Genomic DNA, 72,089 nt, shown 5'->3' on the forward strand with positions numbered 1-72,089 from the left:
AAAAAATAAATAAAAATTCATAAAAAAAAAAAAGAGTACCACCGATTTATAGACGTTAATTTTTTATCCTGATCCTTTGCCAAATTCATTTATTAAGTCTAGTAAACTTTTGGTGGAGTCTTTGGGGTTTTCTATGTACAGTATTATGTCATCTGCAAATAATGATAATTTCACTTCCTCCTTTCCAATTTGGATCCCTTTTATTTTTTCTTCCTGTCTGATTGCTGTGGCTAAGACTTCTAGTACTATGTTAAATAGGAGTGGCGAAAGTGGACATCCTTGCCTTGTTCCTGTTCTTAAGGGAAATGCTTTTAGTTTTTGCCCATTGAGTATGATGTTGCCTGTAGGTCTTTCATATATGGCCTTTATTATGTCGAGATATGATCCCTCTATTCCCACACTACTGAGCTTTTTTATCACAAATGGATGCTGGATTTTGTCGAAGGCTTTTTCAGCATATATTGATATCATCATGTGGTTTTTATTCTTCGTATTATTTATGTGGTGTATCACATTTATAGATTTGCAAATATTGTACCAGCCTTGCATCCCTGGAATGAATCCCACTTGGTCTTGGTGGATAATTTTTTTTGGTGTATTGCTGGATTCGATTTGCTAGTATTTTCTTCAGGATTTTGGCATCTATGTTCATCAGGGATATTGGCCTGTAGTTTTCTTTCTTTGTGGTGTCTTTTTCTTGTTTTGGAATTACATTTATGCTGGCTTCATAAAACGAGTTTGGAAGTCTTCCTTCTTGAATTTTTTGAAATAGTTTGAGGAGAATGGGTATTAGTTCTTCTTTGAATGTTTGGTAAAACTACCCCGTGAAGCCATGCGGGCCTGGGCTTTTGTTTGCTGGAAGAGTATTGATTACATCTTTAATTTCTTCTGTTGTTATTGTTCTGTTCAAGTTTTCAATCTCTTCCTGATCCAGTTTTGGGAGACTATGTATTTCTAGAAATTTGTCCATTTCACTTAGGTTTTCGAATTTGTTGCCGTATAATTGTTCATAGCAGTTGTTAACGATATTTTGTATTTCTGTGGTGTCAGTTGTTATCTCTCCTCTTTCATTTCTGATTTTATGTATTTGGGTTCTCTCTCTTTGTTTCTTGGTGAGTCTAGCTAAGGGTCCATCAATCTTGTTTATCTTTTCGAAAAACCAGCTCTTTGTTTTATTGATCCTCTGAATTGTTTTTTTGGTCTCTATGTCATTTATTTCTGCTCTGATCCTTACTATTTCCTTCCTTCTAATTGCTCTGGGGTTTTCTTTTTGTTTACTCTCTAGTTCTTTAAGTTGTGAGGTTAGGTAGTCTATTAGAGATTTTTCTTCTTTTTTGAGGTAGGCCTGTAGTGCTATGAACTTCCCTCTCAGAACTGCTTTCACTGCATCCCATAGATTTTGTATTGTTGTGTCCTCATTTTCATTGGTTTCCAGGAAGTTTTTTTATTTCTTCCTTGATCTCCTCGGTGACCCAATCATTGTTTAATAACATTCTATTTAGCTTCCATGTGTTCAAATGTCTTCGTATGTTCTTCTTGCAATTGATTTCTAGTTTCATACCATTGTGGTCTGAGAAGATGCTTGTTATAATTTCAATCTTCTTGAACTTGTAGAGAATTAGTTTTTGCCCTAACATGTGGTCTATCTTTGAGAATGTTCCATGTGCACTTGGGAAGAATGTGAATTCTGTAGTTTTGGGGTGTAGTTCTCTGTAGATATCTATTAAATCCATTTGGTCTAGTGCTTCATTTAGAGTCTCTGTTTCCTTGGTAATTTTTTGTCTAGAGGATCTATCCAGTGATGTTAGCGGAGTGTTGAAGTCCCCTGCTATGATTGTATTGCTATCAATTTCTCCTTTGAAGTCCTCCAATACATTTTTAATATATTTTGGTGCTCCTATATTGGGTGCATATATGTTTATCAAGGTTATATCTTCCTGTTGGATAGATCCTTTCAATATTATGTAGTGGCCTTCTTTGTCTCTAGTTATGGCCTTCAATCAGAAGTCTATTTTATCAGATATAAGTATTGCTACCCCAGCTTTTTTTTCTTTTCCATTTGCTTGAAAGATTTTTTTCCATCCCTTCACTTTCAATCTATGTGAGTCTTTTGTTGTGAGGTGGGTCTCTTGTAAACAACATATAGATGAGTCAGGCTTTCTTATCCAATCAGCTACTCTGTGTCTTTTTATGGGAGCATTCAGTCCATTTACATTTAAGGTGGTTATTGATATGTACTTATTTATTGCCATTTTTGTTTAGTGTGGTTCTATTTTCCTTCCCATTTCTCCTGGTAATTACAGCAGTCCTTTTAACATTTCTTGCAGTGCTGGTTTGGTGCTAATGTATTCCCTTAGCCTTTTTTTGTCTGAAAAGCTCCTTATTTGACCTTCTATTTTGAATGATAGCCTTGCTGGGTAGAGTAGTCTTGGATTCAGATCCTTGTTTTTCATGACCTTGATTACTTCATGCCATTCCCTTCTGGCCTGTAGTGTTTCTTGTGAAAAATCAACTGAGAGCCTTATGGGGTTTCCTTTGTAGGTAACCTGTTGCTTATCTCTTGCTGCTTTTAGGATTCTCTCTTTGTCTTTAATTTTTGGCAGTTTGATTACTATGTGTCTTGGTGTGGGCCTGTTTGGGTTCTTCTTACTTGGGGCTCTCTGAGCTTCTTGAACTTGAATGCCTTCTTCCTTCACCAAATTAGGGAAGTTTTCTGTCACTATTTCTTTGAATATATTCTCTAGCCCTCGCTTATTTTTTCTTCTTCGGGGACTCCTATGATGCGAATATTTTTCCGTTTCCAGTTGTCCCACAGTTCTCTTAAGCTCTCTTCCTATTTTTTAATAGTTTTTTCCTTTTGGTTTTCTGATTGGTTGATTTCTTCTAGACTGTCTTCTAATTCACTGATCCGTTCCTCAGGTTCCCCTACTCTGCTTTTTAGACCTTCCAGTGTGTTTTTCATTTCTGATATGTCATTCTTTATTTCTTCCTGTTGGTTTTTCATTTCCAGCTGGTTTATTTTCAACATTTCTATGTTTTTACTCATGTTGCTCATATCCTTACACATGCTTTTGAGCTTCCGCAACATCATGGCTCTAAATTCTAGTTCTGTTAACTTGCTTAACTGCACCTCATTTATTTCATCTTCTGTAGAGGTCTCTTGTTCTTTCATTTGGCTTTTGTTTCTGTTTCTCACCATTTTGGTTATCACAGTGGGCTTTGGAGTCTGCCAAGTTTTCCCTGTGGGTGTTGGTGTTCTGCTGTTTGTGGGTCCCTCTCCTGGGTTTGGATGCACCAGGGAAGACCCACTTTAAACACTAAGGTCAAGTCTGAGCCTTTCTGGTTAGTGTTGCACGCCCAGGGAATGGTAGTTATCCTCTAGCTTTTTTTTGCCTGGAGGCTATTAGTAGAGGTCACCTGCAGGCCCTTGGTTTCTGAGTTGCCTGGAAAACTCCCTCAGGTTCTCAGTGTATGAGGATTTCCTGAGAGTGAGGCAGGTGTTCGTTGTTAATGGGCCTCAATTAGCCTTTCAATGTCCACCAGGTGGGGTTGAATCTCTGAGGGAGGGGCCACCGCCTCCCCCCAGGGCCCTGAGAAAAAGTCAAATGACCACAGTCCTGCGTGGCTGGACTCAGGGAAAGCTCTTAGCACCCTCCAAAACCCGAGTGTCCCCACACAGTTCCAGTCCAGTCTGCCCTTCACCAGATCCCAAGGTGAGTGGCTGCTGCCAATTTAGCCTCTGTCCGGACTCTGCATCCTGGAGCCACCTGGGACTTTTAACCCGAGGGCGCTGCTTCCAGCCAAGGGTGGCTGCGGCTGTGGCACCAGCTGAGGGGGTTGCACTCAGTAGAAGCCCCAGGAATGAGCCGTGGTAGCAGGACACTGCAGAGGTTGCAGTAGCGTCTAGCACATTCCCCTGGTCCACGCGAGTGTGCGCGGCGCCCGCCGAGGGCTTAGCATGCAGAGTTCGCAGGACTCAGCCTTGGTAGCAGAATCCCACCCAGTTCCCTGGTCTCCGGCCGAGAGCTTAGCAGGCTGCAGCATTCCCAGGGCCCATGCAGGGTGGCAAGGGAGGCGGCGGGTGTAACTTCCCGAGTTCCCTGGTCCCACCGAGTCCCCTGGGGCCCGCGAGCCTGTGCAGCTCCAGCGGAGTGTTTAGCAGGCTACAGAGTTCCCAGGGCCCATGCAGGGTGGCAAGGGAGGCGGTAGGATTAACTTCCCGCCGAGTTCCCTGGTGCCGTCAAGTTCCCTGGGGCCCACGAGTCTGTGCGGCTGCAGTGGAGAGTTTAGCAGGCTACAGAGTTCCCAGGGCCCATGCAGGGTGGGAAGGGAGGTGGTAGCAGTAACTTCCAGATGAGTTCCCTGGCCCCTGCCCAGGCTGCTGCAGACCCTGGGCTCTCGGGCCCCTCTCGCGTCCTCGCAAGCCTACCAGGATTGAATGGGTGTTTCTGGTTAAGTGGTCCTCCAAGATGTCTTTTGGCTGCCCTTTCCTGACGATTTGCCTTTATTTTCATTGTAAATCCAGTTTGGTCTTGGGAGATGGTCTGTGTCGCTCCATTCACTTCGCCGCCATTTTCTCCTTCCGCCTTTGATTTCTTGATGTTAATTTTCTATGATGCTACTTTGCCAAATTCGTTTATTAGCTCTGGTAGATTTTTGATGAAGCCTTCATGGTTTTCCATGTGCAATACTAGGTCATCTGCAAATGATGAGAGTTTCATTTTCTCCTTTCCAATTTGGATCCCTTTTATTTTTTCTTCATGTCTAATTGCTATGGCTAAGACTTCCAGAACTATGTTATATAAGAGTGGCAAAAGTGAGCATCCCTGACTTGTTCCTGTTCTTAATGCAAATGCTTTTGAATTTGCCCATTGAGTATGATGTTGGTGTAGGTTTTTTATATATGGTCTTTATTATGTCAAGATACGATTCCTCTATTCCCACATTGCTGATCATTTTTATCAGAAATGATGCTAAATTTTGTCAAATGCTTTTTCAACATCTATTGATATGATCATATGCTTTTAATTTTCATTTTATTTACGTGGTGTATCACATTTATTGATTTGCCAACATTGAACCATCCTTGCATCCCTAGGATGAATCCCACTTAGGGTGAATAATTTTTTGGTGTATTGCTGGATGCAAATTGGTAATATATTTTTAAGGATTTTGGCATCTATATTTACCAAACCTGTAATTTATTTTGTTTGTTTGTTTCTAGTGTCTTTATCTGGTTTTGGAATTAGAATTATGCTGACCTCATAAAATGAGTTTGGAAGTCTTCTTTCTTTTTGGATTTTGGGAATAGTTTGAGGAAAATGGGTGTTAATTCTTCTTTGAATGTTTAGTAAAACTCCTCAATGAAGCCATCTGGGCCTGGGCTTTTGTATTCTGGGAGTTTGGGGGAGTTTTTTTTTTTTTCCAGTCAAAACATGTAAGTTCTATTTTATTAGCAAATTTCAATTATACAACACACTCTTATCAACCATAGTCACCATATTTTACATTGAATCCTCAGACCTCATTCATTTTAGAGCTGAAAGTGTATGCCCTTGTATCAACCTCTCCCTATTCTCCTCCAAACCAGGCCCTAACAACCACTTTTCAACTCTATTAAGATCCCACATATAAGTGATATTATGTAGAATTTGTTTTTCTCCAATTTATTTCACTTAGCAAATGCCTTCAAGATCCATCCACATTGTCACAAATGTCAAGATTTTCTTTTTGTCATGGCTGAATAATATTCCATTGTGTGTGTGTGTGTGACATTTTATTTATCTATTCATTCATTGATGAACACTTAGGTTGTTTTATCATTTTGGCTATTTTAAATAATGCTGTGAAGAACATGAGGGTAAGACTGTCTTCAATATCCTCTTTTAATTTCCTTGGGATATATAATCAGAAGTAGGATTGCTGGATCATATGTTAGTTCTATTTTTAGTCATTTTAGGAACCTCCATACTGTTTTCCAAAGTGGCTATATCAATTTACATTTCCAACAACAGTGTATAAATGTTATATTTTCTCCATACCCTCACCAACACTGTTATTGCTTGTCTTTTTGACAGGGATGAGGTGACACCTCATTTTTTAAATTATTTTTATTAATTTGTTTTTGTTTTTCTCCTCCCCACCCCCCATTGACACACTCCTCCCCACCCCCAACCTCTTCCCCAGCTTTTTGTTTATCTCCATTGGTTATGCATACATGCATATAAGTTCTGTGGTTTATATCTTCCCCCCAACATTCTCTCTTCTGGGTTTGTCAGTCTGTACCCTACCTCTATGTCTCTGGGTCAATTTTATTCTTCAGTTTATTTAGTTTATTATATTCTGCAAATAAGTGAGATCACATAATATTTGTCTTTCTCTGCTTGGCTTCTTTCATTTAGCATAATACTCTCCAGGTGCCTCCATGTAATCTCAAATGATGAGAGATCTTTCTTTTATACAGCTGCATAGTATTCCATTGGGTACATATACCACAGCTTTTTTATCTACTCATCTACTTATGAACACTTGAGTTGTTTCCAGACCTTAGCTATTGTAAATAATGCTGCTATGAATATAGGGGTATATATATTCATTCTGATTGCGATTTCAGGCTTCTTAGGGTATATACCTAGAAGTGGGGTGACTGGGTCAAATTGCAGTTCAATTTTAAACTTTTTGAGGTAACACCATATTGTTTTCCATAGTGGCTGCACCAGTCTGCATTTTCACCACAAGTGTACTAAAGTCCTCTTTTCTCCACATCATCACCAACACTTGTTGTTTGATGCTTTGTTGAAAGCAGCCATTCTGACAGGTGTGAAGTGATACCTGATAGTTATTTTAATTTGCACCTCTCTGATAATTAGTGACATTGAGCATTTTTTCATATGTCTCTTGGCCATTTGTATGTCCTGTTTGGAGAGGTGTCTCTTTAGGTCCTCTGCCCATTTTTGAATTGGGTTTTTTGCCTTTTTTTTTTTCTTGAGTTGTATGAATACTCTATATATTTTGGAAATTAATGCCTTATCTGATGGATCATTGGCAACTCTGGTCTCTTATATGATGGGTTTCCTTTCCATTTTTATGATTATTTCCTTTGCTGTGCAAAAGTTTTTTTAGTTTGATATAGTCCCATGTGCTCATTTTTTCATGTGTTTCTCTTGCTTATGTGTGGTATCAGTGAAAATTCTGCTGCGTATGATGTCTGAGATTTTGTTGCCTACATTGTCTTCTAGAACTTTTATAAATTCATGACTTACATTTATGTATTTTATCCATTCTGTGTTTATTCTTGTGTAAGCTATAAGTTGGAGGTCCAGCTTTATTATTGTGCAAGTAGCTGTCCAATTATTCCAACACCATTTCATGAGGAGACTGTCTTGACTCCACTGTATGGTCTTGCCACCTTTGTCAAATAATAATTAATTGTCTTGGGTCAATTTCTGGGTTATCTGTTCTCTTCCTCTGATCTATGTGCCTATTCTTATGCCAGTACCAACCTGTTTTGATTACAATGGCTTTATAGTATAACCTGATATCTGGTAATGTGATCTCTCCTACTTTGTTCTTCTGTTTCAAGATTGATGTGGCTATTTGGGATCTTTTTGGTTTCATATACACTTTTAAAGTGTTTGTTCTAGTTCTGTGAAATACTTCATTGGCATTTTGATGGGGATTGCATTAAATTTATAAATTGCATTGGGTAGTATGGACATTTTAATGATGTTAATTCTTCTGATCCATGAACAAGGTATGTGCTTCCACTTTTTTATATCTTCCTCTATTTCTTTTTTCAATGACCTGTAGTTTTCTGTGAAGAGATTCTTTATTTCTTTGGTTAAGTTTATTCCTAGGTATCTTAATTTATTTGCTGCAATGGTAAAAGGGATTGTTTTTTTTAGTTTCACTTTCTGTAAATTCAACATTGTTGTATAAGATGCCATCGATTTCTTGACGTTAATTTTGTATCCTGCTACTTAGACAAGTCTTTCATTAACTTTAGTAGATTTCTGATGGAGTTTTTAGGGTTTTCTATGTACAATATCATTTCATCTGCAAATAATGACAGTTTCACATTCTCCTTTTTATTTTGGAACCCCTATATTTTTTCTTAATGTCTAATTACTGGGGCTAAAATTTCCAGTACTATTTTTAATAAAAGTGGCAAAAGTGGGCACCCCTGTCTTGTTCCCATTCTTAAGGAAAATGCTTTTAGTTTTTGCCCATTGAGTATGATGTTGCTGTAGGTTTCTCATATATGGCCTTTATTGTGTTGAGATATAATCTCTCTATTCCCACCCTGCTGAGCATTGTTATAAAAAATGGGTGCTAAATTTTGTTGAATGCTTTTTCAGGATCTATTGATATGGTCATATTGCTTTTTATCTTTATGTTGTTTATGTGGTGTATCACATTTATTGACTTGTGAATATGGTACCATTCTTGCATGCCATGGTTGAAACCCACTTGGTCATGATGAGTACTTTTTTGATGTATTGCTGAATTCTATTTGCTAATATTTTGTTAAGGATTTTGATATCTGTGTCCATCAGGGATATTGGCCTGTAGTTTTCTTTCTTTCTAGTATCTTTATCCAGTTTTTGGAATTAGGATTATGCTGGCATCATAAAATGAGGTTGAAAGTGTTCTGTCTTATTGGATTTTTTTAAATAGTTTGAAGAGTATGGGTATTATATCTTCTTTGAATATTCAGTAAAACTCCCCAGTGAAGATATCTGAGACTGGGCTTTTGTTTGCTGGAAGTTTCTTAATTACATCTTCAATTTCCTTTGTTATTATTGATCTGTTTGACTTTCCTTTTATTATTATTATTTTTTAATTAATTAATTTATTTTTGTTACAGATGTTTCTACTTTTTTCCACTGACACCCCCTACTGCTCCCTCCCTGCCTTGTTCCCAACTTTGTTGTCCATGTCCTTTGTTCATGCATTCATGCGTAAAAGTTCTGTGGTTTATCTATTCCTTACCACCTCCTCTTCAGGGGTTTGTCAGTCTATACTCACTTCCGCAAATCTGGGACTACCCCATTCTTCAAATTGTTATGTTCATTATATTCCAAAAATAAGTGAGATCACATGATACTTGTCTTCCTCTGTTTTGCTTCTTTCGCTTATTATAATACTTTCCACATCCCCCCATGTCGTCTCAAATGATAAAAGATATTTCTTTCTTACAGTTTCATAGTACTCCATTGTGTATATCTACAACAGCTTTTTTATCCATTTGTCTACTGATGAATGCTTGGGCTGTTTCCAGATCTTAGCTGTTGTAAATAGTGCTGCTACAAACATGGGAGTACATATATTCTTTCTGATAGGTGTTTCAGGCTTCTTAGTGTATATTCCTAGAAGTGGGATGATTGGGTCAAAATAAAGTTCAATTTTTGATTATTTGAGGTAACGTCATATTATTTTACATAGTGGCTACACCAGTCTGCATTCCCACCAGCAGTGTACTAGAGTCCCTTTTTCTCCACACCATTGCCAACACTTGTTGTTTGATGATTTTTTTCATGGCAGCCATTCTGACAGGTATGAGGTGATACTTCATTGTTGTTTTAATTTGCATCTCTCTGATGATTAGTGTTGTTGACCGTTTTTCATATGTCTCTTGGCGATTTGTATGTTCTGTTTGGAGAGGTGTCTATTCAGCTCCTCTGCCCATTTTTTAATTGGATTCTTTGTCTTCCTTTTGTTGAGTTGTATGAGTACCCTATATATTTTTTAAATTAACCCCTTATCTGATGTATCATTGGCAATGATGTTCTCTTGTACATTGGGTTGTCATTCCATTTTGATGGTTGTTTCTTTTGCTGTGAAGAAGTTTTTGAGTTTGATGTAGTCCCATGTGTTCATTTTTTTTTCTTTGTTTCTGTTGCCTTAGGTTATGTATCAGTGAAAATTCTGCTGCGTATGATGTCCGAAATTTTGGTGCCTATATTTTCTTCTAGAATTTTTATGGATTCACAGGTAATTTTTAAGTCTCTTATCCATTTCGAGTTTATTTTTGTGTATGGTGTAAGTTGATGGTGTAGTGTCATTTTTTGCATGTAGCTGTCCAATTTTTCCAACACTATATATGGAAGAGGCTGTCTTCACTCCACTGTATGCTGTTGCCACCTTTGTCAAATATTAATTGAGCATATTGTCTTGGGTCCATTTATGCATTCTCAATTCTGTTCCACTGGTCTATATGAACTTATTGTGCCACTTCCAGGCTGTTTTGATTACAGTCGTTTTGTAGTACAACCTGATATCTGGTAATGTGATCCCTCCTACTTTGTCCTTCTTTTTCAAAATTGCTTCAGCTATTCGGGGTCTTTTTTGGTTCCATATGAACTTTTGAAGTATTTGTTCTAGTTCTGTGAAGTATGTCATTGGTATTTTGATGGGGATTGCATTGAATGTATAGATAGCTTTGGGTAACATGAACATTTTAATGATGTTAATTCTTCCAATCCATGAACAAGGTGTGTGCTTCCACTTTTTTATATCTTCCTTTATTTCTATTTTCAATGCCCTTTAGTTTTATGCAAATAGGTCCTTTACTTCTTTGGTTAAATTTATTCCTAGGTATCTTAATTTTTTTGCCTTGATGGTAAATGGGATTATTTATTTAGTTTTTCTTTCTGTGAGTTCATCATTGGTGTATAAGAATGCCATTGATTTCTTGACGTTAATTTTGTATCCTGCTACTTTGCCAAATTCATTTATTAAGTCTAGTAGATTTTTGATGGAGTCTTTAGGGTTTTCTTTGTATAATATCATGTCATTTGCAAATAATGACAGTTTCATTTCCTCCTTTCCAATTTGGATCTCTTTTATTTTTTCTTCCTGACTGATTGCGGTGGCTAAGACTTCCAGTACTATGTTAAATAAGAGTGGTGAAAGTGGGCATCCCTGTCTTGTTCCTCTTTTAAGGGAAATACTTTTAGTTTCTGCCCATTGACTATGATGTTGGCTGTAGGTCTTTAATATATGGCCTTTATTATGCTGAGATATGATCCCTGTATTCCCTTATTGCTGAGTGTTTTTATCAGAAATGGATGCTGGATTTTGTCAAATGCTTTTCCAGCATCTATTCATATGATCATGTGGTTTTTATTCTTCATTTTGTTTATGTGGTGTATCACATTTATTGATTTGCAAATATTGTACCAATCTTGCATCACTGGGATTCATCCCACTTGGTTATGGTGAATAATTTTTTTGATGTATTCCTGGATCTGATTTGCTAGTATTTCGTTCAGGATTTTGGCATCTATGTTCATCAGGGATATTGGCCTGTAGTTCTCTTTCTTTGTAGTGTCTTTTTCTGGTTTTGGAATTAGAATTATGCTGGCCTCATATAAAGAGTTTGGAAATCTTTCTTCTTCTTGAATTTTTGAAATAGTTTGAAGAGAATGGGTTTTAGATCCTTTTGAATGTTCGGTAAAACTCCCGGGTGAAGCCATCCAAGCCTGGGCTTTTGTTTGCTGGGAGAGTCTTGATTACCTCTTCAATTTCCGTAGTTTTTATTGGTCTGTTCAAGTTTTCTATCTCTTCCTGGTCCAGTTTTGGGAGACTGCGTGTTTCTAGAAATTTGTCCATTTTGCTTAGATTGTCAAATTTGTTGCCATATAATTGTTCATAGTACCTGTTAACAATCTTTTGTATTTATGTGGTGTCAGTTGTTACTTCTCTTTCATTTCTGATTTTGTGTATTTGGGTTCTCTTTCTTTGTTTCTTGGTGAGTCTAGCTAAGGGTCCATCAATCTTATTTATCTTTCCAAACAACCAGCTCTTTGTTTTATTGATCCTTTGATTTTTTTTTTTTTTTTTTTTTGGTCTCTATGTCATTTATTTCTGCTCTGATCTTTACTACTTCCTTCCTTGTACTTGCTCTGGGGTTTTCCTTTTGGTTGCTTTCCAATTCTTTACGTTGTGATATTGAACAGTAAATTAGAAAGTTTTCTTGTTTCTTAAGGTAGGCCTGTAGTGCTATGAACTTCCCTCTCAAGACTACTTTTGCTGCATCCCATAGATTATGTGTTGTTGTGTGTTCATTTTCACTGGTTTACAGGAAGTTTTTAATTTCTTCCTTGATCTCATTAGTAACCCACTTATTGTTTAATAACATGCTATTTAGCCTCCAAGTGTTTAAATGTTTTTGTGTGTTTTTATTGTAATTGATTTCTAGTTTCATGCCACTGTGATCTGAAAAGATGTTTGATATGATTTCAATATTTTTGAATTTGTAAAGACTTTTTTTGTTTCCTGACATGTGGTTTATCTTTGAGAATGTCCCATGTGCACTTGAGAAGAATGTATATTCTGTAACTTTGGGGTAAAATGCTCTGCTAATTTCAGTGAAGTCCAACTGATCCAGTTCATCTTGTAAGGACTCTATGTCCTTGTTAATTTTTTGTCTGGAAGATCTATACAGTGGTGTCAATGGCGTGTTAAATTATTCACTATGGTCATATAGCTATTGATCTGTCCCTTGAAGCCCTCCAGAAGTTTTCTAATATATTTTGGTGCTCCCATATTTGGTGTGTATATGTTTACCACGGTTATATCCTCTTGTTCGATTGATCCTTTTAATATTATGCAGTGATCTACTCTTTCTCTTATTGTGGCCCTCGTTTTGAAGTCTATCTTTTTAGATGAAAGTATTGCTACACCAGCTTTTGTTTTGCTTTTTTTCATTTTCTAGAAATTTTTTTTCATCCCTTCACTTTCATCCTGTGTGAGTCTCTTGTTGTGAGGTGGGTTTCTTGTAGACAGCATATATATGGGTCATGTTTTCTTATTCAATCAGCTACCCTATGTCTTTTGATTGGAACATATAAGCCATTTGCATTTAAGGTTATTATTGATAGATACTTATTAGTTGCCATTTTAATTTTATGCCTGAGGTTCTCTCTCTCTCTCTCTCTCTCTCTCTCTCTCTCTCTCTCTCTCTCTCTCTTTTCTTACAACAGTCTCTTCAGTGTTTCTTGCAGTGCTGGTTTGTTGGTAGTAAATTTCTTTAGCTTTTTTCATCTGTGAAGTTCTTTGTTTCTCCTTCAATTTTGAATGATAGTCTTGCTGGATAGAGTAGTCTTGGATTCAGACCTTTGCCTTGCATTACTTTGTATACTTCATGCCACTCCCTTCTGGCCTGCAGCATTTCTATTGAGAAATCAGCTGACTGTCTAATGGGAGCTCCCTTGTAGGTAACTTTCTGTCTCTGTTTTGCTTTTTTTAAGATTCTTTCTTTGTCCTTAATGTTTGCCATTTTTATTATGATGTGTCTAGCTGTGCGTCTTCTGGTGTTCATCTTGCTTGTAATTCTCTGTATTTCCTGGACTTGTGTGACTTTTTCCTTTACCAATTTAGGAAGTTTTCTGCTATTATTTCTTCAAACAGGTTCTCTATTCCTTTCTCTGTTTCTTCTCCTTCCGGTATCCCTATAATGCAAATGTTGTTATGTTTTGTATAGTCCCACAGCTCCCTTAAACTCTCCTGCTTTTTAAACTTGTTTTTCCACTTGCTGCTTTATTTTGGTGTTTTTCTCTACCTTGTATTCTAAGTCACTTATTCTGTCTTCAGCTTCTTCTAATCTAATATTGAACTCTTCTAAGGTATTTTTCATTACAGCTATGTCACTTTTTATTTCATCTTAGTTTTTATGCATTGCTTCTACCGCTTTATGTGTAGCTTCTATTTCTTTTTTTAAGCTGAAGTAGTTCCCAGTGAGCTCTTCATAATTCTTATTAAGTTGCTTATAGTTCTCACCAAAATATTTGAGCAGCCTTAAAATCTTTGCTTTAAATTCTTTATCTGACAGGTTGCTTTCTTTCATTTCCTGTAGTTCCTTTTCTAGTGATTCCTCTTTTTCTTTCTTTCTTTCTTTCGTGTGTGTGTGTGTGTGTTGTTGTTGTTGTTGTTTCTTTGTCTTCCCATTTTAGCCATCTGATACCTCTAGACCAGGTGAGGGGTGGTCGGATGTGTGGGCAGCTCACTGTATATTAAATAAGGCTTCTGTGCTTCTTAGACTGTTCTGTTGCTTGTCACCTTTTGCCTGCTGTGGATCTTGGAGGATTGACTACTGGGGGCTGGTATTGGTGTGTCCTGGTAGCTGCTGCTGCTGCTGCTGCTGCATTCCATGGGTCCCTCTAAAGCTGTGTTCCCTGCTAGTTGCTGGTGCCACCTTTAGCTGTATTGCTCAGGCCCTGCTGGAGTTGTACTCCCTGCCCGTACCTTTGGCAGCTGGGTCACATTGGCCCTTCTGAGGCCCAGGTTCCACGTCACTCTTGTGGGCTGCTAGGTCCTACAGGTCCCTCTGGATCCTCAGTTTCACACCACTCTTGTGGGCCGCTGGGTCACATAGGTCCGTCTGGTAACCCAGCTCTGCATCGCTCTTGTGGGCCACTGGGTCACACAGGTCCCTTTGGATCCCTAGTTCCTCACCGCTCTTGTGGGCCGCAGGGTCACACAGACCCCTATGGATCCGTGGCTTGCCACTGCTCTTGTGGGCAGCTGTGTTTCACAGGCCACTGTGAAGGCCCAGGTTCTGCTACTGGTGGCTGGGGTGTGCTGCTGCCCAGTAGGGCTCAGCTCCTGCTCAGCCTTTTCTATAGTTTTTGGAGATGGTTCTCTGCTGTTGGTCTCTGCTTCTGTTGCCTGGGGATTGATGTCTGCTCCCCAGCCTCTGTTGCTGGGGGTATATCTCACCTCTGATCAGGTTGCTACTGTGGGGGATGGTGCTGTGCTACAGGCCATTTGTGGTTTCCACAACCAGCACCTTGACAGCTCCACCACTGTGCTCTGGTCTGTGTTGACATAGGGTGTCCACTGGACCAATGGTGCCAGGTGCACTGGTGGGCTCAGGTTGCTGGGTCCTAGCTGCTCCTACTGCCTCCTCCAAGGGAAGACCCAGGATATTCCAAAATGGTGGGACCTTTCTGGTGCACAGGGAGAAGCGCCCTGAAGAGCTGCTTACTGAGGTAGCCTGTTGATCCCTGTCCACAACACAGGAACCTCTGCTACTTGACTCTGCACTGCACAAGGTTGGTTGTCCACCTTCACATCCACTCACATTCTCTCACACACAACCTCAGTGTCTCACACACTCACCCTCTCTTTGGTCCTGCCCACTGCCATCTTTTTTGAGGAGTTTTTTTAATTACATCTTCAATTTCCTTAGTTGTTATTGGTATGACCAAGTTTTCTATTTTTTCCCAGTTCAGTTCTGGGGCACTGTGTATTTCTAGGTATTTGTCCATTTTGCCTAGATTGTCCAATTTTTTGGCGTATAATTATTCATAGTATTTTTTTCTGTTTTTATTTATTTATTTATTAAATTATTTATTTTTGTCACAGATGTTTCTCCTTTTCCCCCACTGCTTCCCCCCTCCCTCTCACTCCCCGCCCTGTCCCCAGTTTTGTTGTCCATGTCCATGTCCATTGATCATGCATACATACATATAAGTTCTGTGGTTTATCTCTCCCCCAACACTCCCTCTTCTGGGGATTGTCAGTCTGTACCCCACATCCACGTCTCTGGGACTACCCCATTACTCACACTGTTATGTTCATTATATTCCACAAATAAGTGAGGTCATATGATACTAGTCTTTCTCTGTTTGGATTGTTTTGCTTAGGATAATACTTTCCAGGTCCCTCCATGTCGTCTCAAAGGATAGGAGATCTTTCTTTCTTATAGCTGCATAATACTCCATTGTGTATATGTACCACTGCTTTTTTAGCCATTCATCTACTGATGGACATTAGGGCTATTTCCAGATCTTAGCTATTGTGAATAGTGCTGCTACATACATGGGGGTACATATAATTTTTCTAATTGCTGTTTCAGGCTTCTTAGGGTATATTCCTAGAAGTGGGATCACTGGGTCAAATGGAAGTTCAATTTTTAATTTTTTGAGGTAACACCATATTGTTTTCCATAGTGGCTGCACCAATCTGCATTCCCACCAGCAGTGTACTAGAGTCCTCTTTGTTCCACACCCTCGCCAACACTTGTTGTTTGATGATTTGTTGATGGCGGCCATTCTGACAGGTGTGAGATGATACCTCATTGTTGTTTTAATTTGCATCTCTCTGGTAATTATTGATGTTGAATCTGTAAAGATCCTAGAAGAAACAAAATTTCAGACATCATACACAGCATAATTTTCACTGATATGTCACCTAAAGCAACAGAAACAAAAGAGAAAATGAACACATGGGACTACATCAAACTCAAAAGCTTCTGCACAGCAAAAGATACAGTCATCAAAATAGAAAAGCAACCCACTGTATGGGAGAGCATAATTGCCAATGATATATCAGGAAGGGGCTAATTTCCAATATATAGAGAGTGCTCATCATTATTCATAGTATTATTTAATGATCATTTGTATTTCTATGGTGTCATTTCTTAATTCTCCTCTTCCGTGTTTGATTTTGTTTATTTGGGTGATCTCTTTTTGGTTCTTGGTGATTCTGGCTAAGGGATCATCAATCTTGGTTATCTTTCCTATGAACCAGCTCTTTGTTTCATTGATTTTTTAAATTGTTTTTTTCAGTTTCTAGGTCATTTATTTCTACAAGGACCTTTACTATGTTTTTCCTTCTACTTGCACTGGATTTTTCTATTTACTTTCTAGTTTTTTAAGTTGTAGGTTTAGAGAGTCAATTAGAATTTTTTTCTTTTTCCTTTAGTTGGCCTGTAGTGCCATTAAATTCCCCCCCAGGACCATTTTCACTGTGTCACATAGAATTTGTGTTGTCGGGTGTTCATTTTCATCAGTTTACAGGAAATATTTAATTTTTTCCTTGAACTCCTTGGTAACCCATTCATTATTTAATAACATGCTATTTAGCCTCCATGTGTTTGAATGATTTTGCATGTTTTTTAAATAATGATTTCTAGTTTTATGCCATTGTGACCTGAGAAGATGCTTGATATGATTGCAATCTTCTTAAATTTGTAGAGACTTAGTTTGCGTCCTAACATGTGGTCTATCTTTGAGAATGTCTCATGTGCACTTGAGAAGAATGTGAATTCTGCAGTTTTGGAGTGTAACTTTCTGTAGATATTTATTAAATCAATTTTTTCTAGTGCATCATTTAGAGTTTCTCTGTCCTTGTTAATGTTTTGTCTAGAAGATTGATCCAGTGATGTCAGCAAGGTGTTGAAGTTCCCTGCTGTAATTGCATTGCTGTTGATTTCTCCTTTGAAGACCTCCAGAAGTTTTGTAATATATTTTGGTGCTCCTATGTTGTGTGCATGTATACTTACCAAGGTTGTATTCTCCTGTTGGATAGGTCCATTCAAGATTATGTAGGGTCCTTCCTTGTCCCTATTTATGACCTTCATTTTTGGGTCTATTTTATCAGATATGTGTATTGCTACCCTAGCTTTCTTTTTTTTCCTTTTCATTTGCTTGAAAGATTTTTTTCTGTCCCTTAATTTTCAACCTATGTACATTTTTTGTTGTGAGGTGGTTCTCTTTTAGGCAACATATAAATAAGTCATGCTTAATTACCCATTCAGCCACTTTGTGTCTTTTCCTCAGTGTTTTGCCCATTTACATTTATTATCAATATGGTTTATCGCCATTATTGTTTATTATGATTATGTTTGTCTTCCTCATTCTTCTGCTAACTACAGCAGTCCTTTTAACATTTCTTGCAGTGCTGGTTTGGTGCTACTATATTCCTTTTGCCTTTTTTGTCTGGGAAGATCATTATTTCACCTTCTATTTTGAATGATAGCCTTGCTGGATAGAGTAGTCTTGGATTCAGAGCCTTGTTTTTCATTACCTTGATTATTTCATGCCATTCCCTTCTGGCTTGTAGTGTTTCTGTTGATAAGTAAGCTGATAAACTTATGGAGATTCCTTTGTAGGTAACCTGTTGCTTATGTCTTGCTGCCTTTAGGATGATCTCTTTGACTTTAATTTTTGTCATTTTAATTATGTGTCTTTGTCTGAGGCTGTTTGGGTTCTTCTTACTTGGGGCCCTCTGTGGTTTCTGAACTTGTATGCCCTTTTCGTTCATCAAGATAGGAAGTTTTCTGGCACTATTTCTTCAAATATGTTCTCTAACCCTCATTCATTTTCTTCTTCTCTGGAACTCCTATGATGTGAATGTTGTTACGTTTTATATTGTCCCACAGTTTTCTTAAACTTTTTTTTCTGTTTTTTAATTGTTTTTCTTTTTTGGTTCTTTGATTGGGTAATTTTCTTCTACCCTGACTTTTAATTCACTTATTTCATCCTCAACTTTCTCTACTCTGCTGGTTATTTCTTCCAATGCATTTTTTATTTCTGCTATTTTATTCTTAATTTCTGCTTGGTTGTTTTTATTCCCAATTGGTTGATTTTTAATGTTTTTATATCTTTGCTCATGCTGTTGAGCTTTCTCATTATTATGACTCTGAACTCTACCTGATAACTTGCTTAATTGTATTTCATTTAGCTCTTCTTCTGTAGAATTCTCTTGTTTTTCCAATTGGGATTTGTTTCTTTGTTTCACCATTTTGGCTGTCTCGGTGTATTTTGGAGCCTGCCAAATTTTCCCTGTGGGTGTTGATGTTCCACTGAGTCTATTTATGTTTAAATTTAGTATTGATATGTACTTTTTTATTGCATTTTTGTTCATTATTGTTATGTTTCTCTTTCCATTTCTTCTCCTTATTACAGAAATCCTTTTAATATTTCTTGGAATGTTGGTTTGATGCTTATAGATTACTTTAGCCTTTTTTTGGTCTTGGAAGTTCTTTATTTCACCATCTATTTTGAATGATAGCCTTAATTGATAGAATAATCTTGAATTCAGTTCCTTGTTTTTCATTACCTTTATTTCTTCATACCACTTCCTTCTGGCTTGTAATGTTTCTGTTGAGAAGGCAGCTTATAGCCTTATGGGGGTTTTCTGTTGCTTATCACTTGCTGCCTTTAGGATTCTCTCTGTGTCTTTAATTTTTGGCATTTTAATTATCATATGTCTTGGTGTGGGCCTTCTTGGGTTTTTTGTACTTGGGGCTGTCTGTGCTACTTGAACTTGTATGCCTTCCTCCTTCACCAAGCTGGAGAAGTTTTCTGTCATGATTTCTTCAAATATGTTCTCTAACCCTTGCACACTTTCTTCTTTTGGAACTCATATGATGCAGATGTTGTTACATTTTTATTGTCCAACAGTTCTCTGAGGCTGTTTTATGGTTTTTATTTTTTATTTTTTATTGTTTTTGGTTTTTGATTGGGTGATTTCTTCTACCCTGTCTTCTAATTCACTGATCTGGTCCTTGGCTTCCTCTTCTCTTCTGGTTATTCCTTCCAATGTGTTTGTTATTTCTGCTATGCCATTCTTCATTTCCAAGTGGTTGGTTTTTAATTTTTCTATATCTTTATTCTTGCTGTTGAACTCTTTACTTATGCTGTTGAGCTTCCTCATGATTATTAATCTGAACTTTACCTGTGATATCTTGCTTAATTCCATTTAATTTATTTATTCTCCTGTAGAATTCTCTTGTTCTTTCATTTGTTTTTTGTTTTTTCACCATTTTAGCTGTTCAGAGGGTTTTGGAGCCTGCCAAATTTTCCTTGTGGGTGTTGGTGTTCCATGGTTGTGGCTCCCTCTACTGGGTTTGAATGAGTGTGGAAGGACACATGTTAAATACCACTGTCAATTCTAAACATTCCTGAGTAGATTTGCAACCCAAGGAAAGATTCAGTTGTCCTCTAGCTATTTGCCTGAAGGCTATTAGTCTCAGTTACTTGATGAGCCTCAATTTGTAGCTCTCAGGTGAATGATAAATCCCTCAGGAGTAAGAGGATTTCCAGCTGATGGGGCACTTGCTTGCTTTCAGACTCTAAATGTTAACATGCCTCAATTTGAATTTCTCTGGCCTGGTGGTGTTGAATTCCTGAGGGATGGGCCCTTGTTTCTCCCTGCAGCTCTGGGAAGGGCCTCTTTGATTAATATGGTTACAGCACTGGCCAGTTTGGCTCAGCAGTTAGAGTGTCGGCCTGCTGTCCAGAGAGATCCAGGTTCAGTTCACACTAAGGGCATGTACCTCGGTTGCACTTTGTCCCCTGCCCTGGTTGGATCGTGCGGGTGGCAACCATTCAATGTGTTCCTTTCGTGTCAATTTTTCTCTCTCTTTCTCTTTCTCTCTCTCCCTCCTGCTCTATCTGAACAAAAAATGTCCTCCAATGAGGATAAAAAAAGAAAAGAAAAAATAGAGTAATATGGTTACTGTCCTGTGAAGTGATTCAGCACAAAACTCCTAGTGTCCTCCCCTCCAGCTCTCTTGAGTCAGGAGCCCTGGGCTCTCTCCATACAGTTTCAGTCCAGCCCACCCTCCCTCTGCCAGAGCCTAAGGTGAGTGGCTGTAGCTGATTTGGTGCTTTTTAAAACCTTCACTTTCTAGCAGGATATGCACACAGCTAATACAGCCCTCAGTTGCTATCCAAGGGCTCCCAGCCCACCCTCACATGCCTCCACAGTTCCTAATAGGCTAGATTTGGCCTCCTCTTTCTGTCTTGGTTATATGGGTTCTCTCCAGGTGCTTTTCAGTTGGTTTTTCCTAATGATTTGTCTTTATTTTAGTTGTTAATCTGGTTTGGTCCTGGGAGACAGATTGTGTAGCCTCCATTCATCCATCACCATTTTTCTTCCCTCTCCTGGTTTCTAGTTTTCATAAACATATCCTATGCATTCATTGGTTGATTCCTATATGTGCCTTGACCCAGTATGGAATCTGCAACCTGTCCCAAAATGGGTCTGCATGCTTCTGTAGCTTTTCACAGCACTACTGCAATGCTCATCTACAAATCCCAGAGCAGGCCAATGGTGGCAAGCCTCCTAAGGAGGGAAACTGAACAGAAAGGATTGTCTTCTCAGAAGTCTGGGAGTGAGGGGAGAGCCCTAATGGAATAAAGTAGCATCTCCTTTCAGGGGTGCAAGATTCTCTACCTGTTTCCTTCAGTCCCTACTTAGTTCTAGCTTTGGGGAAAATCAAGTTAGGGTCAACCAGCTGCAGGAGACCTAAGTTGCTGCCAAGTCAACCCAGGATCCAGGCAGCAAGTTTCCTTGATCCTGCCAGTTGTAGGGCCCTGCCCCCACTCTCGTTGCCTGCAGGACAAACACTGTCTGACTCAGCCTCTTTCACTCCTATCTTGCCGCACTTGGGGCTGTGGAGGCAGAATTGTGGCTGGGGTGGTTGGGAGCTCCATGACCCTGCGGCCAGAACACTACCATGGTTTCTGCATGGGCAGATGGTAGGAAGAAGGGGTGCCACGGTGTCAAACCCCCTACCCCACTGTCTCTGCATGTAGCATATTGGAACTGGTGTCAGGATGTCCCCCAGGCATGCCCCAGCACATACTGCTCATGGGGGCTTTTACCCCAGTCTTCCTGGTCCTGGAGGCTTCTTTCCTGGGGAGTGTCCACTGCTTGGCCACTGGCTTACTCTCCCAGCTGGCTGATCAGTCCTGGTTGGAAGTTCAAGATTTCCACCACTGCCCTTGCATTAGCATTCTCCTTCTTTTCTTTCTTTCTTTTTTTAACTTTCACTCCAGTTAGACTATACTGAACCTAAGCTTTCATCTGGGATTTTCTCCAAGGGAATTTAACAAGGATCCCGAGTACCAGCTGCCATGTTGGGCACTTGCAGCCCCAACAAAATCAGAAAATTTAAATAGACAGTTTTCAACTCATGAAAATGAAGCAGTAATAAAAATAAAAACTCCCAACAAACAAAAGTCTTGGACCAGATGGCTTCACAGGTGAATTTTACCACATATTCAAAGAAGAATCAACACCTATGGTTCTCAAACTATCCCAAAATGTTCATGAGGAGATAAAACCTCCAAGCTTGTTTACCAGGCCAGCATTATTCTAATTCAAAAATCAGATAAAGGCACTACAAAGATAGAAAATTATAAGCCAATATCCCCGATGAACAAAGATGTTAAAATCCTTAACACAATATTAGCAAACTGGATCCAGGATTACATGAAAAGTTTCATGCACCATGGCAAAGTGTTATTTATTCTGGGGATGCGAGTTGGTACAATATTCGCAAATCAATAAATGTGATACACCACATAAGGAAAATGAAAGATAAAAATCACATGATGATATCAATAGATACAGGAAAAGCATTTGATAAAATCCAGCACCCATTTATAATAAAAACACTCAGCATACTGAGAATAGAGGGAACATATTTTAACTTAAATAAAGTTATATATAACAAATCCGCAGCCAATATCAAACTCAATAGGCATAAATTAAAAGTGTTTCCCCTAAGACTGGGAACAACACATGATGTTCACTTTCACCACTCTTATTCAACATAGTAGTGGAAGTCTTAGCCTCAGCAATTAGATAAGAAAATATAAAAGACACCAAAATTGGAAAGAAAAAATAAAACTGTTGTTATTTACAAATGATGTGATGCTGTATATAGAGAACCCTAAAGATTCCACCAAAAAAACTACTAAAACTTATAAAAGAATTCAGTAATTTCCAGGTTACAAAATAAATATCCATTAATCAGTTGCATTTTTTACACCAATCATAAAGTATCAAAAATGGAAACTAAGGAAACAACCCCATTCACAATTGCATAAAACAAAATACTTAGAATAAATTTACCCAAGAACGTAAAAGACCTATACTTGGAAAATTGTAAGATACTGAGGAAAGAAATTGAAGTAGTTTCAAATAAGTAGAAGCATATACCGTGTTTCTAGATAGAAGGATTTAACATCATTAAGATGTCCATACTATTCAGAGAAATCTATATACAATGTAATTTCTATAAAGATACAAAGGGCATATTTCACAGAACTTCAATAAGTACTCCAAAAATTTATATGAAACAATAAAAGACCTCAGATAGCCACAGCAATTTTGAGTAAGAAGAATATAGTTGGAGGAATCATTCTACCTGATATCAAACTGTACTACAAGGCCATAGTAATCAAAAGGGAATGGTACTGGCATAAAAATAGACATACAGATCAACAGAACAGAATGGAGAATGTAGAAATAAACCCATGCCTTCATGTTCAATTAATACTTGACAAAGGAGGCAAAAACGGAGTGAGATAAAGATAGTCTATTCAATAAATAGGTTTGGGAAAATTGAGCACATACTTGCAAAAAATGAAACTAGACCATCTTCTTACATCATAAACAAGAATAAACTCAAACAGATTTAAAGACTTAAATGTTAGAAACAAAACCATAAAAATCCTAGAAGGAAGCATAGGCAGTTTAATCTTGGACATTTCTCATAGCAATATTTTTTCTCATGTATCTCCTCAGAAAAAGGAAACAAAAGAAAAAAGTAACAAATGGGACTATATCAAACTAAAATGTTTTTGCACACCAAAATAAAAAATCAACAGAATAAAAAGAACTCACTGAGTGGGAGAACATATTCACCAATGATATATCTAATGAGTTAATAATCAAAATTTATAATTAACTTATAAAACTCAATACAAAAAAACAAACAAACAACAATCTAATTCAAAAATGAGCAAAGGACCTGAATAGACACTTTTTTTTAAAGAGGTCTTATAGCCCTGGCCGGTTTTGCTCAGTGGTTAGAGCATCAGCCTGTGGTCCATAGAGACCCGGGTTCAGTTCCTACTAAGAGCATGTACCTTGGTTGCAGTTTGTCCCCGGCCCTGGTTGGGTCGTGCGAGTGGCAACCACTCGATGTGTCCCTTTCATGTCGATGTTTCTCTCTCTCTCTCTCTCTCCCCCTCCCTCCCTCCCTCCCTCCCACTCTATCTGAACAAAAAAAAATGGAAAAATGTCCTTGGGTGAGGATAAAAAAAATAAAATAAAGAGGACTTATAGATGGCCAATTGATATATGAAAAGATGCTCACCATCATAATCATCAGAGAAATTTAGATTAAAACTATAATGAGATATGACCTCACACCTTTCAGAATGGCTATCATGAATCAATCAACAAACAAGTGTTGGCTGGGATGTGGAGAAAAGGGAATGCTCATGCACTGTTGATGAGAATGCAGATTGATGCAGCCACTTTAGAAAGCAGTACCGGGTTACAGCAGAAAAATTAAAAATTAAACTGCCCTATAATCAAGTGATTCCACTTCTGAGAATATATCTGAAGAAACATTAAACACTAATTCAAAATAATATATACACATCTATGTTTATTGCAGTGTTATTTACAATAGCCAAGATTTGGAAACAGCCCAACTTCCCATCAATAGATGAGTGGATAAAAACCTGGGGGTACATTTACAATGGAATACTACTCAGTCCTAAAAATGAAGGAAATTTTACCCTTTGTGAGAACATGGATGAACTTGGAAAGTATAATGCTAAGTGAAATAAATCCATCAGAGAAAGACAAGTACCATATCATTTCACTTGTATGTGAAATATAATGAACAAAATAAACGAACAAACAAAATGGAAATAAACTCATAGACACAGAGAACAGACTGAGAGCCATCAGATGGGAGGGGTGTTGGGGGGATGGATGAAAATGGTAAAAAGATTCAGTAAAAAACTCATAGATAGAGACAACAGTATGATGATTACCAAAGGGAAAAAGGAGTAGAAGGAGGTAGAAAGGTGTAAAATGGGGGATAAATGGTAATGGAAGGAGACTTGACTTGCAACATACAGATGACGTATTATAGAATTATACACCTGAAATGTATATAATATCATTAATCAATGCCACCCTAATGAGTTTAATAAAACTTTTTTTAAAGTTATACACAGATTTTCAATTGTGTGGGGTTGGTGAACCTAACCTCCATATTGTTCAAAGGTCAACTGTACATTAATATCCCTAAGCTTTTTGTACATAAGCTCTGCTAAACTACATTTTGTATTTGCTAATCAGGTTTTTGGACTTCACCCATAATGTTTTGTTTACATCTATTAAATTTTATCTTTTTTTACTTTTTAGTTACAGGTGACATATATTATATTAGTTTTAGGTATATACCCCAGTGATTAGACATTACACAACATAGTAACTGATCATCCCATTAAATCTCAAACTCATCTGACACCATACATAGTTATTAGAAAATGTTTTACTATATTCCCTAGGGTGTACTTTATATCTCCATGACAATCTGTAACAACAAATTTGTACCTCGTAATCCATTCATCTTTTTCATCCATTTCACCAAGCCCTGACCCATCTTGCAACTGTCAAAATGTTCTCTGTATTCATGAGTCTGTTTCTGTTCTGCGTATTTCTTTATTTTGTATTTTAGATTTAATTGTTGACAGATATATACTTATTGCCATTTTATTGTTCATATTTTTTTTATTTATCTTCTTCTTAAAAAAGATCTTTTAACATTTTGTGTAATACTGGTTTGGTGGGGATGGACTTCTTTAGCATTTCCTTGTCTGGGAAGCTTTTTTTATGTCCTTTGATTCTAAATGAAAGCTTTCCTGAGTAGAATAATCTTAGTTGTAGTTCCTTACTTTTCATCACTTTGATTATTTCTTGCAACTCCCTTCTGGCCTGAATTTTTTTTGAGAAATTGTCTGACAGTATTATGGGAGCTCCCTTGTAGGTAACTAACTGCTTTTCTCTTGCTTCTTTTAAGGTTCCCTCTTTGTATTTAACATTTTGTATTTTAATTATGATGTGTCAGGGCATGGGCTTCTTTGGGTTCATCTTGTTTGGGACTCCTTGTGCTTCCTGGATTCGTATATCTATTTCCTTCACCAAGTTAGGGAAGTTTTCTGTCATTATTTTATCAAATAGGATTTTAATTTCTTGCTCTCTCTCTCTCTCTTCTCCTTCCAGCACCCCCATGATGTGAATGTTGGTATGTATGAAATTGTCCCAGAGGTTCCTTACAATATCCTTTTTTTTTTATTCATTTTCTTTCCGCTGTTCTTATTGGGTGTATTTTGCTTCCTTATATTCCAAATCACTCACTTGATTCTCAGCTTCATCTACTCTACTGTTGATTTCTTGTAAATTATTCTTCATTTTAGTTAGTATCCTTCATTTTAAAATATGTTTCTATTGATTTTATAGACAGAGGAAGGGAGAGGGAGAGTCAGGAAAAAACATCAAAGAGAGACAGACACACTGATAAGGTGCCTCTTGCACACTCCCTACTGGGGAGTGAGCCCTAAACCTGGGCATGTACCCTGATCAGGAATCAAACTGGTGACTTCTTGGTACATGGGACAATGCTAAACCAACTGAGCCACACATGCCAGGGCCATTTATCCTTCATTTCTGACTTATTTTTAATACTCCTAAGGTTCTCACTAAGTTTATTGAGCATCCTTATAATCAGTGTTTTGAACTCTGCATCTAGTAGATTAATTGTCTTCATTTTGTTTAGTTAATTTTCTGGGGTTTTGTTCTGTTCTTTCATTTGAGACATGTTTCTTTGTCTCCTCATTTTTGGCAGCTTCCCTAAGTTTATTTCTGTGTATTATATAGAACTGCTTTGTCTCCCAGATTTGGTAGAGTGGCCCAATGTAATAAGTGTCCTGTAGGGTCCAGTGGCACAGCCTCCCTTATCATCCAAGCTGGACATTCAAGGTGCAGCCCCCATGTGGGTTGTGTATAGTCTCCTCTTGTAGTTGAGTCTTGTTTGCTGTTGACACATCAGTGGGAGGAATTTACCCACAGGCTGATCAGCTACAAGAACTGTCTGGGACCACTATCAACCTCCCACCACCTTGGAACATCAGCTCTGCAGGGCTATACCCTACAGAGCAGGACTTACTTCAGCTGCACTCTGGTGCTTGCGAAGTTCACCCCTTGATTTTGTCATTTGTGGAAGTGATTGGATGGTGATCTGAAGCTGTCTGGCTCTGGGGCCTTTTGGGAGGTGCAGGTAATGCCAGCCACCTCCTATTCTTTGCCTGGGGCTGCTGAGTATGAGCTACAAAGCAAGCTGCAGATGGCTGCTACTTGTGCTGTGCTTGGAGGTACCCAGTCAAGGCCAAGCTGTGATCCAAGGCCAGCTGCTGCTGGTGCCAAGCCTGAGGACATGTAGCAAGAGGTACAGAGCATTCTGAAGCCTGATGATGCTTGCTTGAGAGATTTTAGGAAAATCTGAAGCATGAGCCAAGACAGGCCATTCATATAGAAAATACATGGGAAACATCTCGGATAGGGCTAAAAGTTTTCTGGGGAAGGGCCTCAGGGAATCATCAGGGTGGGACACACAGTGTTAGCCAGTTTGATGGAGTCTCAGATAAGGCACCCATCTCTAGGCTTTGTAGGGGTAGGTCTCATCAAAGGAACAATGGCCTCTGCCAGCACTTCTGTCTGGGAGAAAGCTGTCATCCCAGCTCTCACCCTGATGCAGGGCAATTCAGTTCCTCCTCATATATCTCTGGTGCCTTTCAAGCTGCTTCCTCAGAGCTTGAACTCAAAGGGAGTATGTCCAAGTAAGTACATGTGCAGGCACTTTATGAGGAACTGTCTGGGACTGCAGAGCCCTCCATCTCCCTCAACCTTAATCCCCACTGGTTTACAGCCAGAAGTTATGTGTATTTCTCTTCCTGGCACTGGAACCCTGGGCTGTGGGGCCTGGTGTGGGACTGGTACCCCCACTCCTCAGGAGGAACCTCTGCACCCAAGATATCCTTCCCAATTCTTATCCACCACCACTGATATGGAACTAGCCAGTTCCATGTCTTTGCCTCTCCTACCAGTCTTGATGTGGCTTATTCTCTATCTTTCTAGTTGTAGAACTTCAGCCAGATTTCAGATGGTTCTAAATGAAGGTCATTATGTAGTTTAGTTGTAATTTTGATGTGGGTGTGGGAAGAGACCAGTGATGCATTTACTTATGCTGCTATCTTACCCAGAAATCCAATTAAATTTCATTGTGCAGATTTAGCTCATCTACCAAACCTGTCGAAATTTGCAGAATCCTAATTCTGGCATCTATTGTGTTCACTATCCCTCGATAAATCTGATGAGACTGATTTTTTAAATAAATTCAACCAAGTCATTAATAAAAATATTTAACAGGATGCGGTTGAGTACAGAACCCTATAGCTTATTATTAGAAATCATCATCATATTAACACTCCATAACTGTAGCCATACCTTTTAGGAATATTACTTCAACAATGTACTAACTGATATAATTATATCAGTGAGGCCCCAGGTCTTTATTATTTCCATAAAAATATCATGAGAAGCCTTGGCCATTGTTGCTAAGTGGTTAGAGTGTCGACCCATGCACAAAACAGTTGTAGGTACGATTCCTGGTCAAGGGCACATGACTAGGTTTCATGTTCACTCCTGAGCCCCAGTCAAAGGCACTCTCTCATCTCTCTCTCTCTCTCTCCCTCTCTCCTTCCCTCCTTCCATTCCACTGTCTCTAAAAATGAACAGAAAAAAATGTGTTTGGGTGAGAATTAACAAAAAAATTAAAAAACACAATGAGAAATCTTTCTAAATGATTGAACAATAACCACATATATATTATATGCTGCATTCTCCAGAGCCATAAAATAGGTAAATGAAGTTTATAGTACAGGACTTCTCAGCAAACCCTTGTTGATTCCCACTGAGCAGGGCTAACTCTTTTTAAGATTATGAATTATCATTTAATAGCAATTTCTAGTATCATTGTCTAAGATTGACATCAAATTTGCCAGTCTGTATTTTGTATAATAAATCCATCATTACCTCTTTTCTAAAAACCAGAATTTAATTGGACATTTCATATCTTCCTGAAAATGGGTAGAATTCAGAGTCCAACTCCTTTAAGTCTTCTAATCTGCAAAAGAATCTATAAATTAATATCTATGATTATATCTGATGTGGGGCTTTCACTGCTATTAAGAAATGAGACTCTGGAATAACTAGACTCTCCTTCCACTACAACATTCTGCTGTGAAACTGAGCACCACAGACATTAGTAAACATCAAAACACCTCATTAGGGAATCAAAGAAAGGCTCCCATACCCCATTTTAGCTCAACAGTCTTTCCTTCCTTGATCCTTCTATTCACTATCATTGTGCTTCTCTAGTGGGGGTTGCCAAAGTTTCTGTGTTGGGAAGGGGGTGGATTTTCTTGTCACCAACTTTTATCTGTGGCTATACTGTAACTTTGAGTGTCTTGCTGTTTTATCATTCTCTTTGAGCTGAGGGCAAATACAGAGACCACATTAGTATTTAGTGGAAGCTGCAATTGAAGAGTATGGGCAGCAAGCAGAATAAATATCAGCAGAAGATTCATTTCTTTTCTCACACAGATCTTGTTTTTTACCGCTATATTTTATGTTTAGATCTTGCTTGTGAAATGCTTTCACATCTCTCTTCTTCCCTCTCTCATGTTCTCTTTTTCCTTTCCTTAACCTTCTGTTTCTCAAATACATTGGTACGTAATTTTCTTATGGCAGAAGTGGGCCTCTCAAATTCATTTTTTTTTTTTTTGCTAGTTTTATTCCAATTAGATTCAATTTCTTCTGCACACATGGAAAGAGATCTGAGTGATGAAAGCTACTCTCATAATCATGGCTAGTCTTAACAGAATTGATCAATAAACAAAGTCTATCTTAGGTGCGACTTCCCTCAGCTCCTACTCTCAGGAATGTGCTGCTTCCCTGAATCTGGTCTTGTAGGTCTAATGCCGACCTGCTCTGTGTTTAGGACATGTGCCTGCTGTCTTTCATAACCTAATGCCTTCATGCATAAAATTCCAATGTGTATAATTTCTTTGAGAAAAACATCTTGTAAACATGCAGATGATATGTGGGAAATGTAACACTGTAAACCATTAACACATTAATCTATAGTTTATTTTATCAGGTAAGTTTGACAGGCAACAGGTCCCAAAGTGAATGGAAAACAAGACAAGAAATTTTTGACAATAATGATTGTAAAAAGATATCCAGGGGTGGAGGACACTCCTTAAATTGCAAGCCTCACTTGGAAAACACACAAGTATGTGGAATATGGAAAGAGGGACATACTAGAGGAAAGACATGCTTTTCTAATCGCAAATACCTAAAATCTCATTTTCTCCTTATAAATATCAGCACAGGTAAACAGAAGGATAAGGATCCTTGACAATTATCAAACAGATAAAGCAAAGCTAGGAAACATGACTTTGCCCAAGGTTACTGACTATATCAGGAGGTGCAATTAGGAGCAGTGGAGGTTAACACAAATTTAAATCACTCTCTGTCTCTGAATCCCAGTTTTACTTTCTGAAAAATTAGGAGTTTAAATTGAGCAATCATAAGACATCTACCAGCTCTAACATCCTATAACTAAATTCTCAATAACCTGATGATGTGTTATAAAAGCAAACAGAAGAAATGTGGGCTCCGATGATACTTCTACCATGAGAGAGAATATTTTTTAGTCAATATTTATTGAATGTTTCATATATGCCAGGCACTACACAAAGTCCTTCACATAAATCATCTTATTTACTCTCCTCAAAACCCTGTGAGAGGAATACTATTATTAGTCACATAAGGAAACTGTGACTCAGAAAAATTAAATAAATTTTCCAAGATTACACAGTTGATAAATGATAGTCATAATTAATACCTGGGATCTCTCATTTCATATCTTGGGTCTACACATGTTTTATCAAAATGATGGTAGAGCAGCCCTGGCTGGTTTGGCTCAGCAGTTAGAGCATTGGCCCGCAAATGAACGAGTCACGGGTTTGATTCTAGTCAAGGGCATATACTTAGGTTGTGGTTCATCCCCAGCCCTGGTGGGGTCATGGGAGAGGCAGCCAGTCGATGTGGCTCTATTACATCGATGTTTCTCTCTGTCTCTCTCTCTCCCTCTCTCTCTCTCTCTCTGTCCCTCCCACTCAATCTTATGATAAATAGAGAAGTATCCTAGGGTAAAGAATATAAATAAATAAATAAATAAATAAATAAATAAATAAATAAATAAATAAATAAATAAAATGATGGTAGATCACATATTACCAATCTCTCAGAATGACCAAAAACAAGTACAATTCTAAGAGTGGCTTTGTGATGGCATGGAAAACACTAGCTTTGGATTCAGACGGATGTGGTATAACTTCTGACTCCATTAATTTACATTCTCTAAGCCTAAGTTTCCTGATCTGTAAAATGGGGATAAAAGGGCTTATATCAAAACTGAATCAGAAAGAATGATATAAAAAAATATAAAGCACCTAACACATGGTAAATAGTAACAAAAGAGTTCCCTTCCACTGTAAAGTCCTACCAAATAAGCTTATGAATCAAAGGGTAAATGCAATCATAATTATACTCCATTCCAGGCTCCACAGGTAGTGTGGGTCTAAAATACATCAAGAATTAGGTAGAAGAGCTACCTTATTTTTGTAAAACAACTTTATACCCATGCATCTGATATAAAGCAGATAGGCTAGATATTATTTCTTTAGTCTCTAGGCCACAAACTCACTCCGCATTTGAGCAACTAGTTGGCACAACACTAAGAAGCCAAAAGCAATATAAAGCCAAGGGCGTCCTGTCACAGTTTCCTCTAAGCTGGCTTGCTTTGATGCCTGCATTTCTGTTATTTAGGAAATAGAATTCTGTGAGTCCTAGGGAGATGGTGATTGTGGTTAGAATCCTTCTACCCAGGTGGTGGAAGAAGGGTGCAGAGGGGAAAATAAAATTGCTGAGCCCAGGCTGTGTCAAGAGCCTAAGATAATAAAATGGAGTTGCCATGCCCCAGCTCCCTGAAAATTTCTTCTCCTAAGGAATAGAGACATACCTCAGATATATAAAAGGTTCAATTCCAGACCACAGCGATAAAGCAATTATCACAGTAAAATGAGTTATAGACTTTTTGGTTGTTGAGGGTCTTATCTTCAATTTTCAAAAAAAAAAAATGCAAAATCTGTGAAGCACAAAAAAAGAGAAGTACAGTAAAATTAGGCATGCCTATATAAAGAATAAAAGACTGGTGATGACTACTAGTAGGTACTAATTTGCTGAACATAAGGTAAATAACAAAAATCATATGATCTCTTTAACCTTTACTGAGATTCTGATGCTTACAAAAATGCTTTGAAGGAGGCTGGGCAGAAATTATCACCCAACTTCACATATGAAGATCCTAAGGCTCAAAGTCAGTATATAGTTTACCCCCAATCCTGCAGACATGAAAGGATATAAATAGAATTCAATCCCAAGTCTGTCTAGATTCTATGCTAGAGTTCACCAAATAAAAATAAACAGTGATGAGTAATATCTTATGATCTGTGGGCTTCTTATCAGCAGCAGCAAACAGAGAGACCAATAGGGATACTAATACTGCATCTCAAAGGGGTCAAGAATAATAAATCCAGTTTACAGAACTAGGAACTTTGATGCCTCACAGAGGTCACCACCATGCTCTGAAGCCCCAAACAGAACTTGCAGAAATTGGCAGAACTAGCCGAGCTAAAGATAAGAAGAAGAAAACCCCAGTCCTTACTAAGCACTTTCTTCTAGGAGAAAAAGAGGCTGGGAAATAGAATAAGCAGTGAAGAGAGTGGAGATTGAAAAGGTATCCCTAGGTTTGAAAATTTAAACCAAAATCATATATTCATTTAAATTTCATGTGGAAAAATAAGAAGTCCTCAACCAACATTTATATGGTCAGAATTAGCCTGTCAGTTGCCACAATATCAAACCACTCCTAAATCCCTAAACGAGCTTGACACAAATCTGTGGGTTGAATTAGGGTATGCTCCATAGGTCTCTCATCCGCCTTGGACCAGGAGGATCCCTGGGAAATATTCTTTTCATGGTAATGTCAAAAGGGAAAAATGATATGTCTAATCACAAGCATAAGCCTATGCTCTTGTCATGTCTGCTTAGTCAAATGGTCAAGCTCATAGTCAAGCAGTAGGGGACCACACTCCAACTACCACAAGGCTAAATCAAATCACATGGCCAAGCTTGACATTAGTGAGGTGGGAAAGTACACCCCCCCTTACAAAGTTTAAAAAAGAGAGTCAAGAGAGTAATAAATAAATGTAGCATGGTCAGTGGGGAAGCATTTGTTTAACTTGAAAAAACAGCATAATATTGTGGTTAAATGCTTAAGCTATGACATTAGGCTTACTTGAGTTGAAATCCCACTTTTGCACTTAGTGTACTGGATTTTGGTATCCAATTGCCATCTTTAATGTGCCAATCAGGGAATAGGGAAACAAGAGGTAGTTAAAATTAGCAGAATGTTTGTTGTACTTAAGGTGTCATCCCAATAATTGTGTGTGTGGGGGGGGTGGTATGTGCCTCTAGCAGGAACCAAACCTGGGACTCTCTGGTCCACAGGCCGACACTCAACCGCTGAGCCAAACTGGCCAGGGCCCCAATAAAATTTTAATATTGCTGTGACCAAAGAAAAACATTTATATGTAAGCAGGAGTTAGAAGTAATTGTCTTAACTGTTATTATTGTTTTTACTTTGCTTTGATTTCAAAAAGAAATGAATAATTTTATGCCATAAAACAAAATCATTCTAAAGAAGATTTGAGATTTGGCCATAGGTAAGTTGGAGTAAGTAAAGTAACTCCCACTGAAAGTAAGCAGAAAACCTGGGCAGAATGCATGGAGTATCTATTTGAAAGTTAAATCACAACAGAGACAGCAAAAACGAACACCAGAATTTAGAGACATCACCAACCCAGCAGTGAGTGTATCACTTTTTGCCTCTTATATCCCCTGGCAAAAAATTAAGACAAACAGAAACCCAAAAGTGAGTGCTGTGGGGAAGATAGAGAAAGCCCCAAAAGAAGCTCTCTAATTCTTTCTGGAGGGACAGGAAAAAAGATGCTCATAAAGTTGAGGAAAACCATGGTTTCTTTTCTTTCTTTCTCACTTTCATAGGCCCCAGCCTTAAGGCAATTCTACAAGTATAGCAGTGGCAGTGGCAGCAGCATGTATTGGAAAAGTGCACAAACCAAAAAAACTGAAGGGAACTTTTGCCTCCATTTTGTTGAGGTCTTGCTCCAAGAGAGAAGTGCTAAGCCCATTACTTATTTATTCTCTCTCTGTTCTCTTGCTGTTTGGCCCTTGCAGTAGTACAATCATGAAAGTGGGTGATTCTGTCCATAGGACCAAAATGGAGAACACCAAGGAACCAGAAAATATTGATGAGATTGAATAAAGAGAGAAAGAAGCTCATGAATGCAACTCCATAAATTCACTCATGAACTCCCCATCTCATTCCCAAACTGTGCATGTGTGGCTCTGGTCCAAATCAGCATACCAATGATTTTAAGAACTGAACTAAAAGACAGACCATTACTCAGGTCCCAGTCTGACCACAGAGTGGCACACATGCCACACATTCACATAGCACTGCAAAAATTTTGAAAACTAAACAGAGATGGGAACCTCAGCCCACAGAAGAAGTGTTGGAACTCGTGGTCTGAACTGACACAGATGGATTACCTAATTAAAAATAAAAATATCAATATATTACATAGGACTTAAACAAGACCCCAGTGTCTCATAATGTAACATTAAGAATGTCCATGAGCCCTGGCCGGTTTGGCTCAGCGGTTACAGCGTCAGCCTGCGGTCCTGAGAGACCCGGGTTCGGTTCCCGCTAAGTGCACGTACCTCAGTTGCAGTTTGTCCCTGGCCCTGGTAGGTCGTGCGGGTGGCAGCCACTCGGTGTGTTCCTTTCACATCGATGGTTCTCTCTCTCTCTTTGTTCCTCTCTCTCCCTCCCACTCTACCTGAACAAAAAATGGAAAAATGTCCTTGGGTGAGGATAAAAAAAAAAAATGTCCATGATACAATCTAAAATTACTAGGCATATAAAGAACCACAAAAATCTTGACTCACATAGGAAATGACAATGAAGATATGAGATGACACAGATGTTGAATTATTTGATAAAGACTTTAATGCAGCAATAATAAAAATGCTCAAGTGAGCAATTATGAACACTGTTGATGCAAACAGTAAAACAGAAAGCTATCTCTAAAGAAATAAAACATATATATGTATCAAATGCATATCTTAGAAAATAAGAAAAGTGTAAAATCAATAATATCAATAAATACATATCAGGAAACTTCATAAAGAAGAGCAATATTTAAAAAAAAAAGGAGCCCCCGGCCTGTGTGGCTCAATGGTTGAGCATTGACACATGCATCAAGAGGTCACCGGTTCAATTCGTAGTCAGGGCATAGGCCCAGGGTGTAGGCCTGATACCCAGTGGGGGGCATACAGGAGGCAGTCAATCGATGTTCTCTCTCATCAGTATTTCTATCTCTCTCCCTTCCTCTCTCTCTAAAATCAATAAAGAAAAAAATTTTTAAGAAAAAAGAAAAGGTAATTTTTTAAAAAGTGGGGAGAAATGGGGAAGATGGCGACTGGCAGGACTAGAGCGTGGGTGAGTGTGTGAGAGAGTGCGAGAGTATAAGTGAATGTGAGCATGGAAGACCAACCTTGAGCAGTGCAGAGACATGGGGCAGAAGGTTCCTGTGCTGTGGATGGAAAGTAGAAGGCTACATGGTAAGTTGAAAGCCAGTGAACTTTCCCCAGTGCGGCCAGTAGGCCCTGCAATTTTGGAGGATCCTGGGTCTTCCCTGGGAGGAGGAAACAGGTAGCGTCTGGAGCCCAGTGACCTGAGTCCACTAGAGTGCCCTGCACCATCTGTCCAGTGAACTCAGCTGTGTTGGTACAGTCAGCACACAGTAGATGCCGGCAGCAGTAGCCAAAACCAGCGGGGAGCCAGAGCCCCACCCCCAACAGCAGCAGTGGCTCACCCAGGCCTGCGGCAGAGGTGGCACCACAGCCCTGCAGGCTCCAGATTTCAGACCCATGGCGGCCCACACCCAGCCCAGGCCCCAAGCCCAGGGCAGCACACAGTGAGCCCAGGACCCAGGCCTGCTGCAGAGCACAGCTAAATCAGGACCCAGGCCTACAGCGGTGTACACCCAGCCCAGGACCTGAGCCTGCAGCAACAGGTGGGCCAGCCCAGGCTCCAGGCCCCAGACCTACAGCAGTGCATCAGCAAAGACTGATCAAGAACAGTGCCCCAGACCAAGCAGCAGGTCTAGGGCAGCTGGGACCTGCCCCTGACCACGACAGCAGTGGAGCTGGAGTGCAGCCCCTCCCCCCAGCAGAAGCAAAATCCCAGGTGCAGAGCTTCCTCAGCCCCCAACAGTAGTAAAGGATTGGGACCTGAGAGCACCCCCTGGCAGCAGCAGCAGCAGAAGCAGCAGCAAACTGTGAGCTGACTCTCACCCTCAGCAGCTACTGATCAGGAGCTGAGCCCCACCAGGAAGTCCCCAAACAGTACACCAGCAAGACCCACACATGCCAGCAGCATACCAGAGGGACCCATGAACCCCAGGAGTGCACCAGTAAAACCCACGAACCCTAGCAGTGTACCAATGAAACCAACAAACCCCAGAAGGACACAAGCTGGACCCACATGTCCCAGCAGCATACCAGAGGGACCCACGAAACCCAGCAGTGTGCCAATCGAACCCATGCACCCCAACAGTGTACTCGTGGAACCCCACACACTCCAGCAACATACCAGCAGGTATCCCACACCCCAGCAGGGAACCATACAAAACCACGTACCCAGGCATCAGCAGCACATATCAGCAGATAAGACCCATCACCAGTAGCATCAGAAGAAGTCGGTCAAGAGTGTTGCCCCAGCCCAAGCAGCAGCAAATCCTGGGGAGCCAAGACCTGCATGACAGACCAGTTCCAGTTGCCAGGTGTCAACCCTCCAGGACCCCCAGCAGACAAGAAGGGCCATACGCCAAAACAGTCTGGGAGGCACAGCAGCCTTAACTGATACACACTGACCTGCCTACATTCTAACATTTCTCAGCAGGCTTAGAACTACCAGATTGCTAAAATGGTGAAACAAAAAACAACACCCAAATGAAAAAAAAAAAGAGAGAGAGAGAGAGAGAGAGAGAGAGAGAGAGAGAGAGAGGAATCACCAGAAATGGAACCACATAAACTAGAAGAAGGCAGCTTTTAAGACAAATAATTCAAAGCAATGATTATAAGGGTGCTCAAACAATTTGGTAAGAACTACAAGCAACTTAAGAAGAATTATGAAGAGCTCACTGGGAACTACTTCAGCTTTAAAAAAGAGGTAAAAGCAACACATAAAGTGGTCGAAGCTATACATAAAAATCAAAGGAAATAAAGAATGACATAGCTAATATAAAAAAATATCTAAAAGGGTTCAATAGTAGATTAAAAGAAGCTGAAGACCAAATCAGAGACTTGAAAGACAAGGTAAGGAAAAACACCCAAAGAGAGCAGCAAATGGAAAAAAAATTTAAAAAGGAAGAGGAGAGCTTAAGGGAGCTGTGGGACAATACAAAACAAAATAACATTCGCATTATAGGGGTACCAGAAGGAGAAGAATCACTGAAAGGAATAGAGAACCTGTTTGAAGAAATGATGGCAAAAAACTTTCCTAAGCTGGTGAAGGAAAAAGTCATACAAGTCCAGAAAACACAGAGAGCCCCAAGCAAGATGAACCTCAGAAGACCCACAGCTAGACACATCATAATTAAAATGGCGAACATTAAAGACAAAGAAAGAATCATACAGGAAGCAAGAGAGAGACAGCCAGTTACGTACAAGAGAGCTTCCATTAAACTGTCACCTGATTTCTCAATAAAAACGATGCAGGCCAGAAGGGAGTGTCATGAAGTGTACAAAGTAATGCAAGGCAAGGGTCTGAATCTAAGACTACTCTATCCAGCAAGGCTATCATTCAAAATTGAAGGAGAAATAAAGAGCTTCACGAATTAAAAAATAATAATAAAAAAAAAACTAAAGGAATTTACCACCACCAAACCAGCACTGCAAGAAATGCTGAAGGAACTGTTGTAAGAAGAAGAAGAAACAAAGAGAGAGAAAAAACACAGGCATAAAATAAAAATGCAACTAATAACTATCAATATTAACCATAAATGTAAATGGCTTAAATGCTCCGACCAAAAGACATAGGGTAGCTGATTTGGTAAGAAAGCATGACCCATATATATGCTGTCTACAAGAAACTCACCTCACAACAAAAGACTCACACAGGATGAAATTGAAGGGATGGAAAATAATTTACAAAGCAAACAAAAATTTAAAAAAAAAAAAACTGGTGTAGCAATACTCATATCCAACAAGATAGACTTCAAAACGAGAGCCATAATAAGAGACAAAGAAGACCACTACATAATATTAAATGGATCAATTCAAAAAGAAGATATAAAACTGGTAAACATACATGCACCAAATATGGGATTTCCAAAATATATTTAAAAACTTCTGGAGGACTTCAAGGGTGAGATCAACAGCAATACAATCTTAATAAGTGATTGTAATAACACACTTACACCACTGGACAGATCTTCCAGACAAAAACTTAACAAGGAAAGAGAGTCTTTTAATGATGACCTAAATCAGTTAGACTTAATTGATATTTACAGAAGATTTTCCTACAAAGCTGCAGAATATACATTCTTCTCAAGTGCACACAGGACATTCTCAAAGATACACCACATGTTAGGACACAAAATAAGTCTCTACAAATTCAAAAAAAATTGAAATCATATCAAGCATCTTCTCAGATCACAATGGCATGAAAGTAGAACTCAATTATAACAAAAATACAAAAAAAATTCAAATACTTGGAGGCTAAATAGCATTTTTATTAAACAAAGAGTGGGTTACCAATGAGATCAAGGAGAAAATTAAAAACTTCCTGGAAACCAACAAAAATGAACACACAACAACACAAAATCTGTAGAATGAAGTGAAAGCAGTCCTGAGAGAAAAGTACATAGCAGTACAGGCCTACTTCAAGAAACAAGAACATTTTCTAATTGGCTCTCTAACCCTACAAATTAAAGATCTAGGGAAAAAGAAAAGAAAAGAAAAGAAAAAAAGAACAGAGCAATTAGAAGGAAAGAAATAGTAAACGTCAGAGCAGAAATAAATAATATAGAGACTAAAAGAAAACAAAAGTTCAAAAGATAAATGAGAAAAAAGCTGGCTCTTTGAAAAGATAAACAAGATTGATGAACCTTTAGCCAGACTCACAAAGAAACAAAAAGACAGGACCCAAATAAACAAAACCAGAAAGGAAAGAGAATTAACAACTGACACAGAAATACAAAGGATCATCGAAACATACGATGAAAAATTATGCACCAACAGTTGGACAATCTAGGAGAAATGGACAAATTTCTAGAAACACAGTCTCCCAAAACTGAACCAGGAAGAGATAGAAAACTTGAACACACCAATAACAACTAAGGAAATTGAAGATGTAATCAAGACTCTCCCAGCAAACAAAAGCCCAGGCCCGGGTGGCTTCACAAGGGAGTTTTGCAGAACATTCAAAGAAGAAATAACACCCATTCTCCTCAAAGTATTCCAAAAAATTCAAGAAGACGGGAAACAACCAACCTTATTTTATGAGTCCAGCATAATTCTAATTCCAAAACCGAATAAACACATTACAAAGAAAAAAAAAACTACAGGCCGATATTCCTGATGAATACAGATGCAAAAATCCTTAACAAAATATTACCAAATCTAATCCAGCAATGCATCAGAAAAAGTAACCACCATGACGAAGTGGAATTCATCCCAGGGATGCAAGGAAGGTACAATATTCACAAATCAATAAATGTGATACACCACATAAACAAAATGAAAAATAAAAACTATATGTTCATATCAATAGATGGTGAAAAAGCACTCAACAAAATCCAGCATCCATTTCTGATAAAAATACTCAGCAATGGGGAATAGAGGAGTCATACCTCAACATAATAAAGGCCATATGTGGGAAAAAAAATGGCGGCGGAGTGAACAGAAGCTACACAGACCATCTCCCAGAACCAAACTGGAATTACAACTATAACACAGAAAAATTGATGGGGAAAAGCAACAGAAAAGCAGCTTGCGAGGACCATACAATGAGGGACACTGACTCCATCTTGGTAGGCTTGCAAAGGCGCGAGACAGGGGCTGGTAGCCCACGGTCGGCAGCTCGGCAGTGGCCTTAGCTGGGAGCAGCACCCTCGGGTTACACTCCCAAGCGGCCCCGCAGTGCGGAGCCGGGACAGAGGCTAAAACAGCCACAGCCACTCAAGTTGGGCTCCGGCAGAGGGAGGAAAGACTGGACTGGAACTGTGTCGGGACGTGCAGAATTTGGAGGGCGCTCAGAGCTTTTGCTGAGGGCAGCCACGCAGGATGGTGGGCATATTGCTCCTTCCCAGGGCTCTGAGGAGAGGCAGCAGCCCCTCCCTCAGAGATCCAACCCCACCCTGAGGGCCATTGAAGTGCTAATTGAAGCTCATTAACAACCAACAGCTGCCCCACCCTTGGGAAATACCCTTGTGCTGAGCACCTGAGGGAGCTTTTCAATAAACTGACAACCCAAAATTCATCAAGTAACCTCGACTGCTAGCCTCCAGGCAAAAAGCTAGAGGATAACAGTACCATTCCTGAGCTGGCAACTTTAACCAGGAAACTGAGACTTGACAGTGGTGTTTAACGTGGGTCCTCCTCGCTCATCAAAACACAGGAGAGGGAGCCACAAACAGCAGAACACCAACACCCACAGGGAGAACTTGACAGGCTCCAAAGCCCACAGTGATAGCCAAAATGGTGAAACACAGAAACAGAAGCCAAATGAAAGAGCAAAAGACCCCCACCGAAGATGAGATCAATGTGGAGCAATTAGGCATGTTAACAGAGCTAGAATTCAGAGCCATGATCTTGAGGAAGCTGAACAGCATGAGTATGGACATAGAGACACTGAAAATAAGACAATTGGAAATTAAAACCCATCAAGAAGAGATAAAAAATGACATATCAGAAATGAAAAACACATTGGAAAGTTTAAAAAGCAGAGTAGAGGAAGCTGAGGACGGGATCAGTGAATTAGAAGACAGGGCAGAAAAAATCAACCAATCACAAAAACAAAAGGAAAAAACTATTAAAAAACAGGAAGACAGCTTAAGAGAACTATGGGACAACTGGAAACGTAATAATATTCGCATCATAGGAGTCCCGAAGAAGAAGAAAATGAGCAAGGGATAGAGAATATATTCAAAAAAATAGTGACAGAAAACTCCCCTAATTTGGTGAAGGAAGAAGGAATTCAAGCTCAAGAAGCACAGAGAGTTCCAAGTAAGAAGAACGCAAACAGGCCCACACCAAGACACATAGTAATTAAAATGCCACAAATTAAAGACAAAGAGAGAATCCTAAAAGCAGCAAGAGATAAGCAACAGGTTACCTACAAAGGAAACCCCATAAGGCTCTCAGCTGACTTCTCACAAGAAACACTACAGGCCAGAAGGGAATGGCATGAAGAATTCAAAGTCATGAAAAACAAGAATCTGAATCCAAGACTACTCTACCCATCAAGGCTATCATTCAAAATAGAAGATCAAATAAAGACCTTCCCAGACAAAAAAAAAGGCTAAGGGAATACATTAGCACCAAACCAGCAATGCTAGAAATGTTAAAGGACTGCTGTAATTAGCAGTAGAAATGGGAAGAAAAATAGAACCACAAAACAAAAATGGCAATAAATAAGTCTATATAAATAATCGCCTTAAATGTAAATGGATTGAATGCTCCCATAAAAAGACACAGAGTAGCTGATTGGATAAGAAAGCATGACTCATCTATACGTTGTTTACAAGAGACCCACCTCACAACAAAAGACTCACGTAGGTTGAAAGTGAAAGGGATGAAAAATATTTCAAATGAAATGGAAAGCAAAAAAAAGCTGGGGTAGCAATTCTCATATCTGATAAAATAGATTTCAAAATGAAGACCATAACTACAGACAGAGAAGGCCACTACATAATATTGAAAGGATCTATCCAACAGGAAGATATAACCTTGATAAACATATATGCACCCAATATAGGAGCACCAAAATATATTAAAAATCTTCTGGAGGACTTCCAAGGAGAAATCAACATCAATACAATCATAGCAGGGAATTTCAACACCCCATTGACAGCAGTGGATAGATCCTCTAGGCATAAAATTAGCAAGGAAACAGAGACTCTAAATGAAGCACGAGACCAAATGGATTTAATACATATCTAAAGAGAATTACACTCCAAAACTACAGAATACACATTCTTCTCAAGTGCACATGGGACATTCTCAAAGATAGAACACATGATAGGACACAAACTAAATCTCTACAAGTTCAAGAAGATTGAAATCATATCAAGCATCTTCTCAGATCACAATGGCATGAAACTAGAAATCAAATGCATCAAGAACATGCAAACCCATTTCAACACATGGAGGCTAAATAGCATGTTATTAAACAATGAATGGGTCACTGAGGAGATCAAGGAAGAAATTAAAAACTTCCTGGAAACCAATGAAAATGAAGACACAACAACAAAAAATGTATGGGATGCAGTGAAAGCAGTTCTGAGAGGGAAGTTCATAGCACTACAGGCCTACCTCAAAAAACAAGAACAATTTCTAATTGACTGTCTAACCTCACAACATAAAGAATTAGAAAGCAAACAAAAAGAAAACCCCAGAGCAAGTAGAAGGAAGGAAATAGTAAAGATCAGAGCAGAAATAAATGACATAGAGACCAAAAGAACAACTCAAAGGATCAATGAAACAAAGAGCTGGTTTTTCGAAAAGATAAACAAGATTGATGGACCCTTAGCTAGACTCACCAAGAAACAAAGAGAGAGAACCCAAATACACAAAATCAGAAATGAAAGAGGAGAAGTAACAACCAACACCACGGAAATGCAAACGACCGTTAACAACTACTGTGAACAACTATATGGCAACAAATTCGACAATCTAAGCGAAATGGACAAATTTCTAGAAAAACACAGTCTCCCAAAACTAGACCCGGAAGAGATAGAAAACTTGAACAGACCAATAACAATTAAGGAAATTGAAGAGGTAATCAAGACTCTCCCAGCAAACAAAAGCCCAGGCCCAGATGGCTTCGGGGGGGGGGGGGGGGGGTTACCGAACATTAAAAAAGAACTAACACCCATTCTCCTCATACTTTTTCAAAAAATTCAAGAAGAAGGAAGACTTCCAAACACATTCTATGAGGCCAGCATAATTCTAATTCCAAAACCAGAAAAAGACACTACGAAGAAAGAAAACTACAGACAAATATCCCTGATGAACATAGACACCAAAATCCTGAACAAAATATTAGAAAATTGGATCCAGAAATACATTAAAAAAATTATTCACCATGACCAAGTGGGATTCATACCAGGGATGCATTCATACCAGGGATTCATTCTGGTACAATATTTGCAAATTAATAAATGTGATACACCACATAAACAAAATGAAGAATAAAAATCACATGATCATATCAATAGATGCTGAAAAAGCATTTGACAAAATCCAGCATCCATTTCGGATAAAAACGCTCAGCAATGTGGGAATAGAGGGATCATATCTCGACATAATAAAGGCCATATATGAAAGACCTACAGCCAACATCATACTCAATGGACAGAAACTAAGAACATTTCCATTAAGAACAGGAACAAGACAGGGATGTCCACTTTCGCCACTCTTATTTAACATTGTACTGGAAGTCTTAGCCACAGCAATCAGACATGAAGAAAAAATAAAGGGATCCAAATTGGAAAGGAGGAAGTGAAACTGTCATTATTTGCAGATGACATGATATTATACATAGAAAACCCTAAAGACTCCATCAAAAATCTACTAGACTTAATAAATGAATTTGGCAAGTAGCAGGATACAAAATTAACGTCAAGAAATCGACGGCATTCTTGTACACCAATGATGAACTCACAGAAAGAGAAACTGAAAAAACAATCCCATTTACCATCGCACCAAAAAATTAAGATACCTAGGAATAAACTTAACCAAAGAAGTAAAAAACAGATTTGCTGAAAACTACAGGTCATTGAAAAAAGAAATAGAGGAAGATATAAAATAGTGGAAGCACATACCCTGTTTGTGGATTGGAAGAATTAACATCATTAAAATGTCCATACTACCCAAAGCAATCTATATATTCAATGCAATCCCCATCAAAATACCAACGACATATTTCCTAGAACTAGAACAAATATTTCAAAAGTTCATATGGAACCAAAAAAGAACCCGGTAAGGCACAGCAATCTTGAAAAAGAAGAACAAAGTAGGTCGGATCACAATACCAGATATCAGGTTATACTACAAAGCAACTGTAACCAAAACAGCCTGGTACTGGCACAAGAACAGGCATATACACCAGTGGAACAGAACTGAAAACCCAGAAATGGACCCAAGGCAATATGCTCAATTAGTATTTGACAAAGGTGACAAGACCATACAGTGGAGTAAAGATAGCCTCTTTACTAAATGGTGTTTGGAAAATTGGACAGCTACATGCAAAAAAAATGAAAGTAGACCATCAACTTACACCATACACAAAAATAAACTCAAAATGGATAAAAGACCTAAATGTGACCTGTGAATCCATAAAAATTCTAGAAGAAAATGTAGGCAACAAAATTTCGGACTTCATACGGAGCAGAATTTTCACTGATTCATCACCTAAGGCAACAGAAACAAAAGAAAAAATGAACACATGGGACTACATCCAACCAAAAAGCTTCTGCACAGCAAAAGAAACAATCATCAAAATGGAAAGGCAACCCACTGTATGGGAGAACATCATTGCCAATGATGTATCAGATAAGGGGTTAATTTCCAATATATAGAGAGTGCTCATACAACTCAACAAAAGGAAGACAAAGAACCCAATTAAAAAATGGGCAGAGGAGCTGAATAGACACCTCTCCAAACAGGACATACAAATGGCCAAAAGACATATGAAGAAATGCTCAACATCACTAATCATCAGAGAGATGCAAATCAAAACAACAATGAGGTATCACCTCACACCTGTCAGAATGGCCACCATCAACAAATCATCAAACAACAAGTGTTGGCGAGGGTGTGGAGAAAAGGGGACTCTAATACACTGCTGGTGGGAATGCAGACTGGTGCAGCCGCTATGGAAAACAATATGGTGTTACCTCAAAATATTAAAAATTGATCTTCCATTTGACCCAGTGATCCCACTGCTAGGAATATACCCTGAGAAGCCTGAAACACCAATCAGGAAGAATATATGTACCCCCATGTTCATAGCAGCACTATTTACAATAGCTAAGATCTGGAAACAGCCCAAGTGTCCATCAGTAGACGAATGGATAAAAAAGCTGTTGTACATATACACAATGGAGTACTATGCAGCGGTAAGAAAGAAAGATCTCTTATCCTTTGAGACGACATGGAGGGACCTGGAAAGTATTGTCCTAAGTGAAAGAAGCCAAGCAGAAAAAGACAAATACCACATGATTTCACTCATATACAGAATATAATGAACATAACAGTCTGAGGAATACAGTAGACCCAGAAGCATGGAAGTAGGGCACGGACTGACATCCCTCAGAAGAGGGGGTGGGGGAGTGGGAAGAGATAAACCACAGAACTTATATGCATGTATGCATGACCAATGGACATGGACAACTAAGCCGGGGATGGGGTGGGGGTGGATTGGGGAGGGGGGTGCCAATGGGGTAAAAAAGGTAAAATATCTGTAACAAAAAAATAAATCAAAAATTTATTAAAAAATAAATAAAAAAATAATAAAAATAAATAAAAATAAAGGCCCTATGTGAAAAACCTACAGCCAACATCATACTCAAGGGGCAGAAACTAAAAACATTTTTGTTAAGAACAAGAACAAGAACAAGACAGGGATGTGCACTTTTGCCACTCTTATTCAACATAGTATTAAAAGTCTTAGCAACAGTAATGAAACAAGAAGAAAAGATAAAAAGGATCCAACTTAGAAAGGAAGAAGTGAAACTGTCATTATTTGCAGATGACATGATATTGTACATAGAAAACCCTGAAGACTCCATCAAAAATGTACTAGAGTTAGTAAATGAATTTGGCAAATTAGCAGGGTACAAAATTAACATCAAGAAATCAATGCATTTTCATATACCGACAATAAACTCACAGAAAGAGAAACAAACAAAAAAAAAAACCCCATTTACCATTGTGACAAAAAAGTTAAGATACCTAGAAATAAACTTGACCAAAGAAATACAGGATCTTTTCGCAGAAAACTACAGGTCTTTGAAAAAAGAAATAGAGGCAGATATAAAAAAATGGAAACATATAACTTGTTTGTGGATTGGTAGCATTAACATTATTAAAATGTTTATACTATACAAAGCTATATATAGATTTAATGCAATCCCCATCAAAGTACCAATGATGTACTTCACAGAACGATAACAAATACTCCAAAATTTTACATGGAACCAAAAAAGGCCCTGAATAGCCACAGAAATCTTGAAAAAGAAGAACAAAGTAGGAAGGATCACATTACCAGACATGAGATTATACTACAAAGCCACTGTAATCAAAGCAGCCTGGTACAAGCACAAGAACAGGCAGATAGATCAATGGAACAGAATAGAGGACCCAGAAACTGACTCAAGACAATATGCTCAATTAATATTTGACAAAGGTGGCAAGAGAAAACAGTAGAGTCAGGACAGCCTCTTTAATAAATGGTGTTAGGAAAATTGGACAGCTACATGCAAAAAAATAAAGTTAGACCACCAACTTAGACCATACACAAGAATAAACTCAAAATGGATAAAATAATTAAACATGACTCGTGATTACACAAAAATATTAGAAAAAAACGCAGGCAATAAAATTTCAGACATCATATGCTGCAGAATTTTCACTGATACATCACCTTAGGCAACAGAAACAAAGGAAAAAATGAACACATGGAACTACATCAAACTAAATAGCTTCTGCACAGCAAAAGAAACAACCATCAAAACAGAAAGAGCATGTGAGAGAGCATAATTGCCAATGATACATCAGATAAGGAGTTAATTTCCAAAATATATAGAGTACTCATACAACTCAACAAAAGGAAGACAAATAACCCAATTAAAAAATGGGCAGAAGACCTAAAGAGACACCTCTCCTAACAGGATATACAAATGGCCAAGAGACATATGAAGAAATGCTCAACATCACTAATCATCAGAGACATGCAAGTTAAAACAATAATGAGGTATCACCTCACACTTGTCAGAATGGCCACCATCAACAAATCATCAAACAAGTGTTGGCAACAGTGTGGAGAAAAGGGGACTCTAGTACACTGCTGGTGGGAATGCAGACTGGTGCAGAGACTATGGAAAACAATATGGTGTTACCTCAAAAAGTTAAAAATTGAACTTCATTTGACTCAGTCATCCCACTTCTAGGAATATACCCTAAGAAGCCTGAAACACCAATCTGAAAGAATATATGTACCCCCATGTTCATAGCAGCACTATTTACAATAGTTAAGATCTGGAAACAGCACAAGTGCCCATCAGTAGACAAATGGATCAAAAAGCAGTGGTACATATATACAATGGAGTACTATGCAGCTGTAAGAAAGAAAGATCTCTTATCATTTGAGACGACATGGAGGGACCTGGAAAGAATTATCCTAAGTGAAGCAAGCCAAGCAGAGATAGACAAATATCATATGATCACACTTATTTCTGGAATATAATGAACTAAACAAACTGATGAACAAAACAGACCCAGAGACATAGAAGTAGGGTACAATCTGACATTCCTCAGAAAGGGGGGGGGGGATAAACTACAGAACTTATATGCATGTATGCACAACCAATGAACATAGCAACAAAACTGGGGACAGGGTGGGAGGGAATAGGGAGGAGGAAGTCAATATGGGGAAAAGGAAGAAACATCTATAACAAAAATAAATTAATTTTTAAAAAGTGGGGAATGCAAGATGGATGTAAGGTATCTGGAGGCTCCATGAACTTGTCCGCAGCAAGAAACCAGATATACAGCTAAACTACAGAGCAACCAACTTGAAAAACAAATTGAAATGTAGCTGATCTAAAATATTATAGCTAAGGAGCACTGAAGAAAACACAGAGATTGGTAAAGGAGCAAAGATTAGGGAAGGGAAAGCCCCTCTCAAGCAGATGAAGCAGAAAGGCTGGAGGGATATTGGGCAACACTCCCTCCCCCTGAGAGTTTGGGGTCTCAATCTCACATAGGGGTTTCCAACGTAGAACAACAGAGACATGAAGAAGAGCCTGCCTAGCATCTGGCAGAGAGAATCAGGGGAATTCTGTCCACATGGGAGACTCGGACCACACCTTCCCAGTGAAGAAGCATTCCTATTGTTAGCAGCCCCAGTCTGAGAAGTTTTCTCTGGGCTCTGACTTCTGGAGAGGCTATGTGGCTGTGTTTGGGTTCAGCAGAGGGTTCTGTGGGCAACACCCTGCAGTGACATTCTGTGAAGTAACCCTACTTTATGTAAAGGCATTGGGCAGGGTCCCAGTCAGTGTCTAAACTGTGTAGCTTAAAAAACATACACACAGAAAAGATATCTTCTACCTCAGGGACAGGGTTGGAGCACCTTCCCCCACCTGTGGAGCCACCTGGCCTTCCCCATCCTGCTGGGTTGGTAGCACTGGGAAGTGTCACGGGTCTGGAATTATTGGCCAGCACTGTAGCCTTCAGAGCCTCAGTGGAGCTTGGAATTTTGGTCCCTTTTTTGTCAGGCTAGTCATGTGGAGAGATCAGAGTGCCACACAGGAATGATTTTCTGCTCCCTCCAGCTGGTTTGGTGGCTTGGGGGTGCCAATGCAGCACAGTGCTGAGATTTTTGTACTGTATCTCGCAGAGAGGTTTCTGTCAAGGAGACAGATGGGTGAGTGCTGAGCTCTGTGACTGCATTGTGGGGAGGCAGATCCAAGCTTCTTAGAGTTCTGTCATGCAACTTTGGGAAGGAAAGGTAGTGCCTATCTTTCACTCCCAGAGGTGGCAGGCACCACCCCCAACAGGAAACCCTTTGGTTCAACCCTGTGAAGTCCTGGATGCCCCCACCAGGCACAGCTCTGTGGGGTATAGGAGAGCAGGTCAGAGCTGAAGATTCAAAGTGTGAGACCCTCAGAGGCTATTGTCTGGAACAAAGAGGAAGTGCTTAGGCCCCTCCTGAAGGCTGTGTCAGCAACATCCTCAAACAGAGACACTTTTGATGTATACTCCTAAGCCCAGGGTCACTGAACCTGCTCCTACAGAGGAGACAGTAGGCTGTACCCAACCTGAACCTGCAGTGAGGCCCCTCGGCTGAATTAGAGTAGGAAACTCTGGCAGAGACTGAGAAGTTTGGCTTTGAAGCAGGGACTAATTTCTCTTTATTGAATGCCTGACTGCATAATCCCCAAGTAGGGGGCCCAGTAGCTCAAGCTACACTAGCCTGAGATAATCCTACAGACTGTATTTGGAAGGCTCTGGAAGATAAAGCAACCTCAGGAGGGACATAGAGGAGCTAACAGGTGGAGGTGGACTTCAGGGAGTCTCAGTCCAACCACAGGTCAAGCCCCAGCTCTAAGCTTAAAGAAGCTGAGTTACTTACAAAGATAGCCCTTTCCCCGCCACACACACAGGTTTAGTAGATGCAGACACGAATAGTGAACAGGGACTAAAGTAAGGTATCCCAAGGCCAGTTACACACAACATCTAACAGCGACTTGCATCTGAAAACCACCTAAGAGGATCCAGAACCAACACAAGCAGTGGTGGGCTTCAGGTTACACCACAGCTTGACCCAACTATGCAGACAAATGACATACCCAAACAAAGATCCCAGCAGTCTCCAGACTAATGGGAACATTCCCACCTTGGAGGAAGCCCTTGCACAGCATTTCATGCATGGTGATCAGAGTTTACTCTTATAAACACCCAGATTAAAGGGCTAACAATTGTACCACTAAGCCCAACAAGACAATTTAAGACTGCACCTGCACAGAAATTTTCATGCTGTGGTTGGGATTTAGCCTCACAGTAAACCAAGCCTGAGGCTCAATCCTAATCACAAACAGAGCAACAGCAATCAAAACCAAATTTCAACAGGAGGGCCCACATAATAACCCACACAAGGAACATTCTTAGAGCACCCATTTCAGATCAAGTGGATTGCACCATTGGGTCCTACCAAAAACTTACTACAGAAGGCCACCCCACCAAGACTGGGAGTCATAGTAGTTCTATCTACTACAGAGAAACAAACAAGAGATTGCCAAAATGGGGAGACAAAGAATCAAGCCCCAAATGAAAGAACAGGAGGAATCTCCAGGAAAAAAAAAATGATTTAAGTGAAATGGAGGCAAGCAGTTTATCAGAAACAGAGGTCAAAGTAATGGTTTTAAGGATGTTAAAAGGCATGAAAAAGTATATAGGAACCATGAAAAATAATCAGTTGGAAATGAAGACTGCCATATCTGAAATGCAGAATACACTGGAAATAATAACCGATAGGCTGTACAAAGCGGAGTACTGAGTCAGTAAATCATAACACAAGATAGAAAAAAAATCACTAAATCAGAGCAGCAAAACGAAAACATTATTAAAAAGCAGAAGGACAACCCTGGCCAGTTTGGCTCCATGGTTAGTGTGTTGGCCCATGGACCAATGAGTCACAGGTTCAATTCTGGTCAAGGGCACGTACCTTGGTTGTGATTCATTCCCCGCACTGGTTGAAGTCATGTGGGAGGCAGCCACTCGATGTGTCCCTCTCATGTTGATGTTTCTCTCTCTCTCTCCTCCTCCCTCCCTCCCTCCCTTTCTTTCCCTCCCACTTTATCTGAACAAAAATGGAAAAATGTCCTCAGGCAAGGATTTAAAAAAAAGCAGAAGGAAAGTTTAAGGACATTGGGGAACAACATGAAATGTAATGAAATCCTTCTCCTGGCCAGTTTTGCTCAGTGGTTAGAGCATCGACCCATGGACCACTGAGTCGCAGGTTTGATTCTGGTCAAGAGCATGTACCTCAATTGGGGTTCATCTCCGGCCCTTGTTGGGTCATGCAGGAGGCAACTAGTTGATGTGGCTCTATCACATCAATGTTTTCTTTTTTTCTGTCTCTATCTCTCTCTGTCCCTCCCACTCTATCTGATGATAAATAGAAAAATATCCTTCGGTGAGGAATAAAAAAAAAAAGAAATGTAACAACATCCACATGATAGGGGTACCAGAAGGAGAAGAAAGCATGCAAGGGATAGAAAACCTGTCTGAAGAAATGATGACAAAAAACTTCCCTAACCTGGTAAAGAAAAATGTTACACAAGTTCAGGAATCAGAGAGACTACCAATCAGGATGAACCCAAAAAGACCCACACCAAGATATAATTAAAATGGCAAAAGTTGAAGACAAAGAGAAAATTTTAAGGACATCAAGAGAGAGACAATTACCTACAAGGGAGATCCCAAAAGGGTGTCATATGCTTCGCAACGAAAATACTTCAAGCCAGAATGGAATGGCATGAAGTATTCAAAGTAATTAAAAACAAGTATCTAAAACAAAAATACTTTATCTAGCAAGGCTATCATTTAAAACTGAAGGAGAAATGAAGAACTTCCCAGACAAAAAAATAAAAAAGGCTAAAGGAGTTCATTACCACTAAACCAGCATTCCAAGAAATGTTAAAGAAACTACTAAAAGAAGAAGAAGAAATAGAGAGAGAGGAACATAGGCATAAAGAATAAAAATATCAATAAATAAGTGTCTATCAATAATCTTAAATGTATATAAATTAATGCTCCAAATGACATAAGGTAGCTAAATTGATTTTAAAAAAAAATGACCCATATATATATGCTGTCTATAAGAGACCCATCTCAGAACAAAAGACTCACACAGAATGAAAATGGAAAAAAAATTTTTTCCATGCAAATGGAAAAAAAAGGAAGGGGTAGCAATATTCATATCTGACTAAAGACTCCAAATAAAGTCAATAACAAGAGACAAAGAAGCTCACCACATAATACTAAAAATAATCTAACAATAAATCTTAGGGGAGGTATCTCTCCTAACTGAAGAAATTCCTGGAAGAGGCTGATGACTGAGAGCTGTCTGCCAGTGGCATGTCCCCGTCAGAGTAGTATGTCCTTTCCTGACCAAGTACTATGTCCTTTCCTGATGGACGCAGCTCTGCACAGCATAGCATCTACCACAGTACTGCGCATGCATTATTTAGACATAGAAAGCCTACAGATAATGAATAGAGGGAGAAAAATTGCGGCAGAGTGAATGGAAGCTACACAGACCATCTCCCAGGACCAAACTGGAATTACAATGAAAATAAAGACAAATCATCAGGAAAAAGCAACAGAAAAGCAGGGTGGAGAACCACATAACTAGACACACTGACTCAATCCCTGTAGGCCAGAAAAGCAGGGTGGAGAAACACATAACCAGAGACACTGACTCAATCCCTGTAGGCTTGCAGAGACATGAGAGGGGGCTGGGGGCCCATGGTCCGCAGCGGCCCTAGCTGTGAGCAGCAGCCTCAGCTGTGAGCAGTGCCCTCGGGTTAAACTCCCAAGCAGCTCCACAGGGCAAAGCCAGGACAGAGGGTAAAATAGCCATAGCCACTTACCTTGGGCTCTGGCAGAGGGAGGGCAGAATAGACTGGAACTGTGTGGGAACATTCAGGATTCAGATGGCGTACAGAGCTTTGGCTGAGTTGCGGCCACGCAGGACAGTGGTCATCATACTCCTTCCCAGGGCTATGGGGAGAGGAAGAAGCTCCTCCCTCAAAGATTCAAACCCACCTGGTGGCCATTGAAATGCAAATTGAGGCCCATTAACAACCAGCATCTGCCTCACCCTTGGAAAATCCCCTTACACTGAGCACCTGAGGGAGTTTTTCATTCAACTGAGAAGCCAAGGTTCTTCAGGTAACTACGACTAACAGCCTCCAGGCAAAAAGCTAGAGAATAACTGTACCATTCCCTGGCTAGCAACTCTAACCAGGAAAGTAACACTTAACAGTGATGTTTAACGTGGGTCCTCCCTACCTCATCCAAACCCAGAAGAGGGAGCCACAAACAGCACAGCACCAACACACACAGGGAAAATTTGGCAGGCTCCAAAGCCCACTGTGATAGCCAAAATGGTGAAAAACAGAAACAAATGCCAAATGAAAGAACAAGAAACCTCTACCGAAGATGAGATAAATGAGGTGCAGTTAAGCAAGTTAACAGAACTAGAATTCAGAGCCATCAATTTGATGAAACTCAACAGCATGTGTAAGAACATGAGTATGATGAGTAAAGACACAGAAATGTTGAAAATCAACCAGTTGGAAATGAAAAACCACCGAGAAGAAATAAAGAATGACATATCAGAAATAAAGAACACATTGGAAAGTCTAAATAGCAGAGTAGAGAAAGCAGAGGACCGGATCAGTGAATTACAAGATAGGGTAGAAAAAATCAACCTATGAGAAAACAAAAAGAAAACAAAATTAAAAAACAGGAACACAGCATAAGAAAACTGTGGGACCACTGGAAACATAATAACAACCACATCACAGGAGTCCCCGAACAAGAAGAAAATGAACAAGGGTTAGAGAATATATTTCAAGAAATAGTGCAGAACAGTTCCCTAATTTGGTGAAGGAAGAAGACATTCAAGTTCAAGAAGCACAGAGAGCCCCAAGTAAGAAGAACCCAAAAAGCCCCACACCAAGAAACATAGTAATCAAAATGCCAAAAATTAAAGACAAAGAGAGAATCCTAAAAGCAGCAAGAGATAAGTAACAGGTTACCTACAAAGGAAACCCCATAAGGCTCTCGGCTGACTTCTCAACAGAAACACTACAAGCCAAAAGGGAATGGCATGAGGTAAACAAGGTCATGAAAAACAAAAATCTGAATCCAAGACTACTCTACCCAGCAAGGCTATTATTTAAAATGGAAGGTCCAATAAAGAACTTGCCAAAGAGACTTCCGGTCAAGATGGTGGCGTAGGTAAACGCGGTATCGCGTCCTCCCACAACCACATCAAAGTTACAACTAAACTACAGAACAACCATCATTCAAAACCGCCTGAAATCAAGCTGAATGGAAGTCGTACAACTACGGAACTAAGGAAAAAAAAAAAAGCAGCTACATCCAGAACGGTAGGAGGGGCGACAGCGCGAGGGGGGGCGGCGGCGCAGCGGCAGCGGAGCGCGCAGCGGCGAGAGGGGCTGGTGCCACACCCAAGCGTGGTGGATAAAAATCAGGAGGATCCTGCGGCTGGGAAGGTCCTTCCTGAGGACTGAGGGGTCCCCATCCCACACCAGGAGTCCCGTTCAGGGTTCCAGTGCCAGGAAGAGAAGTCCCCATAACTTCTGGCTGGAAAAACCAGCGGAAACTGAGGCTCAGGGAAGCTGAAGCGGCTGGAGCCCCAGGCAGCTCCTTAAAGAGCCCGCGCACGGATTTATCGGACTCTCTCCCTCTAAGCTCGGAGGGGAGGCAGCTCGAGGGGCACCAGAGAAATACAGGGAAGAACTGAGCTGTTTGGCACTGGAGCGAGAGCTGGAGAGGGGGCTTCCTCGGGGACAAACGTGCTGTCAGAGGCCTTTGTTCCTTTGGTGAGCCCTTCCCAGGGGCAGCAGACAGAAGCCATATCTGGGACTCCAGCAACTTGGCTCACACTCGTAGCCCTGCCCTGCTGACTCCCTGAGGCCCCGCCCCACCCCACACAACTTTCAAGCCCACCCAAGCTGTTGCCACTTGCTTAACCATAGGATTGGCTGGTCTTGGATCCTGCTTCAGGTTTTTCCTAAATTCTTTCAAACGAGCAGCACCGGGTCTCAGCCCCATACCTCTCATTAAGTAATACACAGAAACAGACACAGGGAGGCAGCCAAAATGAGGATACAAAGAAACAGGTCCCAAATGAAAGAACAGAACAAAACCCCAATAAAAGAACTAAGCGAAAGGGAGATAAGCAACCTAACAGATACTGAGTTCAAAATACTGCTTATAAGGATGCTCAATGAACTTAGTGAGAACCTCAGTGAACTTAGGGAGGGCATCAAGAGGATAAAAAAGTACCAGTTAGAAATCATGGATACACAGTTAGAATTAAAGGAGGCATTAACTGAAATAAAGAATAATTTACACAGCTTCAATAATAGAGTATGTAGATCCAAGGAGCAAACCATCGATTTGGAATATAAGGAAGCAAAAAATCCCCAATCAGAAGAGCAAAAAGAAAAAAGAATCTAAAAAAATGAGGATAGAGTAAGGAGCCTCTGGGATAACTTCAAGCGTGCCAACATTCGCATCTTGGGGGTGCCCAAAGGAGAAGAGAGAGAACAAGAAATCGAAAACCTGTTTGAAACAATAATGGCAGAAAACTTTCCTAACTTGGTGAAGGAAACAGACATACAAGTCCAGGAAGCACAGAGAGTCCCAAACAAGATGAACCCCAAGAGGCCTACACCAAGACACATCATCATCAAAATGCAAAAGGTTCAACACAAAGAGAGAATCTTAAAAGCAGCAAGAGAAAGGCAGCTAGTTACCTACAAGGGAGTACCCATTAGGCTGTCAGCTGATTTCTCAAAAGAAACTTTGCAGGCCAGAAGGGAGTGGCAAGAAATATTCAGAGTGATGAAAACCAAGAACCTACAACCAAAATTACTCTATCCTGCAAAGCTGTCATTTAGAATCGATGGCCATACAAAAACTTTCCCAGACAAGAAAAAGTTAAAGGAGTTCATCACCACCAAACCGTTATTATATGAAATGATGAAGGGTCTTTTTGAAGAAAAAGATAAAATGTATGAACAAACAAAATGGCAATGAATACATATCTATCAACAATGGAATCTACAAACAAAATGAACAGGAAGAACAGAAACATTCTCATAGATACAGAGAACATTTTGTTGGTTGCCAGTTGGGAAGGGGGTTGGGGGAATGGGTGAAAAAGGTGAAGGGATTAAGAAGCACAAACTCATTGCTAGACTGACAAACCTCAAAGGGAAAGGGGTTGGGGGGTGGGAAGAAATAAACCAAAGAACTTATATGCATAACCAATGGACACAGACAATAGTGTGGGAAAAGGTGGGAGGGGGGCAGGAGTGGGGAGGAGGGGGTCAATGGGGGAAAAATGTGGAACATCTGTAATACATTTTACATCCAACAATAAAGATTTGGAAAAAAAAAAAAGAACTTGCCAAAAAAAAACACACAAAAAAAATTCTAAAGGAATATATTAGCACCAAACCAGTACTGTAAGAAATTTTAAAAGAATTGCTGTAACTGGAAGAAGAAATAGGAAGAAAAATATAACCACACTAAACAAAAATGGCAATAAATAAATACATATCAATAATCACCTTAAATGTAAATGGATTGAATGCTCCAATAAAAACACAGAGTAGCTGATTGGATAAGAAACCATGAATCATAGATATGTTGTCTAAAAGAGACCCACCTCACTACACAACATTCACATAGGTTGAAAGTGAAGGGATGGAAAAAAATCTTCTAAGCAAACAAACAAACAAACAAAAAAAGATGGGGTAGCAATATTTATATCTGAGGAAATAGATTTCTAAATGAAGGCCATAACTAGAGACAAAGAAGGCCACTACAGAATATTGAAAGGATCTATCCAACAGGAAACTATAACCTTGATAAAAATATATACACCCAATTTAGGAGTATCAAAATATATTAAAAATCTGCTGGAAGACTTCAAAGGAGAAATCAATAGCAATACAATCATAGCAGGGGACTTCAACACCCCACTGACATCACTGGATAAATCCTATAGACAAAATAAAATAGCAAGGAAACAAAGATTTTAATGAAGAACTACAACAAATGGATTTAATAGCTATCTACAGAGAATGACACCCCAAAACTACAAAATTCACATTCTTCTCAAGTGCACATGGGACATTCTCAATGATAGACCACATGTTAGGACTCAAATTAAGTCTCTACAAGATCAAGAAGATTGAAATCATATCAAGCATCTTCTTAGATAACAATGGCATGAAACTAGTAATCAATTGCAACAAGAACATGCAAAGATATTTGAACACATGGACGCTAAATATCATGTTATATAAACAACAAATGGGTCACTGAGGAGATCAAGGAAGAAATTAAAAACATCCTGACATCCCATGAAAATGAGCATACAACAACAAAAAATCTACAGGATACAGCAAAAGCAGTTCTGAGAGGGAAGTTCATAGCACTACAGGCCTACCTCAAGAAGCAAGAAATCTCTTATAGACTACCTAACCTCACAACTTAAAGAACTAAAAATCAAACAAAAAGAAAAGTCGAGAGCAAGTAGAAGGAAGGAAATAATAAAGATCAGAGCAGAAATGAATGACATAGAGACAAAAAAAAAAATTCAAAGGATCAATGAAACAAACAGCTGGTTTTTTGAAAAGATAAACAAGATTGATGGACCCTTAGCTAGACTGACCAAGAAACAAAGAGAGACAACACAAATACTTAAAATCAGAAATGAAAAGGAAGTAACAACTGATACCATGGAAATACAGAAGATCATTAATAACAACTATGAACAATTATATGGCAACAAATTCGACAATCTAAGTGAAATGGACAAATTTCTAGAAACACATAGTCTCCCAAAATTGGACCAGGAAGAGACAGAAAACTTGAACTAAAAACAACAGAAGTAATTGAAGATGTAATCAGGACTCTCCTAGCAAACAAAAGCCCAGGCCCAGATGGCTTCACGGGGAGTTTTACCAAACATTCAAAAAAGAACTAATACCCATTCTCCTCAAACTATTTCAAAAAATTCAAGAAGAAGGAAGACTTCCACACTCCTTTTATGAAGCCACCATAATTCTAATTCCAAAACCAGATAAAGACACTACAAAGAAAGAAAACTACAGGCCAATATCCCTGATGAACATAGACACCACCAACCTGAACAAAATGCTAGCAAATCAGATGCCGCAACACATCAAGGAAATTATGCACCATGACCAAGTGAAATTCATCCCAGGGATGCAAGGCTGGTACAATATTTGCATATCAATAAATGTGATACACCACATAAACAAAATGAAGAATAAAAACCACATGATCATATCAACAGATGCAGAAAAAGCCTTCGACAAAATCTAACACCCATTTCTGATAAAAACACTCAGCAATCTGGGAATAGAGGGATCATATTTTGACATAATAAAGGCCGTATATGAAATACCTGCAGCCAATATCATACTCAGTGGGCAGAAACTAAAAGCATTTTTCTTAAGAAGAGGAATAACACAAGGATCGCCACTTTCACCACTGTTATTTTACATAGTCCTGGAACTCTTAGCCACAGAAATCAGACAGGAACAAATTATAAAAGGAATGCAAATTGGAAAGGAGGAAGTGAAACTATCATTATTCACAGATGACGTGATATTATACGTAGAAAACCCCAAAGATTCCATCAAAAATTTACAAGACTTAAAAAATGAATATGGAAAAGTAGCAGGATACAAAATTAATGTCAAAAAACCGATGGCATTCTTATACACCTATGATGAACTCACAGAAAGAGAAATTAAGAAAAAAAAAATCTCATTTAATATTATGGCAAAAAAATTAAAATACCTAGGAATAAACGTAACCAAAGAAATAAAGGATCTGTTTGCAGAAAACTGCAGGTCATTGAAAAAAAAAATAGAGGAAGATATAAAAAAATGGAAGCACATACCTTATTAATGCATTGGAAGATTAACATCATTAATATGTCCATACTACCCAAAGCAATTTATAGATTTAATGCAACCCCCATCAAAATACCAATGACATACTTCACGGAACTAGAACAAATACTTCAAAACTTCATATGGAACCAAAAAAGACCTCAAATAGCCACAGAAATCTTGAAAAAGAAGAACAAAGTAGAAAGGATCACATTACCAGATTCCAGGTTATACTACAAAGCCACTGTAATCAAAACAGCCTGGACTGGCACAAGAACAGACTTATAGACCAGTAGAACAGAACAGAGAACCCAGAAATGGACCTAAGGCAATATGCTCCATTATTATTTGACAAAGGTGGCAAGAGCATACAATGGAGTAAACACAGCCTCTTTAATAAATGGTGTTGGGAAAATTGGACAGCTACATGCAAAAAAATGAAACTAGACCATCAACTTACACCTTACACAAGAATAAACTCAAAATGAAATGGATAGAAGACTTAAATGTGACTCGTGAATCCATAAAAATCCTAGAAGAAACTGTAGGCAATAAAATTTTAGACATCATTCGCAGCAGAATTTTCACTCATACATCACCTAAGACAACAAAAACAAAGGAGAAAATGAATACATGGGACTACATCAAACTCAAAAGCTTCTGCACAGCAAAAGAAACAATCATCAAAATGGAAAACAACCCACTGTATGGGAGACCATAATTGCCAATGATCTATCAGATAAGGGATTAATTTCCTATATATATAGAGTGCTCATACAGCTCAACAAAAGAAGACAAAGAACCCAATTAAAAAAAAGAAAGAAAGAAAAAAACAGAGGAACTAAATAGACATCTCTTCAAACAGGACATACAAATGGCTAAGAGACATACGAAGAAATGCTCAACAACACTCATTATCAGAGAGATACAAATTAAAACAACAATAAGATATCACCTGACACCTATCAGAATGGCGCCATCAACAAATCATCAAACCACAAGTATTGGCTAGGGTGTGGAGAAAAGGGGACTCTAGTACACTGCTGGTGGGAATGCAGACTGGTGCAACCACTATGGAAAACAATATGGTATTACCTCAAAAAATTAAAAATTTAACTTTCCTTTGACCCAGTGATCCCACTTCTCGGAATATACCCTAAGAAGCCTGAAACACCAGTCAGGAAGAATATATGTACCCCATGTTCATATCAGCATATTTATAATAGCTAAGATCTAGAAACAGCCCCAATGTCCATCAGTTGACAAATGGATCAAAAAGCTGTTGTACAGCCCCAGCCAGTTTTGCTCAGTGGTTTGAACGTTGGCCTGTGGTCCAGAGAGACCCAGGTTTGGTTCCTGCTAAGGACACGTACCTCGGTTGCAGTTTGTCCCCGGCCCTGTTTGTGTTGTGCGGGTCACAGCCACTCAATGTGTCCCTTTCATGTCAATGTTTCTCTCTCTTTCTCTCTCTCTCTCTCTATTCTATCCTCCTCCCATTCTATCTGAACAACAAATGGAAAAATGTCCTCAGGTGAGGATAAAAAAAAAAAAAAAGCTGTTGTACATAGACACAATGTAGTACTATGCAGCTGTAAGAAAGAAAGATCTGTTATCCTTTGAGATGACATGGAGGGACCTGGAAAGTTTCATCCTAAGCAACACAAGGCAAACAGAGAAAGACAAGTATCATATAATCTCACTTATTTGTGGAATACAATGAACATAACAGTCTGAGAAATGGGGTAGTCCCAGAGTCGTGGAAGTGGGCTACAGACTGACAATCTCCAGAAGAGGGGGTGGTGGGGGGAAGATAAACCACAGAACTTATACACATGTATGCATGAACAATGGACATGGACAATAAAGCTGGGGAGAGGGTGCGGAGAGAGGGAGAGGGGGGAATCAGTGGGGGAAAAAGGAAAAAAACATCTGTAACAATAATAAACAAATTAATTTTTAAAAGATGAGGAAAATTCTATAAATAAATCAATGCATTTTTAAAATTTAATACTGAAAAGAAATATTTAATTATTTAGTTTTTTATTAAAGTAGGTTGATTCATTTATATTTGTTATTTCATGTTGGAGTCTCAAACATGGCTTTAAAAAGATACCACAGAATTTATATGCATGTATGCATAACCATAGACATAGACAACAATACTGGGCGTGGGTGGGGGGATCAGGAGGTGGTTGTCAATGTGGGAAAAAAGAGAAACACCTGTAAAAATAATTAATTAATATTTTTTTTAAAAAATCTAACCAACAAGAGAATATAACCCTGATAAACATATATGCACCCAGTGTGAAAGCATCTAAATATATATATTTTTAAACTCTTGGAAGGCTTTACAAAAGAGATTGAGAGTAATAGAGTCATTATAGGGAATATTAACACCCAAAGGACATCACTGGAACAATCTTCCAGACCACACACACACACACAAAAAAAAAAATCAACATGGAAAGAGCAACTTTAAATAACATATGAGATCAAATGGAATTAGTCAATATTTACAGAACATTTCATCCCAAAGCAGCAAAATATATATCCTTCTCAAGTGCACATAGAACACTCACAAGAGCAGACCACATGTTAGGACACAAAATAAGTCTTAAAAAGTTCAAGAAGGTTGAAATCATATCAAGCATCTTCTCAGATCACAATGGCATGAAACAGAAATCAACTAAAATAAAAACGCTCAAGCCCTAGCTGGTGTGGCTCAGTTGGTTGGGCATCGTGCCATGCATTGAAGGGTTGCTGGTTTCATTCCTGGTCTGGGAACATACCTGAGTTGCAGGCTTGATCCCTGAGGTAAGGTGGTGTTCAGTAGGCATCCAATTGAAATTCTGCTTTAGCATCAATATGTCTCTCTCTCTTCTATTTCCTTCTTTTCTCTCAAATATATATATATATATATATATATATATATATATACATATATATATATATATATATATATAAATAAATAAAACAAAAAGCAACACTCAAAAACATTCAAACGCATGGAGGATAAATGGCATGTTATTTAACAATGAATAAATTACCAATGATATCATGGAAGAAATCAAAATTTCCTGAAAAGTAAGGAAAATGAACACACAACAACCAAAAAACTATGGGACACAGTGAAAGCTATCCTGAAAAAGAAGGTCATAGCATTACAGGCCTACATCAAGGAACAAGAAAAAAATCCCAAATAAACAATTTAGCCCTACAAACTAAAAAATTAGGAGAAAACAAGAAAAGCCCACAGTAGTAGAAGGAAAAGAATAATAAAGATCAGAGCGAAAATAAATAAAATAGAGACTAAAAAAAAAAGTGCAAAACATCAATGAAACCAAGAGCTGGTTATTTTGTTGTTGGTGTTGTTGTTGTTGTTGAAAGTATTACAGATGTCCCCACTTTTATTCACCATTGACCTTCTCCTCCCCACTTTCACCCCCTTCCTGCTTTTTTCAAACTAATGTCTGTGTCCATTGGTTGAGCATATATGCATATAAGTTCTTTGGCTTACCTCCTCTCCTCACCCCCCATCCCTCTGAGGTTTGTCAGTCTGTTCCCTACTTCCTTGACTTTGGATCTATTTAGATCGACGGCTTATTTTATTCATAATGTTCCATAAATAAGTGAGATCATGTAATACTTGCTTTCTCTGACAGGCTTATTTTGCCAACATAATACTCTTCAGGTCCCCCCATGTTGTCTCAAAGAGTAAGAGATCTTTCTTTCTTACAGCTGCAAAATATTTCATTGTGTAAATGTACAATTTTTTATCCAGTCATTTACTGATGGATACTTGGACAGTTTCCAGATATTAGCTATTGGAAATGGCACTGCTATAAACACAGTGGTAGATATATTATTTCTGACTGGCATTTCAAGCTTCGTAGGATATAGTCCTACAAGTAGAATCACTAGGTCAAATGGAAATTAATTTTTTAATTGTTTGAGAAAGCACCATATTGTTTTCTATAGTGGCTGAACCAGTCTACCTTGCCACCAGCAGTGTACTAGAGTTTCTTTTTCTCCACATCCTCACCAACACTAATTGTTTAATGACCAAGGGAGTTTCATCCCAGGAATGCAAGGATGGCACAATATTCACAAATCAAAAAATGTGATACGCCACAAAAACAAAAGGAAACATAAAAACCATATGATCATATCAATAGATGCTGAAAAAAGCATTTGACAAAATCCAAAACCCATTTTTTATAAAAATGCTCAGCAGTGCGGGAATAGAGGGATCATATCTCAACATAATAAAGTCCATATATTAAAAACCTACAACCAACATCATACTCAATGGGCAAAAATTAAAGCATTTTCCTTAAGAATGGGAGCAAGACAGGAATACCCACTTTCGCCACTCTTATTTAACATAGTACTGGAGGTTTGAACCACAGCGATTAGACATGAAGAATACATAAAGGGGATCCAAACTGGAAAGGAGGAAGCAAAACTGTCATTATTTACAGATGACCTGATATTGTACATAGAAAAACCAAAAGACTCCATCAAAAATCTACTAGATTTAATAAATGAATTTGGCAAAATAGCAGGATACAAAATTAATGTCAAAAATATGATGGTAGATTTCAAAATGGCAGTGGAGTGAATGTAAGCTACAGAGCCAATCTCCCAGGACCAACTGGAATTACAACAAAAATAAAGACAAATCATCAGGAAAAAAGCAACAGAAAAGCATCTTGGATGACCATGTAACCAGGGACACTGACTCAATCCTGGTAGGACTGTGGAAACATGAGAGGAAAGTTAGGAGCCCACAGACAGCAGCAGCCGTAGCTGTGAGCAGCACCCTTGGGTTAAACTCCCAAGTGGCTCCACAGTGTAGAGTCAGGACAGACGCTAAAATAGCCACAGCCACTAACCTTGGGAGGGAGAACTGGACTGGAACTGTGTGGGGATACTTGGGTTTTGGAGGGCGCTTAGAGCTTTTGCTGAGTTGCAGCCATGCAGGACAATGGTCATCTTACTGCCTCCCAGGGCTCTGGGGAGAAGCGATGGCCCCTCTTTCAGAGAGTCAACCCCATCAGGTGGCCATGGAAATGCAAATGGAGGCTCATTCATAACCAGCAGCTGCCCCACCCTTGGAAAATCCCCTTTATACTGAACAGTTGAGGGATCATATTATTCAATTGAGCAGCCAAGGCTTTTCAAGTAACCACTACTGATAGCTGCCAGGCAAAACGCTAGAGAATAACTGTACCATCCCAGGGCTAGCAATTCTACCCAGGAAAATAACACTTGACAGTGGTGTTTAACATGGGTCTTCCCTCCCTCATCCAAATTGAGGAGAGGGAGCCACAAACAGCGGAACACCAACACCCACAAAGAAATGTAGGCAGGCAGCAAACCCCACTGTGATAGCCAAAATAGTGAAAAACAGAAACAAAAGCCAAATGAAACAAGAGACCTCAACAAAAGATGAGATAAATGAGGTTCAGTTAAGCAAGTTAACAGAACTAGAGTTCAGAGCCATGATCCTGAGGAAGCTCAAAACCATGTGTAAAAAGATGAGCAACATGACTACAAACATAGAAATGTTGAAAATCAACCAGTTGAAAATTAAAAACCACCAAGAAGAAATGAAGAATGACATATCAGAAATAAAGAACACATGGGAAGGTCTAAACAGCAGAGTACAGGAAGGGGAGGACAGGATTAATGAACTAGAAGACAGAATAGAAAAAATCAACCAATCAGAAAACCAAAAGGAAAAACTATTAAAAAATAAGAACACACCATAAGAGAACTGTGTAACAACTGGAAACGTAATAATATTCATATCATAGGAGTCCCCGAAGAATAAGAAAGTGAGCAATGGTTAGAAAATATATTTGAAGGAATAGTGACAGAAAACGTCCCTAATTTGGTGAAGGAAGACGGCATTGAAATTCAAGAAGCACAGAGAGCCCCAAGTAACAACAAACCAAAGAGGCCCACACCAAGACACATAGTAATAAAAAGCCAAAAATTAAAGACAAAGGGAGAATCCTAAAAGCAGCAAGAGATAATCAATAGGTTGCATAAAAAGGAACACTACAGGCCAGAAGGGAATGACATGAGGTAATCAATGTCATGAAAAACAAGGATCGGAATCCAAGACTACTCTACCCAGCAAGGCAATCATTCAAAATAGAAGGTCAAATAAAGAGCTTACCAGAAAAAAAAAAACTAAGGGAACACATTAGCACCAGACCACCACTGCAAAAAAATATTAAAAGGACTGCTGTAATTAGCAGGAGAAATAAGAAGAAAAATAGAACCACACTAAACAAAAATAGCAATAAATAAATACATATCAATAATCACCTTAAATGTAAATGGATTGAATGCTCCCATAAAAAGACACAGAGTAGCTGATTGGATAAGAAAGCATGATTCATATATATATTGTCTACAAGAGACCCACCTCACAACAAAAGACTCACATAGGGTGAAAGTGAAGGGATGGAAAAAAATCTTTCAACCAAAAGGAAAGAAAAATAAAGCTGGGGTAGCAATACGCATATCTGACAAAAATAGATTTCAAAATGATGGCCATAACCAGAGACAACAAAGGCCCCTGCATAATATTGAAAGGATCTATCCAACAGGAAAATATAACCTTGATAAACTTATATGCACCCAATATAGGAACATCAACATATATTAAAAATCTTCTGGAAAATTTCAAACGATAAATCAATAGCAATACTATCATACCAGGGGACTTTAACACCTTGCTGACATCACTGGATAGATCCTCTACATAAAAACTTAGCAAGGAAACAGGGACTCTAAATGAAGCACTAGACCAAATGGATTTAATAGATATCTACAGAGAATTACACCCCAAAACTACAGAATTCACATTCTTCTCAAGTGCACATGGTACATTCTCAAGGATAGACCACATGTTAGGACTCAAACTAAGTCTCCACAAGTTCAAGAAGATTGAAATCATATCAAGCATCTTCTCAGATCACAATGGCTGCAACTAGTAATCAATTGCAATGAAAAAATGCAAAGAAATTTGAACACATGAAGGCTAAATAGCATGTTAGTAAAGAATTAATGGGTTACCAAGGAGCTCAAGAAAGAAAAGAAAAACTTCCTGGAAACCAACGAAAAAAACACACAACAAGACAAGATATATGGGATGCAGGGAAAGCAGTTCTGAGAGGGAAGTTCATAGCACTACAGGCCTACCTGAAGAAACAAGAAAAATCTCTTAATTACTATCTAACCTCACAACTTAAAGAACTAGAAAGCAATCCAAAAGAAAACCCCAGAGCAAGTAGAAGGAAGGAAATAGTAAAGAGCAGAGGAGAAATAAATGACATACAGTCCAAAAAAACAATGCAAAAGATCAATAAAACAAAGAGCTAGATTTTCAAAAAGATAAACAAGATTGATGGACACTTAGCTAGACTCACCATGATACAAAGAGAGAGAGAATCCAAATACAAAAAAAATCACAAATAAAAGAGGAGAAGTAACTGACACCACAGTAATACAAAAAGATTGTTAACAACTACTGTGAACAGTTACATGGCAACAAATTTGACAAGCTAAGGAAAATGGACAAATTTCTAAAAACACATAGTCTCCCAAAACTGGACAGGGAACAGATAGAAAACTTGAACAGGCCAATAACAACTAATGAAATTGAAGATATAATCAAGACTCTCCTAGCAAAAACAAGCCCAGGCCCAGAGGGCTTCCCGGGGAAGTTTAACTGAACACTCAAATAAGAATTAACACCCATTCTCCTCAAACTATTTCAAAAAATTCAAGAAAAAGGAAGGCTTCCAAACTCGTTTTATGAAGCCAGAATAATTCTAATTTCAAAACCAGATAAAGACACTACAAAGAAAGAAATCTACAGGCCAATATCCCTGATGAACATTGATGCCTGAACAAAATACTAGCAAATAGCGTCCAGCAATGCATCAAACAATTATTCACCATGACCAAGTAGGATTCATCCCAGGGATGAAAGGCTGGTACAATATTTGTAAATCAATAAATATGATACACCACATAAATAAAATGAAGAATAAAAACCACATGATCATATCAATAGATACTAAAATAGCTTTCGACAAAGTCCAGCATCCATTTTTGATAAAAACCCTCAGCAATGTGGGAATAGAGGGATCATATTTTGAAATAATAAAGGCCATATATGAAAGACCTACAGCCAAGATCATACTCAATGGACAGAAACTAAAAGCATTTTCCTTGAGAACAGAAACAAGACAAGGATGTCCACTTTCGCAACTCTTATTTAAGATAGTACTGGAAGTCTTAGCCACAGCAATCAGTCAGGAAGAAAAAATAAAAGAGATCCAAATTGGAAAGAAGAAACTGAATCTGGCATTATTTGCAGATGACATGATACTATACATAGAAAACCCCAAAGACTCCATCAAAACTTTACTAGACTTAATAAATGAATTTGGAAAAGTAGCAGGATACAAAATTAACAACAAGAAATTGATGGCATTCTTATACACCAATGATGAACTCACAGGAAAAGAAACTAAGAAAACAATCCCATGTACCATTGCACTAAAAAATTAAGATACCTAGAAATAACCAAAGAAATAAAAGACCTTTTTTGCAGAAAACTACAGGGCATCGAAAAAAGAAATAGAGGAAGATATAAAAAAGAGGAAGCACATACCTTGTTCATGGATTGAAAGACTTAACATCATTAAAATGTCCATACTACCCAAAGCAATCTATAGGTTTAATGCAATCCCCATCAAAATACCAAGGACATACTTCACAAAACTAGAACAAATACTTCCAAAATGTATATGGAACCAAAAAAGACCTCGAATATCCATGGCAATATTGAAAAAGACGAACAAAGTAGGAGGGAGGACATTACCAGATTTCAGGTTATACTACAAAGCCTTAGTAATCAAAACAGCCTGGTACTGGCACAATAACTTCATATATACCAGTGGAACAGAACAGAGAACTGAGGAATGGACCCAAGACAATATGCTTAATTAATATTTGACAAGGTGGCAAGAGCATACAATGGAGTAAAGACAGCCTCTTTAATAAATGGTGTTGGAAAAATTGGACAGCTACATGCAAAAAATAAAAAATAAAACTATACCATCAATTTACACCCTACACAAGAATAATCTCAAAATGGATAAGAGACTGAAATGTGACTGATTAATCCATAAAAATCCTGGAATAAACTGTAGGCAACAAAATTTCAGACATCATATGCAGCGGAATTTTTACTGATACATCACCTAAGCCAACAGAAACAAAGGAGAACATGAGCACATGGGACTACATCAAACTCAAAATCTTCTGCACAGTGAATGATACAATCATCAAAATGGAACTGCAACCCACTGTACGGGAGAGCATAATTGCCAATGATATATCAGATAAGGGGTTAATTTCCAATATATAGAGAGAGTGCTCATACAAATCAACAAAGGAAGACAAAGAAACCAATTAAAAAATGGGCAGAGGAACTAAATAGACACCTCTCCAAACAGGACATAATAAATGACTAAAAGACATGAAGAAATGCTCAGGATAACTAATCGTCAGAGAGATGCAAATTAAAACAACAATGAGGTATCACCTCATACCTAACAGAATGGTCACCATCAATAAATCATCAAACAAGTATTGGAGAGGTTGTGAAGAAAAGTGGACTCTAGTACACTGCTGGTGGGAATGCAGACTGGTACAGCCACTGTGGAAAACAATATGGTGTTACCTCAAAAAATTAAAAGTTGAACTTCCACTTGACCCAGTGATCCCACTTCTCAAAATATATCCTAAGAAGCCTGAGACATCAATCAGAAAGAATATATGTACCCCCATGTTTGTAGCAGCACTATTTACAAGAGCTAAGATCTGGAAACAGCCCCGGTGTCCATAAGTAGTCAAATGGATCAAAAAGCAGTGGTACATATACGCAGTGGAGTACTACGCAGCTATAAGAAAGAAAGATCTCTTATCCTTTGAGACTACATGGAGGGACCTGGAAAATATTATCTGAAGCGAAACAAGCCAAACAGAGAAAGACAAGTATCATATGATTTCACTTATTTGTGGAATATAATGAACATAACAGTCTGAGGAATGGGGTATTCCCAGATACGTGGAAGGAGGGTACATACTGACAATCCCCAGAAGAGGGGTGTTGGGATAGAGATAAACCACAGAACTTATATGCATGTATGCATGAACAATGGACATGGACAACAAAGCTGGGGACAGAGCGGGGAGGGAGGGGAAGGGGAGAATCAGTGGGGGGAAAAGGAGAAACATCTGTAACAAAAACAAATTAATTAATTTAAAAAAGTAAATTAATTAAAAAAACAATCAATTAAAAAAACATAAAAAAGTCGTATGCTTCCAAAAAAGGAAAATCAAAATGAGAAATTACAAAAGAAAACTGAGTACAACAGATAAATTTTTACCAAGAAATTAATATATACTGCATGTTTTCAAATATGCCTGAATATCTATATTTTAAATTAAATCCTCATTAATAATTGAGATCAGTTGACTTTCTATCAATATGACATACATTCTTCAATATTGTAATTATGCGTTTCATTAACTACAGCTTTCTAACATTTCCATTTGAACTTCCTGACATTGGGGCCTTCATTAACATATAAGCACTTGAAGACCGTGAATAAGGGAAGAAAAAAAACATAATAACTATAATGTGCTTTCATTCTCACTGTCTTCAGTAACTGTAGCTTGAGGCACATAATTGAAAAACAATACTGGCCTAAAATACAGTATTAGATAAGAAAAAATACAGCAGCAGATTCAGAACAGAGAAAAAAAATCATAGTATTTACCACAGGTAATTACATTTTTCAATATTTTTAATTCATTATTTATAATTTTACCAAAGTTCCTGTCTTTGCGTGAATAAAAGAGTTCTGACATTTTATTCTCCAAACTAATCATTGTCTAGTAGAATTTTTACATATAGAGCACAGACACAGTAAGAGGAACAGATAGGCAGCTGTCAAGTTGCAAACCAATGATTTCATGTTCTAATATTTACTTCCTTAATTTCTGACACTTGCCTTTTAAGCCACCTCTTCAATTTGAAGAGATGCTTCATGCACTTAAGCTTCACCTTTATTATTTTTTCTTACCAGTTTTTAGGTGATGCTTGTCTTAACTTGACCAAGTAGAGCCAGCAAGAATCACCATCAAATGTCAGTGCCAAAATAGATTTGCAAAAGCAAAACCAGGGATAGGATGGGATTTGTTTGCCTAGAGAACATGGGCAGGCTGCCATGTTCTGGCATTTGAGCGAAAGAGAATTGGGAGCAGAGTTAGGATAAAGTATAGAGTCATCCCAACAGGAGATGACAGATACAAGTGGATGAATATGAGTTAATATCCATGGCCAAAACTGAGGCCAAAGCTATAAAAGACCTGACAACTAAGGTGGATGCAGAAAAATCCTATGGACAGCATTTCCTTGCTATCAGGCATCTTTTGAAGGCTCAGGACTCCAATACCTTAGAGATAATTCCATCAGCAAGAAAAGCATAAATTTCTGCAAATTAAACCCTATGATGCCTAGCATGCAATAAGTGCTTACAAATTGTCAAAATAGTGTGCTAAAATACATGCCCATGATCCTTTAATATGCAATTCCAAAATACAAATAAATCTGAAATGGAAAGATATTTATAACTTATTTGAAATCAAAATCTGATATGAGCTATTTGAGGTTAGTTATAGTCTATATTTATTCTTCTTAGAGTGAATATTTATACATTTTGATGCAGAAATATTAGTGTTTGATTACAAAGCACTGCCCCACATTTCAGTAAGTATAGTATCAAATCTTTGGTACTCACATTGGATTACCTTACTAAAACATGAAAAATTCTGGCCCTGGCCAGTTTGGCTCAGCGGTTAGAGCGTCAGCCTGCGGTCCGGAGAGACCGGGGTTCGGTTCCCGCTAAGGGCACGTACTTCGGTTGCAGTTTGTCCCCGGCCCTGGTTGGTCGTGCGGGTGGCAGCCACTCGATGTGTCCCTTTCACGTCGATGTTTCTCTCTCTCTCTCCCTTCCTCTCTCTCCCTCCCACTCTATCTGTACAAAAAATGGAAATATATCCTCGGGTGAGGATAAAAAAAAAAACAAAAACAAAACAAAAAAAACATGAAAAATTCTGCATTTCAAAACATAATTGGTCCCAAGAATCAGGTAAAGAATGTGAACATGTATTAAAAACAGTTGTCTCTGAGTACTGGAATCATATATTTTGTTTATGCTTTTCTGTGTTTCCAATATTTTCTATAGTACATATATCTTTTTTTGTTTGTTTTTGGTACATGCCCCTAGTAGGAACTGAACCCGGGACTCTCTGGTCCGCAGGCCAATGCTGAACCGCTGTGCCAAACTGGCCAGGGCTCTTTTTTACAAATATAAAAATATCTTAATAAGGAGAAAAAAATGGCGGCGGAGTGAATGGAGCTACACAGACCATCTCCCAGAACCAAACTGGATTTACAACGAAAATTAAGACAAATCGTCAGGAAGGGGCACCTTGGAGGACCACATGACCAGGGACACCGACTCAATCCTGGTAGGCTTGTGAGGACACGAGAGGGGGCTGGGAGCCCATGGTCCGCAGCGGCCTAGGGGAGACCAGGGGACTCGGCGGGAAGCTGTGCCGCCGCCTTGGCTGCGACCCCGCCTGAGTCCTGCAAACTCTGCTGCCTGCTAAGCCATAGGCTCGTGCCGCATGGACTGGCACAGACTGGCTGCGACCACTGGACTCGGTGGGAGGCTGCTGCCACCTCGGCTGTGACCCTCACTGAACCCTGGGAACTCTGCTGGCTAAGCCCCCAGCTGGTGCCACATGGACTCACTGGGACCAGGGGACTCTGCTGGAAGCTGCTGCCACCTCGGCAGTGTCGCGCTACCACGGCTAGTCCTGTGGCTACTGCTGAGTGCAACGCCCTCGGCTGGTGCCAAAGCCGCGGCCACCCTTGGCTGGAAGCAGCGGCCTCGGATTAAAAGTCCCAGGCAGCTCCACGACACAGAGTCTAGACAGAGGCTAAATTGGCAGCAGCCACTCACCTTGGGCTCTGGCAGAGGGAAGGCAGACTGGACTGGAACTGTGTGGGGACACTCGGGTTTTGGAGGGTGCTAAGAGCTTTTCCTGAGTGCAGCCACGCAGGACTGTGGTCATTTTACTCCTTCCCAGGGCCCTTGGGAGAGGCAGAGGCCCCTCCCTCAGAGATTCAACCCCACCTGGTGGGGATTGAAATGAAAATTGAGGCCCATTAACAACCAGCAGCTGCCCCACCCTCAGGAAATCCTCTTACACTGAGCACCTGAGGGAGTTTTTCAGGCAACTCAGAAACCAAGGGTCTTCAGGAGACCTGTACTAACA

The sequence above is a fragment of the Molossus molossus genome, unplaced genomic scaffold (genome assembly GCF_014108415.1).
Source record: "Molossus molossus isolate mMolMol1 unplaced genomic scaffold, mMolMol1.p scaffold_m16_p_2, whole genome shotgun sequence".
Lineage (NCBI taxonomy): Eukaryota > Metazoa > Chordata > Mammalia > Chiroptera > Molossidae > Molossus > Molossus molossus.